This window comes from Triticum urartu, chromosome 6 (assembly GCF_003073215.2).
Source record: "Triticum urartu cultivar G1812 chromosome 6, Tu2.1, whole genome shotgun sequence".
Classification (NCBI taxonomy): domain Eukaryota; kingdom Viridiplantae; phylum Streptophyta; class Magnoliopsida; order Poales; family Poaceae; genus Triticum; species Triticum urartu.
In genome coordinates this window covers 509737216-509808309 of record NC_053027.1, presented here as the reverse complement: position 1 = coordinate 509808309, position 71094 = coordinate 509737216, and the positions used below count along the sequence as shown (strand labels likewise).

The 71094-nt window shown below is 46.6% G+C and overlaps 4 protein-coding genes across 7 annotated transcripts; all 4 read right to left on the bottom strand.

The window, feature by feature from the left end:
- Window positions 1–34446: 34446 nt before the first annotated feature.
- LOC125514661 (pyruvate dehydrogenase E1 component subunit alpha-1, mitochondrial) lies at window positions 34447–38061 on the bottom strand. Its single transcript, XM_048680001.1, has 8 exons — window positions 37337–38061; window positions 37156–37235; window positions 36666–36743; window positions 35750–35845; window positions 35592–35663; window positions 35404–35457; window positions 35251–35316; window positions 34447–34777 (listed from the first exon to the last, which is right to left on the bottom strand). The coding sequence occupies exons 1-8, from the start codon at window positions 38010–38012 to the stop codon at window positions 34733–34735; spliced, it is 1167 nt and encodes a 388-aa protein (XP_048535958.1). The 5' UTR covers window positions 38013–38061; the 3' UTR covers window positions 34447–34732.
- Window positions 38062–39332: 1271 nt separating this feature from the next.
- Window positions 39333–42911, bottom strand: LOC125514659 (E2F transcription factor-like E2FE). Of its 2 annotated transcripts, none has more exons than XM_048679999.1 (10): window positions 42591–42911; window positions 42364–42484; window positions 42171–42248; window positions 42014–42079; window positions 41782–41908; window positions 41619–41686; window positions 41449–41524; window positions 41286–41347; window positions 40722–41133; window positions 39333–39696 (listed from the first exon to the last, which is right to left on the bottom strand). In XM_048679999.1, the coding sequence occupies exons 1-10, from the start codon at window positions 42767–42769 to the stop codon at window positions 39572–39574; spliced, it is 1314 nt and encodes a 437-aa protein (XP_048535956.1). In that variant the 5' UTR covers window positions 42770–42911; the 3' UTR covers window positions 39333–39571. The 2 variants fall into 2 exon arrangements, with proteins under 2 accessions (XP_048535956.1, XP_048535957.1); XM_048680000.1 differs by having other exon boundaries at window positions 41449–41521.
- Window positions 42912–43218: 307 nt separating this feature from the next.
- Window positions 43219–49282, bottom strand: LOC125514658 (protein Rf1, mitochondrial-like). 3 transcript variants are annotated; one of them, XM_048679997.1, is made up of 5 exons: window positions 46351–49282; window positions 45724–45912; window positions 44989–45261; window positions 44069–44864; window positions 43219–43864 (listed from the first exon to the last, which is right to left on the bottom strand). In XM_048679997.1, exon 1 carries the CDS (start codon window positions 49029–49031, stop codon window positions 46557–46559), a length of 2475 nt encoding a protein of 824 aa, XP_048535954.1. In that variant the 5' UTR covers window positions 49032–49282; the 3' UTR covers window positions 43219–43864; window positions 44069–44864; window positions 44989–45261; window positions 45724–45912; window positions 46351–46556. The 3 variants fall into 3 exon arrangements, with proteins under 3 accessions (XP_048535954.1, XP_048535955.1, XP_048535953.1); XM_048679998.1 differs by having other exon boundaries at window positions 43219–43867; window positions 44989–45912; XM_048679996.1 differs by having other exon boundaries at window positions 44989–45912.
- A 1075-nt stretch (window positions 49283–50357) lies between these two features.
- On the bottom strand, window positions 50358–54518 carry LOC125514657 (TORTIFOLIA1-like protein 3). Its single transcript, XM_048679995.1, has 5 exons — window positions 53525–54518; window positions 53298–53427; window positions 52512–53053; window positions 51350–51738; window positions 50358–50852 (listed from the first exon to the last, which is right to left on the bottom strand). Exons 1-5 carry the CDS (start codon window positions 54317–54319, stop codon window positions 50843–50845), a joined length of 1866 nt encoding a protein of 621 aa, XP_048535952.1. The 5' UTR covers window positions 54320–54518; the 3' UTR covers window positions 50358–50842.
- Window positions 54519–71094: the final 16576 nt, after the last annotated feature.

Below are 71094 nucleotides of genomic sequence, written 5' to 3'. Positions count from 1 at the left end.
TCACTGGGATAAAGTGAGCCACTTTGGTCAAGCGATCAACTACTACCCATATGGAATCATATCCTGATTTGGTCCTGGGCAATCCGGTGATAAAGTCCATGCCAAGTTTATCCCACTTCTATTCGGGTATCGGCATAGGCTGTAACAATCCTGCCGGCTTTTGATGCTCTGCCTTCACTCTCTGACATACATCACAGGCGGCTACATACTCAGCAATATCCTTCTTCATACCCGTCCACCAGAAACGTTCCTTCAAATCCAAATACATCTTGGTGTTTCCGGGGTGTATTGAGTATGGTGAGTCATGGGCCTCCTATAGTATTAACTTCCTGGTCTCTGTGTTATTGGGCACGTATATCCGGTCCTCAAACCATAAGGTATCGTGCTCATCCTCACGAAAACCTTTGGCCTTTCCTTTGCTCATCTTCTCCTTTATCTCGGCAATCTCTTTATCATCCTTCTGAGCTTCCCGAATCTTACCCAACAGTGTCGACTGAACTTCCATTGTTGCAATAAAACCTCTAGGAACAATCTCTAATCAAAGTTCCATGATATCCTCTGCTAACTCCTTTGGCACTCCCTTACTTGCAAGGATATTAGCATAACTCTTCCGGCTCAAAGTGTCTGCTACGACATTGGCCTTTCCTGGATGATAGTGCAGCTTCATGTCATAATCCTTTATAAGCTCCAACCATCTCCTCTGCCTAAGGTTCAGTTCCTTCTGTGTGAAGATGTACTTCAAACTCTTATGATCCGGGTACACATCACAACGGTTTCCAATAAGGTAATGTCTCCAAGTCTTCAATGCATACACTACGGCTGCTAACTCCAAATCATGCGTGGCATAATTCAACTCATGAGGTTTTAGTTGTCATGAGGCATACGAAACAACTCTTCCGTCCTGCATAAGCACGCATCCAAGTCCCAAGCGAGAGGCGTCGCAATACACTTGGAAATCCTTATGTATATCTGGCAGTGTCAGCACTGGGGCTGTAGTCAAACGTTTCTTCAACTCCTCGAAACTTGCCTCGCAACCTTCCGTCCATTTAAACTTGGTATCCTTCTTCAATAACTCCGTCATTGGCTTCGCAATCTTAGAAAAATTCTCAATGAATCTCCGATAGTATCCTGCGAGTCCAAGAAAACTGCAGATCTCGCTAACTGAAGTGGGTGCCAACCATTCAGTGACTGACTGGATCTTGGTGGGGTCTACTGCTATACCTTCTCCTGATATAACATGTCCAAGGAATCCGACTTCCTTCAACCAAAATTCGCATTTGCTGAACTTGGCATACAACTGATGTTCCCTGAGTTTCTCGAGAACTAAACACAAATGCTCCTTGTGCTCCTCCTCGTTCTTCGAGTATACCATAATATCATCAATAAACACCACAACAAACTTGTCCAAATATTCCATGAATACTTTGTTCATCATGCTCATGAAATAGGCAGGGGCGTTGGTCAGTCCAAACGACATGACCGTATATTCATATAATCTGTAACGTGTGGTGAATGCTGTCTTTGGTATATCTTTCTCTCGAATCTTCAACTGATGGTATCCCGATCGCAAATTGATCTTCGAAAACACCTTAGCTCCTTGCAGCTGATCAAACAGATCATTGATCATCGGAAGTGGGTACTTGTTCTTGATCGTCACTTCATTCAAGGCCCGATAATCAACAACCATTCTTAGGGATTTATCCTTCTTCTCGACCAAAAGCACTCGGGCTCCCCAAGGTGATGAACTCCTTCGAATGTATCCTTTCTCCAATAACTCTTTGATCTGTTTCTTAATTTCCTCCAGATCATTCGCGGCCATCCGATAGGGTCTCTTGGATATTGGCCCTGTCCCTGGCAATAGCTCTATCAAAAACTCGATGTCTCGATCCGGTGGCATGCCTGGTAACTCCTCTGGAAAAACATCCGGGTAATCCCTCACTATAGGCACTTCCTCCTGAACAACTCCCGTGAGGGTATTCACTTGGCTCCTCCTAGGCACATGCCTAGATACATACTTAATCCTTTTCCCTCCGGGGTGGTGAGATAAATCGACTTACTAGCATAGTCAATACTTCCTCCATACTTTGACATCCAGTCCATGCCTAATATCACATCCAATCCTTGTGACTCCAAGATAATTAGGTCGGACGGAAAAACATGGGTGCCAATGGTTAGGAGTATCTGGTCGCACCATCGACTAGCCATATACTCTGCTCCAGGTGAACTCACTAAGAGAGGGGTCCTAAGGGTTTGGGTTGGTAGTTTAAACTTATCCATGAATCCCCTTGATATGTATGAATGCGATGCACCAGTATCAAATAGAACAAGAGCGGTAAATGACTTAACCAAAAACTTACCTATTACCGCGTCTGGCTGCTCTTCAACCTCCTCCACGTTAACGTGGTTCACTTGTCCTTTGTTGAATGGATTGGGCTTCTTCCCAGCGCTCCCATTTCCGTTTCCATTCTTTCCTTCAGGGCACTCCGTGGCATAGTGTCTAGTCTTCCCGCACTTGAAGCAAGTAATGTGACTTAGATCTCTTTTGGCGGGTGTGGCTGGATTGGGGCGATTCTGATTGTTATTGGCTCCGTTCCCATTCCCATTCTTAGTACCATTGTGGTTATGCGATCCTCCTCCGGTGTGGTTATGACCTCCATGATTATGAACAAGTCCTCCCGAGTTCGGGGTTAGGTGAGGCTTCTGCTGAGCTCCTGAGTTATACCTCCCTTGTCCATACTTACTCTTACGGCTCTCAATCTGCTGCTGCTTCCCTTCAATCATAAGATCCTTATCCACCAACTCCTGGTAGTTGTTGAAGGTTGCTACCATCAACTGCATACTCATCTCATCATTCAGCCCTTCCATAAATTTTGCCTGCTTCACGGCATCTGTGGCCTCATCGTCAGGGGCATAGCGAGATAGCTTGCTAAACTCATCCACGTACTGAGCCACAGTACGGTTCCCCTGGCGTAAGTTGCGAAACTCGCGCTTCTTCAGGTTCATGGCTCTAGTTGAGACATGGGCTGTGCGGAAAGCTTGCTGAAACTGGTCCCAAGTGACGTTGGCTATGGGGAAAGTGGCCATGTAATTCTCCCACCATGAGGCTGCTGGTCCATCCAATTGATGTGCGGCAAAGCACACCTTCTTAGCATCTGTGCAACCTGCGGTGGTCAACTCCCTTCCAATACGGCGTAGCCAGTCATCAACAACTATAGGCTAGGTGCTACTGGAAAACACCGGCGGTTGTAACCTTAGAAAACAGGCTAGGTTGTTCAAGGTGTTCTGCTACTGGATCAACTGAGTGAGCTCCGGCGGGAAGGAAAATCCGGGGTCACGTCTCGGAGGCATCTGATGGGTTTAGATGGAAGAGACTGGAATAGAATGAGGTCTAATGAGAAGGCACTGCCCATATGCACATGAGACAAACACAATCATTTCACTCAATCAATCAAGCAAGGGCATACAAGCGGTCTAGAACTATCGCAAAAGTGCTCAACTACTACTGAATACATGGGGGAATACTACTAATCATTGGGTGGTCATCTAGAAATTTTGATCGGTGGAAGACTCCATGATATCTGCTCCAGCTTCGTCTTCAAAGTCATCATCACTAGGGTCGAAGTCGGTGTTGTCGATGATGATGTAGTCCTCCGGACGAATCTCCTTGGGTTCTTCATCTTCTTCTAATGGTGTGGGGTCTCCCATGAATATTCCGATCTTCTTAATCAGGTTGTCATTCTTCTCTAGTAGTGTCGTAATTTCCTCCTCATATCCATCGCGTGTAGACTTAAGTTCTTCTTCCAGCTCGATGATCCTTGTCTTCGCCTTCTTCAAATCTATCATCTCTGCAAACATCTGATTCTCCTGGCGTCGAATGTGTTGGTTTAGTTCCTGGATGAAAGCTGCAATTGATCTATCCTTCCTGGTGCTGATCATCTCCCATTGCTCATCTCGGCGCCCACATATCTGGTAGATAGTGTCCTTAAGATCCTTGTGATATACTTCTCCAATGCGTCCCATGGTGATGTGAGCTGCCATACTCTTTCCTAAACTCCAGGTTGGTGCGTCGAAGGAAAATTCTATAGGTTTAGTGACTGGCGTGAAGGTCCTTCCTGGAACTTGAACTTGAATCATCCATCGTTCCTCTTCTGGTAAAGTGGCGTTGTATGTCCCGGTGAACCTTGGTATTCCAATGTTCAAGTACCTAGTGACTTCCTTCAAGTGTCGTCCAAAAGGTGCTTCCTCATCCGGTTGTGCAAACTTTTTCTTCATCTCCGCCATCCTAAAGAGTAGAAAATGGAGAGGAGTCACAAATTAGTAGAGAAGTGTGACCTATGGTTTTATCTTAGTGGTCGTGTCCTACACTCAGCGTGTGCTCTGATACCATCTTTGTAGTGACCCGACCTCAAATGGTCAAGTCTTTGTGCTTCAGTGTCATCCCTGGATCGGTAATACTGACACACACAGTACTCGAAGGATTTAAAATAGAGTAGCAATCACACATTTATTACATCGAATGTCTCAAAAGAGAACTTATTACAATAACTATGGCTTAAGGCCATCTAATACGATAACAGCGGAAGGCTTGGAAGATATAGTGAGTCCATCAACTCCAACGGCATAGCTGAGCTGCACGGCAACAACCTAACGAACCTTACTCCTCGTCTGAAAAGTCTGCAACATAATACGTTGCAGCCCGGAAACGGGTCAGCACATGGAATATGCTGGCAAAGTAACACAGTAGAGCAAGAACAGAATAATGCTATCACTACATGCATATTTGGCTGGTGGAAAGCTCTATGGTTACAGTTTTGCGAAAAGCCAATTTTTCCCTACAACAAAGGAATAGATTTTAAATTTACTATCATGGTAGTTGAAACATCATTGAGAAGGTTCCTCCAACTCAATCCCAATTAAAGTGATTAACAACCCAACAATTTTAATTAGGAATGATGAGATACTTAAGATACTCCAGGTACTAGATACTCAGGATTTGTCCATAACCGGGGACACGGCTAACCATGATTAGTTTGTACACTCTGCAGAGGTTTGTGCACTTTTCCCCACAAGACTCGATCTCCTCCGTTGGATTTCTCGCACTACATGGTGTTTGAGAAACGGATGACCGAGATACAGTCTTTCAGAAACATTAACTCTCTACTCCAGGTAGACCATACCAAACCTACAAACCCACTACTTGCCGATCTACCTCTTCAAGAGCTTCACGTAACTTACTCAACTATGCTAGAGCCCATAATAGCTTGTGGCTGCACACGGAAGTTTCTAGCATGAATAATTGTCACATCCCTAGTTCTGGTATGACCTAGACTAGCTAGTCATTTGTGCATCATGTTTAAATTCCATTTAAATTTGAAATGGGGATTTGTGAAACCCTCAGAAATCATTTCTGGAAATGACCCAGATAAAAAGTGCTCCAAAAAGGACCAAGAAAATGTTCATGATGCTCTCTGAAAATATTGGCCAGAAGTAAAATTCAAACCAATAATTTTGGGAGCCCATAAATATTTATTTTGGCATTTTGGAATTAATACAATAATTATTTGCCTTGGATATATATATATATATGTGATATATTTTATATATGTCCAAAAATTCTGGTTTTTGCTGAGGGGCTTTGGAATAATCCAACTAGTCCCTACAAGAATTATCAGAAGCAACAAAAATGATTTAGTGTCTAAAACTAAATCAAAACAAATTACAGAAAATGCAAAACAGAAGAAAAAGAGAGAGAGAGAGAGAGAGAGAGAGAGAGAGAGAGAGAGAGAATTACCTGGCCATACCTGTGTAGCCTGGCCCAGCTTCTCTCGGCCCAGCCCACCAGCCCAACCGCCAGGGGCTTCTTCAAGCTCCTGCCAGTAGGAGCTGCTGCGTGCCCGCATCACAGCCGACCGCGGCCACGTCTCCCCGCCACCTCCTGCTTCCCTCCCCGTCCTTGACCGGGCGCCTGGAGACGCCCGAGCCCCCCTGGTCCTTCCCCTCTCTCGCAGCTCACTCTCCCTTCCCCTGCTCTCTCTCTGTAGCACACCCGAACGGGTCGGTCGCCGCCGTTCGCTGCCACCGTGACCACCGTGGTCTTCTCGCCCCTTCCCCGTGTCCAAAAGCTCCGTGACGACGCACAGCTCCTCCACGCGGAAGATCCCGAACCCAGGAGCACCGTGGTGATGCCTTCGAGCTCGTCTTCCACCTCGGGCACCGCCGATCACCGCCGGCGATTCGCGACGTCTGGCGCGCCCCCGAGCCCGCTAACCTTCTCTTCCGACCCCCAGTGAGCCCCGCCGTCTTTCCCCTCTCTTCTTGCTGCCGAACGCGACCCTAACCATGCTCTTCATCGGAGTCGAAAGCTTCCGCCCGCCGGCCATGTCACCGCCATCGTCACAGCCGCTTAGGCTCAAAACCGAGCGCGTCACCGTGCTCAGCACAGCTCCACGGGCCCAGAGCAACCAACCGTTGCTCCTGCCGTGCACCATAGCGACGTTTGCATCATCGCCCGAACTCCGGCCACCGCTGCGAGCTTGCATCCGTGAGCTCGGGCCACCTCAGCCCCTGCCGTTTGCACAAATGGATGCGGGTGAGTCCCAGCTCCACGTAGATGCCCTCCGCCGGCCATTTGGTCGCCGGAGGAGGAATCTCGAGCCCCTCCGCCGTCTCTGGCCTTGTCGGCGACGAGCGCCGGGTCAACTCCGGCGTGGGTTGACCCCCACAGCCCAGTTTGACCTTCCCCTCTCTCTCACTGACTTGCGGGCCCCGCCCGACTAATTACCTTAGTTAGCACTAATTAACTAACTAGGTTAGCTGCTATGGTCACTGACTAGTGGGCCATGCCCAGTTAGTCAGGACTAACTAACTTAGTTAGTTGACTGGGTCACTGACCAGTGGGACCCACTGGTCAGGTTTGACCTGTTCAGCCCCGTTGACTCGCTTACGTCATGCTGACATAGTGCTGGCACAGTTATTCTTTTCTGGAATTATTTTAACTCAGGAAATTCCAGAATATTGCCTAAACTTCAAAAAATCATAAAAATTCAACCGTGGCTCAGAATGAAATAAATTATATATGAAAAATTATAAGAAAAATGCAAGGAATCCATTTATGCCAGTTACATGCATGAAAAACCAACTTATACATGCTGTATAAGTGAAAACATAATATGGGCATTTTAAATGCTTCATTTTGAATTTGCATTTGAATCTTTGATTCAAATGGGCTTCAACCAATTGGTAGCATCTTGCATTAGCCCAAACACTAGCATTTGCACATGTCATGTTCATGCATCATTTTGTTGCATTTGTTTGTGTGTTAATCGTCGGCACCGTTTCTTCTCGATAGGTTCCACTCCGGAAGATGTTCCCGAGTACCTGTCAGAGGAGCCGTACCCCTTCGTCGTCTATCAGGCAAGCAAACCCCCTTGAGCATTTCGATAAATCCCACTCTCTCGCTCCTGCTCCTTATACTGCATTAGGACAACAACGATTCAAACTGCTACTTCCTGCTGCGGTAGTTGAACCCATTCCTCTGCATGACCTGTCATTGCCACAGTAAATAGTTGAAACCCACTAGCATGAGTAGGAGTTGCTTGAGCCTTGATGTGCCTACTCATCCATGCTTGTTTTCTTTATGCCAGCTATGCTTAGAGTTGTGTCAGGTCTGATTCATCAGGAATGAATCGGAGTGGTGAACATGTCCTACCGATAGAGGCTAAGTGTGTGAACACGTTTGGTAAAGGTAGCGATGAGGGGCCATGTAGGAGTACATGGTGGGTTGTCTCATTGGAACCATCCCTAAGCACTGAGTTCTGTGTATGTTATCCAAGTCCAGTTACTACCACACATTGGGTTCCGGTTATCCGGCCCCTCTCGGCTTATTAATCCACTTGATCTCTGTCCAGGAGTTGCAACTAGTTTCTGGCGTTTGTAGGTAGTGCTACTTGTCTACCAGGTGGTGTCCGACGGGACGGGCTTGGGACAGACTAGGCACCGTGGCACAGTGTACCAAGTGGCACCCGGATGGTGGGCTTGGGAACCCTGCACACATCGTTTGGGGCCGTGAGCGACACCCTGGCCGGATCTCCTTGCGGATGGAACCCGAATAGGCGATAAACCTGGATGAGAGACTTGTGTCGTTAGTCAGGTCGTGGCCGACACCCTCGCTCGGCTTCCGCTTGAAGGTTGCCGAGGTACATGACGTGTACAGGGCAATAAGTGGCGAGAGCGTGTGTGAAGAAGTACACCCCTGCAGGGTCAACATTATCTATTCGAATGGCCATTTTCCTCGAATATGGAAACTTGGAGGACTTATGTAGTACATAGACAACTTGAAGTGGATACTCTAAAATACGCAAGATAAGCGTGAGTGCTATGGATGGCCTTCTCGTAGGGAGACGGGAACAGATCCATAGTGGAGTATTGATATGGTGAATATGTGGAATCGTGTGCGTCTTCTCACCCCAAAGAAGTTTCTGATACTCGTAGTATAGGTTAGCCACTGAGTCAGAGCTGGCTTGCTGCTGTTAACTCCACCACCCCCCCCCCTTTGTTGATAATGTTGCATATGTAGATAGTTCTGATGTAAGACTTGCTGAGTACCTTCGTACTCACGTTTGCTTATTTATGTCTTGCAGTTGGTTACCCTAGTGACTTCGACAAGTAGCTTGTATCCCAGCTACGATCTTGTACCCTTGGGAGGGTCGTGTTTAGTCAGGCTTCTTAGTCTTTTCCTTTTGTAGTTGTCTGTACTCAGACATGTAATGCTTCCGTTGCTTGTATGCTCTGAATGATGGGTCATGAGACCCCTGTTTGTATTGAATGCTATGTGGCTCTTCTGGGCCTTTATCTATATGAGTTTGAGTTATGTTGTGATGCCATGTTGTACAGCACATACTTGCATGTTATGCGTATGTGTAACGTGTATTGCTATGTGTGGGATCCGACAACCTAGTTGTTTATCCCTGGTAGCCTCTCTTATGGGGAAATGTAGTCTTGTGCTTCCATGAGCCATAGTAGTCCGCTACAGCCAGGTTAGGTGGCACCCGTGGGAATACCGTGCGTGAGGCCGCAAAGTGATATGAAGTGTTACATGCTAGATCGGTGTGACTTAGGATCGGGGTCCCGACAATAATCTCAGTTCCCTTTGAGCCTGGGTGGCGGTCCATAGGAAGATCACACGGGTACTCCGGGATTTCCAAAAATACAGGCAACACTGGGTACTCCAGGTGCCTCAATCCACCCAGATGTGTATTTAAGTTGCCACCTTAAGTTAAACCATTAATTATCAATCTAACATCTGTCATGGATTTCACTCACCCAAACCACGTCTACGAGCATAGCATAGAAGTATAAGCAACACGTAGAAGTAACTCCCAAGGGTTTGAATGTAATAGGGCAATAGGTTCTACCTCATCACTACTTCCCAACCCACAAGTTAATGACATCCTAATCATGCAATGTTTGAGGATTGGAACTAATGCATAAAAACTGGGTGATAAAGGGATATGATCAAAGTGTTACTTGCCTTGCTGACGATCCGCGTAACCTAGAGACTCCAAATAACACGCTTCGCACTCCGGGAATTCTATCACAAAAAAAACAATAGCATACATAAGCAACAATCAAAAGCACGGGTAAAACTCAAATAAGAAGATCTAACCAGAAAGTTCAACTTAAGAACTCTGGTTTGCAAAAGAATCAAACCAAACGAAGCAACGAAACTCAAACGACGAAAGAAACAAGATCTGTTTACTAATCTGGACCTAGGTCAAATTTTATAGTAGCAAAAGCTTGTTTAAATTGGTTAAGCGGAAAGTGGGTCTCGAGACGAAGATCTAGGCGCTTGAATCGCCTGATTCCGACTAACGAGCGAAAAGATAAACTAAAACGAAAATCGGCTCACAAATCGCGATCGAGAATAACCGTGGAAAAAATCCGATAAAAGAAAACTGACGAATAGGCTAACGAACGAGCGTTCGTTATCTGTAACTAACGAGCAAAAACCATTCATTGAAACGAACGTCCGCTAAAAAAACAAAAACTGAAAAGAAAAACCGGCGAACCAAAAAATACAACTAGGGTTTTCTAACGAAAACCAATCTGGTTTTCTAAAAAAACGAACGGCGCTAACCTCGGCGAGGTCCGGAACGGCGGGGCTCCGGCGAGGGGAGGCTTGGCGTGGGGCGGCGGCGACGCGGGCAGCAGGCGGCGGCGGCAGCTTGCGGCGGGGCGGCGCGGCAGCAGGCGAGGCGGCGAGGCGGCTTGGCAGCGGCGACGGGCGGCGGGCGGCGGCGGCTTGCGACGGCGGGGCGGCGGCTCGCGGCGGGGTGGGGCTCCAAGGGCGGCGGGGGTGCGGCTTATAAAGGGGGCGGCTTATAAAGGTGCTCTACAGGTGTCTCCAAAGGTACTTGTTGGGTTGGCGTATTTCGAGATTAGGATTTGTCACTCCGATTGTCCGAGAGGTATCTATGGGCCCTCTCGGCCTTGCAAGCATTGCAACTAATAAGTTAGTTGCGGGATGATGTATTACGGAACGAGTAAAGAGACTTGCCGGTAACGAGATTGAACTAGGTATTGAGATACCGACGATCGAATCTCGGGCAAGTAACATACCGATGACAAAGGGAACAAAGTATGTTGTTATGCGGTTTGACCGATAAAGATCTTCGTAGAATATGTGGGAGCCAATATGAGCATCCAGGTTCCGCTATTGGTTATTGGCCGGAGACGTGTCTCCGTCATGTCTACATAGTTCTCGAACCCGTAGGGTCCGCACGCTTAAAGCTTCGGTGACGATTGTATTATGAATTTATGTGATTTGATGTACCGAAGGTAGTTCGGAGTTCCGGATGAGATCGGGGACATGACGAGGAGTCTCAAAATGGTTGAGACGTAAAGATCGATATATTGGACAACTATATTCAGACATCGGAAAGGTTCCGAGTGATTCGGGTATTTTCGGGAGTACCGGGGAGTTACGAGAATTCGTATTGGGCCTTAATGGGCCATACGGGAAAGGAGAGAAAGGCCTTAAAGGGTGGCCGCACCCCTCCCCATGGGCTGGTCCGAATTGGACTAGGGAGGGGGGGTGCCCCCTTCCTTCCTTCTCCTTTTCTCTTCCCTTTCCTTCCCTCCTACTCCTACTACTTGGAAGGGCTCCTAGTTCTACTAGGAAAGGGGGAATCCTACTCCCGGTGGGAGTAGGACTCCCCTAGGGCGCGCCATAGAGAGGGCCGGCCCTCCCCCTCCTCCACTCGTTTATATACGTGGCCAGGGGGCACCCCATAGACACACAAATTGATCTGTTGATCTCTCCCAGCCGTGTGCGGTGCCCCCCTCCACCATATTCCACCTCGGTCATATCGTAGTGGTGCTTAGGCGAAGTCCTACGTCGGTAGCAACATCATCACCGTCATCACGCCGTTGTGCTGACGGAACTCTCCCATGAAGCTCTGCTGGATCGGAGTTCGCGGGACGTCATCGAGCTGAACGTGTGCTGAACTCGGAGGTGTCGTGCGTTCGGTACTTGGATCGGTCGGATCGGGAAGACGTACGACTACTTCCTCTATGTTGTGTCAACGCATCCGTTGCCGGTCTACGAGGGTACGTAGACAACACTCTCCCCACTCGTTGCTATGCATCACCATGATCTTGCGTGTGCGTAGGATTTTTTTTTGAAATTACTACGTTACCCAACAGTGGCATCCGAGCCTAGGTTTTATGCGTAGATGTCATATGCACGAGTAGAACACAAGTGAGTTGTGAGAGATATAAGTCATACTGCTTACCAGCATGTCATACTTTGGTTCGGCAGTATTGTTGGATGAAGCAGCCCGGACCAACATTACGCGTACGCTTACGCGAGACTGGTTCTACCGACGTGCTTTGCACACAGGTGGCTGGCGGGTGTCAGTTTCTCCAACTTTAGTTGAACCAAGTATGGCTACGCCCGGTCCTTGAGAAGGTTAAAACAGCACCAACTTGACAAACTATCGTTGTGGTTTTGATGCGTAGGTAAGAACGGTTCTTGCTAAGCCCGTAGCAGCCACGTAAAACTTGCAACAACAATGTAGAGGACGTCTAACTTGTTTGCGCAGGGCATGTTGTGATGTGATATGGTCAAGACATGATGAGATATAAGTTGTTGTATGAGATGATCATGTTTTGTTGAAGTTATCGGCAACTGGCAAAAGCCTTATGGTTGTCTCTCTATTGCATAAGATGCAAGCGCCAAATAATTGCTTTACTTTATCGCTATGTGATAGCAATAGTTGCAAGAGCAATAGTTGGTGAGACAACCATGTGATGACACATTGATATAGATCAAGATGATGGAGATCATGGTGTCATGCCGGTGACGATGGAGATCATGACGATGCTTTGGAGATGGAGATCAAAGGCACAAGATGATGATGGCCATATCATGTCACATATTTTTGATTGCATGTGATATTTATCTTTTATACATCTTATTTTGCTTAGTTCGACGGTAGCTTCATAAGATGATCTCTCACTAATTATCAAGGTACAAGTGTTCTCCCTGAGTATGCACCGTTGCGAAAGTTCTTCGTGCTGAGACACCACGTGATGATCGGGTGTGATAGGCTCTACGTTCAAATACAACGGGTGCAAAACAGTTGCACGCGCGCAATACTCAGGTTAAACTTGACGAGCCTAGCATATAACAGATATGGCCTCGGAACACGGAGACCGAAGGGTCGAGCGTGAATCATATAGTAGATATGATCAACATAGTGATGTTCACCACTGAAACTACTCCATCTCACGTGATGATCGGACATGGTTTAGTTGATTTGGATCACGTGATCACTTAGAGGATTAGAGGGATGTCTATATAAGTGGGATTTCTTAAGTAATATGATTATTTGAACTTTGATTTATCATGAACTTAGTCCTGGTAGTATTAGCATATCTATGTTGTAGATCAATAGCTCGCGTTGTTGCTTCCCTATGTTATCTATATGTTCCTAGAGAAAACTAAGTTGAAAAATGTTAGTAGCAATGATGCGGATTGGATCCGTGATCTGAGGTTTATCCTCATTGCTGCACAGAAGAATTATGTCCTGGATGCACCGCTAGGTGACAGACCTATTGCAGGAGCAGATGCAGACGTTATGAACGTTTGGCTAGCTCAATATGATGACTACTTGATGGTTTAGTGCACCATGCTTAATAGCTTAGAATAGGGACTTCAAAGACATTTTGAACGTCATGGACCATATGAGATGTTCCAAGAGTTGAAGTTAATATTTCAATCAAATACCCGAGTTGAGAGATATGAAGTCTCCAACAAGTTCTATAGCTAAAAAGATGGAGGAGAATAGCTCAAGCAGTGAGCATGTTCTCAGATTGTCTGGGTACTACAATCGCTTGAATCAAGTGGGAGTTAATCTTCCAGATAAAATAGTGATTGACAGAATTCTCTAGTCACCATCACCAAGTTAGTAGAACTTCGTGATGAACTATAGTATGCAAGGGATGATGAAAACGATTCCCGAGCTTTTCATGATGATGAAATCGATGAAGGTAGAAATCAAGAAAGAGCATCAAGTGTTGATGATTAACAAGACCACTAGTTTCAAGAAAAGGGCAAAGGGAACGAAAGGGAACTTCAAGAAGAACGGCAAGCAAGTTGCTGCTCAAGTGAAGAAGCCCAAGTCTAGTCCTAAGCCTGAGACTAAGTGCTTCTACTGCAAAGGGACTGGTCACTGGAAGCGGAACTGCCCCAAATATTTGGCGGATAAGAAGGATGGCAAAGTGAACAAAGGTATATTTCATATACAGATTATTGATGTGTATTTTACTAGTGTTCGTAGCAACCCCTCGGTATTTGATACTGGTTCAGTTGCTAAGAGTAGTAACTCGAAATGGGAGTTGCAGGATGAACAGAGACTAGTTAAGTGCGAAGTGACCATGTGTGTTGGAAGTGGTTCCAAGATTGATATAATCATCATCGCACACTCCCTATACTTTCGGGATTAGTGTTGAACCTAAATAAGTGTTATTTGGTGTTTGCGTTGAGCATGAATATGATTTGATCATGTTTATTGCAATACGGTTATTCATTTCAGTAAGAGAATAAATTGTTGTTCTGTTTACATGAATAAAACCTTATATGGTTACACACCCAATGAAAATGGTTCGTTGGATCTCGATCATAGTGATACACATATTCATAATATTGAAACCAAAAGATGCAAAGTTAATAATGATAGTGCAACTTATTTGTGGCACTGCCATTTAGGTAATATTGGTGTAAAGCGCATGAAGAAAATCCATGCTGATGGGCTTTTGGAATCACTTGATTATGAATCAGTTGATGCTTGCGAACCATGCCTCATGGGCAATATGACTAAGACTCCGTTCTCCGGAACAATGGAGCAAGCAACAGATTTGTTGGAAATCATACATACTGATGTATGTGGTCCGATGAATATTGAGGCTCGCGGCAGGTATCATTATTTTTTGATCTTTACAGATGATTTGAGCAGATATGAGTATATCTACTTGATGAAACACAAGTCTGAAACATTTGAAAAGTTCGAAGAATTTCAGAGTGAAGTGGAGAATCATCGTAACAAAAATAAAAGTTTCTACGATATGATCGCAGAAGGAAAATATTTGACTTACAAGTTTGGCCTTCAGTTAAAACAATGTGAAATAGTTTCACTACTCACGCCACCTGGAACACCACAGTGTAATGGTGTGTCCGAACGTTGTAACCGTACTTTATTAGATAGGGTGCAATCTATGATGTCTCTTACCGATTTACCACTATCGTTTTGGGGTTATGCATTAGAGACAGCTACATTCACATTAAATAGGGCACCATCTAAATCCGTTGAGACGACACCGTATGAACTATGGTTTGGCAAGAAACCTAAGCTGTCGTTTCTTAAAGTTTGAGGTTGCAATGCTTATGTGAAAATGTTTCAACCTGATAAGCTCAAACCCAAATCGGAGAAGTGCATCTTCATAGGATACCCAAAAGAATATGTTGGGTACACCTTCTATCACAGATCCGAAGGCAAGATATTCATTGCTGAGAATGGATCCTTTCTAGAGAAGGAGTTTCTCTCGAAAGAAGTGAGTGGGAGGAAAGTAGAACTTGATGAGGTAACTGTACCTGCTCCCTTATTGGAAAGTAGTTCATCATAGAAATCTGTTCCTGTGACTACTACACCAATTAGTGAGGAAGCTAATGATGATGATCATGTAACTTCAGATCAAGTTACTACCGAACCTCGTAGGTAAACCAGAGTGAGATCTGCACCATAGTGGTACGGTAATCCTGTTCTGGAGGTCATGTTACTTGACCATGACGAGCCTATGAACTATGAGGAAGCGATGATGAGCCCAGATTCCGCGAAATGGCTTGAGGCCATGAAATCTGAGATGAGATCCATGTATGAGAACAAAGTATGGACTTTGATTGACTTGCCCATTGATCGGCGAGCCAATGAGATTAAATGGATCTTCAAGAGGAAGACGGACATTGATAGTAGTGTTACTATCTACAAAGCTAGAATTGTCGCAAAAAGGCTTTCGACAAGTTCAAGGTGTTGACTACGATGAGAGTTTCTCACTCGTATCTATGCTTAAGTCTGTCCGAATCATGTTAGCAATTGCCGCATTTTATGAAATCTGGCAAATGGATAAACAAAACTGCATTCCTTAATGGATTTATTAAAGAAGAGTTGTATATGATGCAACCAAAAGGTTTTGTCAATCCTAAAGGTACTAACAAAATATGCAAGCTCTAGCGATCCATCTATGGACTGGTGCAAGCATCTCAGAGTTGGAATATACGCTTTGATAAGTTGATCAAAGCATATAGTTTTATACAGACTTGCGGTGAAGCCTGTGTTTACAAGAAAGTGAGTGGGAGCACTACAGCATTTCTGATAAGTATATGTGAATGACATATTGTTGATCGGAGATAATGTAGAATTATTCTGTAAAGCATAAAGGAGTATTTGAAAGGAGTTTTTTCAAAGAAAAACCTCGGTGAAGCTGCTTACATTTTAAGCATCAAGAGATAGATCAAGACACTTGATAAGTTTTTCAATGAGTACATACCTTGACAAGATTTTGAAGTAGTTCAAAATGGAACAGTCAAAGAAAGAGTTCTTGCCTGTGTTACAAGGTGTGAAACTGAGTAAGACTCAAAGCCCGACCACGGCAGAAGATAGAAAGAGAATGAAAGTCATTCCCTATGCCTTGGCCATAGGTTCTATAAAGTATGCCATGCTGTGTACCAGATCTATTGTGTACCTCACCATAAGTTTGGCAAGGGAGTACAATAGTGATCTAGGAGTAGATCACTGGACAGAGGTCAAAATTATCCTTAGCGGAATAAGGATATGTTTCTCGATTATGGAGGTGACAAAAGGTTCGTCATAAAGGGTTATGTCGATGGAAGTTTTGACACTGATCCAAATGACTCAAAGTCTCAATCTAGATACATATTGAAAGTGGGAGCAATTAGCTAGAGTAGCTTAGTGCAGAACATTGTTGACATAGAAATTTGCAAAATACTTGCGGATCTGAATGTGGCAGACCCGTTGACTAAACTTCTCTCACAAGCAAAACATGATCACACCTTAGTACTCTTTGGGCGTTAATCACATAGCGATGATAACTAGATTATTGAATCTAGTAATCCCTTTGGGTGTTGGTCACATGATGATGTGAACTATGGGTGTTAATCACATGGTGATGTGAACTATTGATATTAAATCACATGGCGATGTGAACTAGATTATTGACTCTAGTGCAAGTGGGAGACTGAAGGAAATATGCCCTAGAGGCAATAATAAAGTTATTATTTATTTCCTTATTTCATGATAAATGTTTATTATTCATGCTAGAATTGTATTAACCGGAAACATAATACATGTGTGAATACATAGACAAACAGAGTGTCACTAGTATGCCTCTACATGACTAGCTCGTTGAATCAAAGATGATTAAGTTTCCTAGCCATAGACATGAGTTGTTATTTGATTAACGGGGTCACATCATTAGAGAATGATGTGATTGACTTGACCCATTCCGTTAGCATAGCACTTGATCATTTAGTTTGTTGCTATTGCTTTCTTCATGACTTATACATGTTCCTATGACTATGAGATTGTGCAACTCCCGTTTACCGGAGGAACACTTTGTGTGCTACCAAACGTCACAACGTAACTGGGTGATTATAAAGGTGCTCTACAGGTGTCTCCAAAGGTACTTGTGTTGGGGAACGTAGTAATTTCAAAAAAAATTCCTACGCACACGCAAGATCATGGTGATGCATAGCAACGAGAGGGGAGAGTGTTGTCTACGTACCATCGTAGACCGGCAATGGAAGCGTTGACACAACGTAGAGGAAGTAGTCATACGTCTTCCCGATCCGACCGATCCAAGTACCGAACGTACGGCACCTCCGAGTTCTGCACACATTCAACTCGGTGACGCCCCTCGAGCTCCGATCCAGCAAAACGTTGAGGGAGAGTTTCGTTAGCACGACGGCATGATGATGGTGATGATTTTCTACCGACGCAGGGCTTCGCCTAAGCACCGCTACGATATGACCGAGGTGGAATATGGTGGAAGGGGGCACCGCACACGGCTAAGGAATGATCACGAAGATCAACTTGTGTGTCCTGGGGTGCCCCCTTGCCCCTGTATATAGAGGGAGAGGGGGAGGTGCGGCCGGCCCTAGGGGTGCGCCTGGAGGAGTCCTACTCCCACCGGGAGTAGGACTCCCCCCTCTTGCCTTGTTGGAAAAGGAAGGGGGAAGGGAGAAAGAGGAAAGGGGGGCGCCCCCCCCCCTTCCTTGTCCTATTCAGACTAGGGGGGGAGGGGGCGTGCGGCCTGCCCGGCCCTCCTCTTCTCCCTTATGGCCCATGTAGGCCCAATAACCCCCGGGGGGTTCCGGTAACCCCCTGGTACTCCGGTAAAATCCCGATTTCACCCGGAACATTTCCGATATCCAAATATAGGCTTCCAATATATCAATCTTTATGTCTCAACCATTTCGAGACTCCTCGTCATGTCCGTGATCACATCCGGGACTCCGAACAACCTTCGGTACATCAAAACACAAAAACCCTAATTACGATCGTCACCGAACTTTAAGCGTGCGGACCCTACGGGTTCGAGAACTATGTAGACATGACCGAGACACGTCTCCGGTCAATAACCAATAGCGGAACCTAGATGCTCATATTGGCTCCTACATATTCTACGAAGATCTTTATCGGTCAGACCGCATAACAACATACGTTATTCCCTTTGTCATCGGTATGTTACTTGCCCGAGATTCGATCGTCGGTATCTCAATACCTAGTTCAATCTCGTTACCGGCAAGTCTCTTTACTCGTTCCGTAATACATCATCCCGCAACTAACTTATTAGTTGCAATGCTTGCAAGGCTTAAGTGATGTGCATTACCGAGAGGGCCCAGAGATACCTCTCCGACAATCGGAGTGACAAATCCTAATCTCGAAATACGCCAACCCAACAAGTACCTTCGGAGACACCTGTAGAGCACCTTTATAATCACCCAGTTACGTTGTGACGTTTGGTAGCACACAAAGTGCTCCTCTGGTAAACGGGAGTTGCATAATCTCATAGTCATAGGAACATGTATAAGTCATGAAGAAAGCAATAGCAACATACTAAACGATCGAGTGCTAAGCTAACAGAATGGGTCAAGTCAATCACATCATTCTCTTAATGATGTGATCCCGTTAATCAAATGACAACTCATGTCTATGGTTAGGAAACATAACCATCTTTGATCAACGAGCTAGTCAAGTAGAGGCATACTAGTGACACTCTGTTTGTCTATGTATTCACACATGTATCATGTTTCCGGTTAATACAATTCTAGCATGAATAATAAACATTTATCATGAAATAAGGAAATAAATAATAACTTTATTATTGCCTCTAGGGCATATTTCCTTCAGTCTCCCACTTGCACTAGAGTCAATAATCTAGTTCACATCACCATGTGATTTAACATCAATAGTTCACATCTTTATGTGGTTAACACCCATAGTTCACATCGACATGTAACCAACATCCAAAGGGTTTACTAAGGTGTGATCATGTTTTGCTTGTGAGATAATTTTAGTCAACGGGTCTATCACATTCAGATCCGTAAGTATTTTGCAAATTTCTATGTCTATAATGCTCTGCACTGAGCTACTCTAGCTAATTGCTCCCACTTTCAATATGTATCCAGATTGAGACTTAGGGTCATCTGGATCAGTGTCAAAATTTGCATCGACATAACCCTTTACGACAAACCTTTTTGTCACCTCCATAATCAAGAAAAATATCCTTATTCCACTAAGGATAATTTTGACCGTTGTCCAGTGATCTACTCCTAGATCACTATTGTACTCCCTTGCCAAAATCAGTGTAGGGTATACAATAGATCTGGTACACAGTATGTCATACTTTATAGAACCTATGGCTGAGGCATAGGGAATGACTTTCACTCTCTTTCTATCTTCTGACGTGGTCGGGCTTTGAGTCTTACTCAATTTCACACCTTGTTACACAGGCAAGAACTCTTTCTTTGACTGTTCCATTTTGAACTATTTCAAAATATTGTCAAGGTATGTACTCATTGAAAAAACTTATCAAGCGTCTTGATCTATCTCTATAGATCTTGATGCTCAATAAGTAAGCAGCTTCACCGAGGTCTTTCTTTGAAAAACTCCTTTCAAACACTCCTTTATGTTTTGCAGAATAATTCTATATTATTTCCGATCAACAATATGTCATTCACATATACTTATTAGAAATGTTGTAGTGCTCCCACTCACTTTCTTGTAAATACAGGCTTCACCGCAAGTCTGTATAAAACTATATGCTTTGATCAACTCATCAAAGCGTATATTCCAACTCCGAGAGGCTTGCACCAGTCCATAAATGGATCGCTGGAGCTTGCACACTTTGTTAGCTCCCTTTGGATCGACAAAACCTTATGGTTGCATCATATACAACTCTTCTTCTAGAAATCCATTCAGGAATGCAGTTTTGACATCCATTTGCCAAATTTAATAATCATAAAATGCGGCAATTGCTAACATGATTCGGACAGACTTAAGCATCGCTACGGGTGAGAAGGTCTCATCATAGTCAATCCCTTGAACTTGTCGAAAACCTTTCGCAACAAGTCGAGCTTTGTAGATAGTAACATTACCGTCAGCGTCAGTCTTCTTCTTCAAGATCCATTTATTCTCAATTGCTTGCCGATCAATGGGCAAGTCAACCAAAGTCCACACTTTGTTCTCATACATGGATCCTATCTCAGATTTCATGGCTTCTAGCCATTTTGCGGAATCTGGGCTCACCATCGCTTCTTCATAGTTCGTAGGTTCATCATGATCTAGTAGCATGAGTTCCAGAACAGGATTATCGTACCACTCTGGTGCGAATCTTATTCTGGTTGATCTACGAGGTTCAGTAGTAACTTGATCTGAAGTTTCATGATCATTATCATTAGCTTCCTCACTAATTGGTGTAGGTGTCACAGAAATGGTTTCTGTGATGTACTACTTTCCAATAAGGGAGCAGGTACAGTTACCTCGTCAAGTTCTACTTTCCTCCCACTCACTTCTTTTGAGAGAAACTCCTTCTCTAGAAAGGATCCATTCTTAGCAACGAAAGTCTTGCCTTCGGATCTGTGATAGAAGGTGTACCCAACAGTTTCCTTTGGGTATCCTATGAAGACACATTTCTCCGATTTCGGTTCGAGCTTATCAGGTTGAAGCTTTTTCACATAAGCATCGCAGCCCCAGACTTTCAGAAACGACAACTTTGGTTTCTTGCCAAACCACAGTTCATAAGGCGTCATATCAACGGATTTCGATGGTGCCCTATTTAACGTGAATGCAGCCGTCTCTAAAGCATAACCCAAAACGATAGCGGTAAATCTGTAAGAGACATCATAGATCGCACAATATCTAGTAAAGTATGATTACGACGTTCGGACACACCATTACGCTGTGGTGTTCCGGGTGGCGTGAGTTGCGAAACTATTCCGCATTGTTTCAAATGTAGACCAAACTCGTAACTCAAATATTCTCCTCCACGATCAGATCGTAGAAACTTTATTTTCTTGTTACGATGATTTTCAACTTCACTCTGAAATTCTTTGAACTTTTCAAATGTTTCAGACTTATGTTTCATTAAGTAGATATACCCATATCTGCTTAAATCATCTGTGAAGGTGAGAAAATAATGATATCCGCCACGAGCCTCAATATTCATTGGACCACATACATCTGTATGTATGATTTCCAACAAATCCGTTGCTCTCTCCATAGTACTGGAGAACGGCGTTTTGGTCATCTTGCCCATGAGGCACAGTTCACAAGTACCAAGTGATTCATAATCAAGTGATTCCAAAAGTCCATCAGTATGGAGTTTCTTCATGCGCTTTACACCGATATGACCTAAACGGCAGTGCCACAAATAAGTTGCACTATCATTATCAACTCTGCATCTTTTGGTTTCAACATTATGAATATGGGTATCACTACTATCGAGATTCATCAAAAATAGACCACTCTTCAAGGGTGCATGACCATAAAAGATATTACTCATATAAATAGAACAACCATTATTCTCTGATTTAAATGAATAACCGTCTCGCATCAAACAAGATCCAGATATAATGTTCATGCTCAACGTTGGCACCAAATAACAATTATTTAGGTCTAAAACTAATCCTGAAGGTAGATGTAGAGGTAGCGTGCCGACCGCGATCACATCGACTTTGGAACCATTTCCCACGCGCATCGTCACCTCGTCCTTTGCCAGTGTTCGCTTAATCTGTAGTCCCTGTTTTGAGTTGCAAATATTAGCAACAGAACTAGTATCAAATACCCAGGTGCTACTGCGAGCTCTAGTAAGGTACACATCAATAACATGTATATCACATATACCTTTGTTCACCTTGCCATCCTTCTTATCCGCCAAATACTTGGGGCAGTTCCGCTTCCAGTGTCCAGTCTACTTGCAGTAGAAGCACTAAGTTTCAGGCTTAGGTCCAGATTTGGGTTTCTTCTCCTGAGCAGTAACTTGCTTACTGTTCTTCTTGAAGTCCCCCTTCTTCTTCCCTTTGCCCTTTTTCTTGAAACTGGCGGTCTTGTTGACCATCAACACTTGATGCTCCTTCTTGATTTCTACCTTCGCAGCCTTTAGCACTGCGAAGAGCTCGGGAATTATCTTATCCATCCCTTGCATGTTATAGTTCATCACGAAGCTCTTGTAGCTTGGTGGCAGTGATTGAAGAACTCTATCAATGACACTATCAACAGGAAGATTAACTCCCAGTTGAGTCAAGTGATTATGATACCCAGACATTTTGAGTATATGTTCACTGACAGAACTATTCTCCTCCATCTTGCAGCTATAGAATTTATTGGAGACTTCATATCTCTCAATCCAGGCATTTGCTTGAAATATTAACTTCAACTCCTGGAACATCTCATATGCTCCATGACGTTCAAAACGTCATTGAAGTCCCGATTCTAAGCCGTAAAGCATGGCACACTGAACTATCGAGTAGTCATCAGCTTTGCTCTGCCAGACATTCATAACATCTGGTGTTGCTCCAGCAGCAGGCCTGGCACCTAGCGGTGCTTCCAGGATGTAATTCTTCTGTGCAGCAATGAGGATAATCCTCAAGTTACGGACCCAGTCCGTGTAATTGCTACCATCATCTTTCAACTTTGCTTTCTCAAGGAACGCATTAAAATTCAACGGAACAACAGCACGGGCCATCTATCTACAATCAAACATAGACAAGCAAGATACTATCAGGTACTAAGTTCATGATAAATTTAAGTTCAATTAATTATATTACTTAAGAACTCCCACTTATAAAGACATCCCTCTAATCTTCTAAGTGATCACGTGATCCAAATCAACTAAACCATAACCGATCATCACGTGAAATGGAGTAGCTTTCAATGGTGAACATCAATATGTTGATCATATCTACTATATGATTCACGCTCGACCTTTCGGTCTCAGTGTTCTGAGGCCATATCTGCATATGCTAGGCTCGTCAAGTTTAACCTGAGTATTCTGCGTGTGCAAAACTGGCTTGCACCCGTTGTAGATGGACGTAGAGCTTATCACACCCGATCATCACGTGGTGTCTGGGCACAACGAACTTTGGCAACGGTGTATACTCAGGGAGAACACTTTTTATCTTGAAATTTAGTGAGAGATCATCTTATAATGCTACCGTCAATCAAAGCAAGATAAGATGTATAAAAGATAAACATCACATGCAATCAATATAAGTGATATGATATGGCCATCATCATCTTGTGCTTGTGATCTCCATCTCCGAAGCACCGTCATGATCACCAACGTCACCGGCGCGACACCTTGATCACCATCGTAGCATCGTTGTCGTCTCGCCAATCTTATGCTTCCACGACTATCGCTACCGCTTAGTGATAAAGTAAAGCATTAGAGCGCAATTGCATTGCATACAATAAAGCGACAACCATATGGCTCCTGCCAGTTGCCGATAACTCGGTTACAAAACATGATCATCTCATACAATAAAATTTAGCATCATGTCTTGACCATATCACATCACAACATGCCCTGCAAAAACAAGTTAGACGTCCTCTACTTTGTCGTTGCAAGTTTTACGTGGTTGCTACGGGCTTTAGCAAGAACCGTTCTTACCTACTCATCAAAACCACAACGATAGTTTGTCAAGTTGGTGCTGTTTTAACCTTCGCAAGGACCGGGCGTAGCCACACTCGGTTCAACTAAAGTTGGAGAAACTGACACCCGCCAGCCACCTGTGTGCAAAGCACGTCGGTAGAACCAGTCTCGCGTAAGCGTACGCGTAATGTCGGTCCGGGCCGCTTCATCCAACAATACTGCCGAACCAAAGTATGACATGCTGGTAAGCAGTATGACTTATATCGCCCACAACTCACTTGTGTTCTACTCGTGCATATAACATCAACGCATAAAACCTAGGCTCGGATGCCACTGTTGGGGAACGTAGTAATTTCAAAAAAATTCCTACGCACACGCAAGATCATGGTGATGCATAGCAACGAGAGGGGAGAGTGTTGTCTACGTACCATCGTAGACCGGCAACGAAAGCGTTGACACAACATAGAGGAAGTAGTCGTACGTCTTCCCGATCCAACCGATCCAAGTACCGAACATACGGCACCTCCGAGTTCTGCACACATTCAACTTGGTGACGTCCCTCGAGCTTCGATCCAGCAAAATGTTCAGGGAGAGTTTCGTCGGCACGACGGCGTGATGACGGTGATGATGTTCTACCGACGCAGGGCTTCGCCTAAGCACCGCTACGATATGGCCGAGGTGGAATATGGTGGAAGGGGGCACCGCACACGGCTAAGGAACGATCACGAATATCAACTTGTGTGTGTCCTGGGGTGCCTCCTTGCCCCCGTATATAAAGGAGGGAGAGGGGGAGGTGCGGCCGGCCCTAGGGGCGCGCCTGGAGGAGTCCTACTCCCACCTGGAGTAGGACTCCCCCCTCTTGCCTTGTTGGAAAAGGAAGGGGGAAGGGAGAAAGAGGAAAGGGGGGCGCCGCCCCCCCCCCCTTCCTTGTCCTATTCGGACTAAGGGGGAGGGGGCGCGCGGCCTGCCCTGGCCGGCCCTCCACTTCTCCCTTATGGCCCATGTAGGCCCAATAACCCCCGGGGGGGTTCCGGTAACCCCCCGGTACTCCGGTAAAATCCCGATTTCACCCGGAACATTTCCGATATCCAAATATAGGCTTCCAATATATCAATCTTTATGTCTCGACCATTTCGAGACTCCATGTCATGTCCGTGATCACATCCGGGACTCCGAACAACCTTCGGTACATCAAAACACAAAAACCCTAATTACGATTGTCACCGAACTTTAAGCGTGCGGACCCTACGGGTTCGAGAACTATGTAGACATGACCGAGACATGTCTCCGGTCAATAACCAATAGCGGAACCTGGATGCTCATATTGGCTCCTACATATTCTACTAAGATCTTTATCGGTCAGACCGCATAACAACATACATTGTTCCCTTTGTCATCAGTATGTTACTTGCCCGAGATTCGATCATCGGTATCTCAATACCTAGTTCAATATCGTTACCAGCAAGTCTCTTTACTCGTTCCATAATACATCATTCCGCAACTAACTTATTAGTTGCAATGCTTGCAAGGCTTAAGTGATGTGCATTACCGAGAGGGCCCAGAGATACCTCTCCGGCAATCGGAGTGACAAATCCTAATCTCGAAATACGCCAACCCAACAAGTACCTTCGGAGACACCTGTAGAGCACCTTTATAATCACCTAATTACGTTGTGACGTTTGGTAGCACACAAAGTGTTCCTCCGGTAAACGGGAGTTGCATAATCTCATAGTCATAGGAACATGTATAAGTCATGAAGAAAGCAATAGCAACATACTAAACGATCGAGTGCTAAGCTAACAGAATGGGTCAAGTCAATCACATCATTCTCTTAATGATGTGATCCTGCTAATCAAATGACAACTCGTGTCTATGGTTAGGAAACATAACCATCTTTGATCAACGAGCTAGTCAAGTAGAGACATACTAGTGACACTCTGTTTGTCTATGTATTCACACATGTATCATGTTTCCGGTTAATACAATTCTAGCATGAATAATAAACATTTATCATGAAATAAGATAATAAATAATAACTTTATTATTGCCTCTAGGGCATATTTCCTTCAACTTGTTGGGTTGGCATATTTTGAGATTAGGATTTGTCACTCTGATTGTCGGAGAGGTATCTCTGGGCCCTCTCGGTAATGCACATCACTTAAAGCCTTGCAAGCATTGCAACTAATAAGTTAGTTGTGGGATGATGTATTACGGAACGAGTAAAGAGACTTTCCGGTAACGAGATTGAACTAGGTATTGAGATACCGACGATCGAATCTCGGGCAAGTAACATACCGATGACAAAGGGAACAAAGTATGTTGTTATGCGGTTTGACCGATAAAGATCTTTGTAGAATATGTGGGAGCCAATATGAGCATCCAGGTTCCGCTATTGGTTATTGGCCAGAGATGTGTCTCCGTCATGTCTACATAGTTCTCGAACCCGTAGGGTCCGCACGCTTAAAGTTTCGGTGACGATTGTATTATGAGTTTATGTGATTTGATGTACCGAAGGTAGTTCGGAGTCCCGGATGAGATCGGGGACATGACGAGGAGTCTCGAAATGGTCGAGACGTAAAGATTGATATATTGGACGACTACATTCGGACATCGGAAAGGTTCCGAGTGATTCGGGTATTTTCGGGAGTACCGGAGAGTTATGGGAATTCGTATTGGGCCTTAATGGGCCATACGGGAAAGGAGAGAAAGGCCTCAAAGGGTGGCTGCACCCCTCCCCATGGGCTGGTCCGAATTGGACTAGGGAGGGGGGGCGCCCCCTTCCTTCCTTCTCCTTTTCCCTTCCCTTTCCTTCCCTCCTACTCCTACTACTTGGAAGGGCTCCTAGTTCTACTAGGGAAGGGGGAATCCTACTCCTGGTGGGAGTAGGACTCCCCTAGGATGCGCCATAGAGAGGGCTGGCCCTCCCCCTCCTCCACTCCTTTATATACGTGGCCAGGGGGCACCCCATAGACACACAAGTTGATCTTTTGATCTCTCCCAGCCGTGTGCGGTGCCCCCCTCCACCATATTCCACCTCGGTCATATCGTAGCGGTGCTTAGGCGAAGCCCTGCGTCGGTAGCAACATCATCACCGTCATCACGCCGTTGTGCTGACGGAACTCTCCCGTGAAGCTCTGCTGTATCGGAGTTCGCGGGACATCATTGAGCTGAACGTGTGCTGAACTCGGAGGTGCCGTGCGTTCGGTACTTGGATCGGTCGGATCGGGAAGACGTACGACTACTTCCTCTATGTTGTGTCAACGCTTCCATTGTCGATCTACGAGGGTACGTAGACAACACTCTCCCCTCTCGTTGCTATGCATCACCATGATCTTGCGTGTGCGTAGGAATTTTTTTGAAATTACTACGTTACCCAACAGGAATCACTACCTTGATTCACCCCAGTCCTCAGTATGCTTCATGATGCAGGACTGCTCAACTTTTGCACGGATATTTGTGATTGGAATGAAGAGCTCATTCTTAAATTCTATGCAACTCTGCATATCACAGGCGATGTTGACAATGTGAACTCTTGGGTTTTGGACTGGAAGACAGGAAACACATATTTCAAAGCACCAGCCTCTGAATTACTTCATGCCATGCCTGTTAGTCCTCCCCTTGAAGGCGCTCGTTGCATCTATCATGAACCTGAACTCACTGTCCATTACATGCAAGTGCTAATGAAGCCTTTGAAGCCAGGTCAAGATCCAAGGACCAAATTCCTCGTGAAGGAATTACTTTTTGTGCCTAGAACTGTCTATCGCATTCTGTCAAAGACATTGAGTCCAATCAAAGGCCACGATTCAAATGATGAATAAGTTGTTGGCATCATGAAGAATCTACTATTCAATATCATACATGGCATTCCTATCAACTACCATGATTTCTTCATGAGGACTCTGGCAAATGTTGCCCTCTCTCCGTTTGAGTTGAAGCCTTACGCTCCCTGGATTATGAGATTCCTCGGAACAAGATCTTCACTCAACTACAAGGCTAATTTTCAGAATCATGTCAGTTACCTGCCCCCAATAGAAGTCCTCAAGCGGACATTTTCCTCATCTGATGAAAAGGGAAAGGCTACTGCTATTATTGATGAAGGCATTCGTCCATTGGATGGTCAGTTTCGCAAAGCTGCATCTTACTCCACCAATGATGATTCTTCTACTCATGATTCTGCCGCTAATGCATCAAAGCCAAATCCTCAAGCAACAGCTCCCCGGGTGACGACTGACCGTGAGCTTCTTCTTAGTCTTCACCAGAAGGTGGATCGAAACCATAAATGGGTTAAGCGTTAGTTTGGTTCTATTCTTCACAACATGACTGCTACACACAATGCAGTGAAGAAAAACCATTATGACCTCCATGAAGTCTTCGGTCGCACCTGGGCTATTTTGTCACATATGTATGGTGAAGATGATTTGAAGCGAATGGGTTTCAAGCAGGACTTTGAATGGTCTCAGCCGCCACCGGCGAAGAAATTCAAGAAGACTAAAGTTCCCTCCTTGGTGGCCAGCTCGTATTCTTCATTACACGAAACCGATGAGCATGAAGACTTGGACGACACTGCGGCAGGCCCTACAACAACAAACGACCCCAACAACGCTGGCGCTCCTCCATCAACTTGATATTCTTCAGGGGCATTAGTCCTCATTTTCGATCCTTTTTGTCATTCAATGACAAAGGGGGAGAAATTTGAGTTAGTCTTCAGGCGGGTCTATCTATATGGGCGTTTCTTTTTTAAGTTACAACTCACGTTCTTCTGAGACTTTATTTGATCGAGTTGTAAACTTAAACTCTATGGTGGTCTGATACTTTTGCTGAGTTTTTTCTGCATGCTTATTCCTCATTAATGTTAATGCACGCATGCTGAATTACATCAGTCACCATATTTCATCTTGCATTTCAAATTCTTCATATTGTATGTTAAATGCGTGTATGGATTACAAGATATAGGGGGAGATCTCCATGATTCTACTCTTCAAAGTGTGCATTGCTTCAAAAGCAAATTCCTCACTATGCACATCTTCAGGGGGAGTTCTTCTATATCTTGCAATCAAAATCCTCAATATCAGTATTTACACTTCATATGTTTATCCCCGTTGAAAACTTAACCTATATTGTCATCAATCACCAAAAAGGGGGAGATTGTAAGTGCATCTAGTGCCCCTTAGTGATTTTGGTGTATTGAAGACTTATAGGTTAAGGGACTGATGCGTTTGTGAGTGTACACGGGTCTATAAGGAGTTTGATGTTTATAGAGAAAGTCGACCCCTAAAAATGAAGTCCTTCGACTGAAGACTTTGGATTTCTGAAGACTTTCTGAAGACTTTGAAAGTGAAGAAATTGGTGTAATCCTGAAGACTTGGTATTCATTCGAGCAACATGAAGCATGAAGACTTTTGTTTTCGTAGTTTCATTTTCTATTTCTTGAGTCATAGGAAACACCGTACTGTTAAAGGGGGTCGAGGAAATACTAAGGAAAAATTTCCAAGTGATGCTCAACTCAAATCCTACACCTACCAATCCCTTCGAGTGAAGCCATTGGAAATCTCATACAGCTCAGTCAATTTCTTCAGTGACAGAAACAAATTTCTTCTAGTCTCTGAGGAATTTGTTCTGACTGAGGAGTTAGGAATTCACCAGTGCAGATTGCCTACACGGTGAGGAACATGATAGCCCTGAGGAATTTGATACTCAAATTTCTAACCGTTGTTGTGCTATGCGCCAGCTGTCCCAAAATATCTACCCACCTAACGGTCATATCATTGAAGGGCATTTATGTCTTATCATGTCGGGCTGCTCCCTAGGCTATAAATAGCCGCCCCCTACAACCACTAGCTGGTTGGCTGCTCCGAGAGAAACTGACACTTGTCATTTGAGAGCATCCCATCCTCCGAGGACTTTGAGCGAAAATCATCAAGTGAGGAAAACCCAAACCCAAACACCTACAAACCCAAAGTGATTGAGCATCACTGAAGAGATTGATCATGCGTGGATCCGACGCTTGTTACCTTTGAAGACTGTGCATCTTCCAGACAGTTAGGCGTCATGGTCTAGAGCATCCAAGAGGAAATTGTGGATCGCCGAGTGACCGAGTCTGTGAAGGTTTGGAAGTCACCTGAAGACTTACCACGAGTGATTGGGCGAGGTCTGTGTGACCTTAGCTCAAGGGGAATACGGTGAGGACTAAGTGTCCTGAGCTGCGTGTTCGGGATTGCGTGTCCTCAGGTTTAAATACCTAGCCGCCCTAACCAGACGTACAACTGTCACAGCAGTTGGAACTGGTCTACCAAATCATTGTCTTCACCGAACTAACTGGTTTCAATTCCTCAACCCTTCTATTTCCTCATTTTTGTGTTGTGTACTTGTTCATATCTGTTTGAAGACTTTGACTGATGACTTTCTCAATTTCCTCAGTTCAATTTCTTCAGTCTGTTTGTCTTCATTCTGTTTATCCTATGTTTACGATTTCTGTACTCTGTGCTTGTTTTCATTTCATCATGAAGACCATGCTCATGTTCTGTTATGTTTACTTCTGAGTACTTATTCCGCTGCAAGTAGTTCTTCACTCAGGAATTTCCTCACCCTGAAATTCCTCAGTGAAGAATTCATAGAAATCGCCTATTCACCACCCCCCCTCTAGTCGATATAACGCACTTTCATTGGTGCACACCTGGCACGGGTCTCGGTGCCCGCTCATCCGGCTGATCAAGTGAGGCCGGGTTTGGAGGGGGGCGCACCCAGCGCACCACGAAGGCGGTCAGCAGGTCCGAAGCCTTCAGGCCTTCCGACTCCGTCATCTTCCTGAGCCGGGCAATGGCGGCAAGGGAGGCGGCCGACAGCATCTTCGGCTTGAAGGTCTAGTTGGTGCGGGGCTTAGTCGGTGGGCCGGCTTTATAAGCCGGCAGGTTGACGAAGTCGTGCTCCGGATGGATGTTCTTCACGTAGAAGTAAGACCGCTGCCACATCTTGACCGACTGCGTCAAGCTGATGGCTGGGAAGCAGTTCCCGGCACCCGTACGCCGCACCGCGATGAAGGCGCCGCACTGGGCCGCCTCGTTCTTGGCAGCGGTGCCAAGTTTGGTGTAGAAGAAATCCACCCACAGCTCGAGGGTGGGGGATGCCGAGGTATCCTTCGCAGAGCGTCACGAAGCCCGACAGTAGTACCACCGTGTTTGGCGTCAGGTGGTGCGGTTGGAGGCATAGAAGTGAAGGAAAGCACGGAGGAAGTCGCTCGCCGGCAGACCGAGGCCGCAAATGAAGTGCGAGCGGAAGACGACGTGCTCGCCTTTCTGCGGCGCCGGCAAGACCTCCGATTCGGGCGAAGGGCGTGCCCGTATGTAGTTCTCGCCGGGCAGCCACCGCGTTTGGCGGAGGAAGGTGATGTGGTCTTCATGGACATTGGAACCGTCCCAAGCTCCGGCCCGTGCCATGGGGCTTGGACTCGATGGAGGCGCGGAACAACGGCGAGTGGGTGGACCCGCGGTGGAGCAGCAACGCTGCGGTGAGGACGCGCACGGCAACGGTGAGCTGCGGCAGAGCTTCGGCATGATGCGGGAGTGTGGCAGGGGCAGCAAGAAGAGGAAGGAAGAGGGGAGAGGAGGGCGCGCGTGCGTCTGCCACCCCTCTCCTCCCCTACTTATAGCCCCAGACGGCGAAGCCGAAGGGGCGAGAGCATGGGGGTCGTGGGATTAACTGCGCCCACGCCCCCACGACCCCGTTTTAGCCCGTAGTAACAACGTGTAGTTACTGCGCAGCGGAATCCCAACCGTTCGCCTCGGCCGCACCGGATCCGCGCGCGCCGAGGCTCGGTAGTGGTGGGCCCCATCCTGCGGCGATGTCCCGTTGCGCGCGTGGGCTGGCAGGTCGGCCCGGCTGGCTGGCGCCGCGTGGCGCGCAGACAGCGGGTGGCAAGCCTGCTGCCTGGCTGGTGCGCCACCCGGCTCCCGCCGAGACGTTTCGAAATCATCAGACGGTCCGCCTAGTCGCGACCGGCTCCTGCCAGCCGGTGCCTTGAAAGACGGACGAAACAAGTTCACCATATCATTCGGAGTTGGAACATGCTGAGGCTTCTCACCTTTTCAGTAGCGGTGCCCCACCAGCTTCGGGGACTAATGTGGGGGTAAACGACCACGGGTAGCCTCATCTGCTCCCCGTGGTGATTCAAGACATCGGGGCCGGCTGCGCCCCTCAAGCCTCAAGGACGAAGAGCCGCCTTCTCAGGACCGGCTGGTCCAGGCGGCCGGCTGCCAGAGGGCGGCCGACCTCAGAAGAAAGCCATGAGACGGGCCGACTCCTGGCAGGCGGCCTCCAGAGAGGCCGGCTCCTAGCAGGCGGCCCCTCACACCCTCAAAGTTTGCACCACATTATGGCGACGAGACGGGCGTGGCTACAGTACCGTCTGCCACCCCCGAATCCAGGGCCGAGCGTGGCCACACTACAGCATACCGGGCGGACATCCCCGTCCTGCGCGGCACTGTTGCCATGCAGTCCATGACATCACTCACTACGGGCTGTCGGTACGGCATGCAGGCGGCGGGCCCTACCTGTCCGTGAGAAGTCAAAAGGCGGCGAGTTCCGACCAGTCGGCGCGAGGGGAGGCCGAATCCCAGCAGGCGGCCCTCCCCTTCCCTCAAAGTCTGGGCGCCATTAATCAGAAGAGACGAGGAGTGGCTACAGTGAACGCCCGCGAGGCGGCGGCACTGTAGCCACGCCTTCCCCGATAAAGCACACATCATCAGTGGCATTGCCACAGTGCTAAGCAGCCGACAGGACCCGCAAGCGGCGGGCACGGCCTGTCGGTGAAGTACAGACGGCCGGCGGGACCCGCCAGGCGGCGAGCCCCAGCGGCCGGCGGAGAAGATGGCGACCATAGACACTGACAGTCGGGTCCTACACCCGGCCAAATTACCATTGTACCCCTGGGGGTAGGCCTATATAAACCCCCCAGGGCACCCATGCAAAGGGTTGAGACCTTAGATCGCATACACACACATAGAGAGAGGAAGCTAGGGCTAGCCTCGCTCTTCTTCCCCCTCTAGAGAAACAGCTCAAGGAGCAAGCTTGTAGCCACCATTGTTGCTTGAGTGATCATGCAGAGACCCTGCAGAGCAGGACTAGGGGTGTTATCTCCTGGGAGAGCCCCGAACCTGGGTAAAGTTCGTCGGCGTACGTGTCTACGCCTCATCCCGTTTCCTGGCACCGGCGACGTCTTACTACCCCCCACCATGATAAGCCATTCTTTGGCATATGTCGCACGACACCCCCGACAGCCATGACGAATGAAAAAGCCACCGTGCCGAAGGATAACCGTCAAGTCATAGGAAACAAGTGGGAGAACGCACATGCCTCCTGTGATGTCGCGGCTACAAAAATATCGTCCACATGGAAGGGCATTTTCTCGACGAGGGAGAACAAGAAGGAGGAGAGGTACAAGCTCATGTTGGATGTGCAAAAAGAAAGGATGAAGTGGGGCCGGAAGAGGGCGGAGAAGAAGCTCGAAATTGAGAGGGAGAAGATCGAGTTGGAGAAGCAACAAGCGGTGATCAAATGGGAACTCGAGAAGGCAAGACATTTGGCGACATAGGGTTTGAGGAGGAGAGGTTGCAACTCGCACGAGACGCGGAGGATGCGAGGATCATGTTGGCGGACGAAACCCTCTTGGATGAGCATGCGAAAAAGTGGCTTGCGGACAAGAAGAAGATCAACGACCGTGGAGAGTACGACACGGCAAGGGCGGCTGCGGCACGGATGCATGCGGAGAAGTCGGCCTGGATGCAGGCAGAGCAGGACATTCCGCCTGGAGCACGCCGCATTTCGCTCCGAGCAGGCGCCCGGCCAATGATTCGAGGCCATCCGTCACGCTGAGACATTGATTTCATTTTGGCATTATCCGATTTGTTGAACTATGATTTGCTTTACTTTGTTTTGAACTTTTAAATTCAGAGAATTTGTATCGTATGATCGTCGTGCATGGATTACATGAATTTGAGGATCGAAATCCGAGGTATGTGGATGTGCGGCGCAACATATAAAGGGCTGCCGGACACTGTATAAAGGGCCGGATTTGCCTAAGTCCTGCTGTGGATGATCTTACCATCTCGAAAGTCCACTTCGGTGCCCAGCACACCTAATCCCTCTATCCAAGTAGTCTACGTGTACCGCTGTCATGGACGGAAGCACCAGCGTAGACATCACGCACACCCCGCCGCCGACGGTTCCCGGCCAACCACATCAGCGCAAACCATGTGCTCCAGGCATAAGATCATGTCTCCAAGATGATGATTACATCAAAAGTAACAAAGCCCATGGTGCCACAATCGTGGATCCAACAAGGCAAATCCCATCTCCTTGGTGATGCCTTCAACAAGGAAACACCCACGGGGGTTGCTGAGGCAATCCCCACACTAGCGAGCTGGTCGTCGTTCAGTGTTTCAGGAAGTGTTGCTATAGGATGTTTGAATTGCACCATATAGATTGGCCCAAAATAATCACTGCAAGTACATTCTGATAACTGGTCTATGGGAGAGAAAACAAAACATAATCAAAGAGGCTAGCAGACAATAACCAGAGGAGATAAAGCGTATCACAATTAGGCAACTAACGAGCTAGTGACATTGCTGCAACAACCGCCTTGCTGCCTTTGATAAGACTAAGAGAACGGGGAAATATAACAGTTGCCGTGCGGAAAGAACTGCAAGTGTAATCGACAACTGAGACTTACGACACAGGCAAACATTAATTTCCACCTCATGATTTTGCAAACAGAAGCGATTATGCAGGCCAAATCGCCAGCTAGCAGCAGTTAAACTGAATTGCAGGAAGAGAAAAAAAAAGGAAAACAAAACAAATAAGGAACGAATTCCCCTGACATCACATCTCTATACAGGTTCGTTTTGCAACAAATACTGCCAGCAACACCCAAGGGTTTGTTCACCAATGCTTATTCCTCCTCGATATATCATCGTGTTAGAAGAGTACTCGTCTTCATCTTCAGGTTGGTGACCTATGGGAGTGTAGCTCTCAACTCCTTTCTATCTGCGCCAAATGACTGCATCATCAAGTAGTGCGTGTTAGAACTGGTTCATCAATCCCCTTGAATGTTCAAAGTGCAGCCATGGTTCAACCAGTACATAATAATCTACTATAGCACATACTCCCTCTGTATCAAAATGTGAGACGTTTTTTGACAGTCATAGTGTCAAAAATCGTCTTATATTAAGTTACAGAGGTAGTACAGAAGAAAACATACTTTCAAGAGGCAATGAAAACTGTCGGTTATGACTAAAATCGTAAAATTTTAGTACTCCATCTCGTTACTGTGCAACGGCAGTTACGATTCAATTCTTTGCAACTTAAAACTACTAGCACAAAATGAGCAGAAACAAGACATTAGACTAAAATGCCAGTTCACAAGATTAAAAGCTGTGACCATCAGTTTGACCAGTCCAGAATAACTTCAAGATAAAAATGGTGAATTCACTTCGGAGTAGCCTACATAAATTAGATCAGACAATAACTGACCTCAACGCCGAAACCCTTGACGTAGACATTTGTAAAGAGCTCAGAAGCATCAGGCATAGGACTTTCCTGGAGATATCAATACATGTATATGTAAGTGATAAGCACAACTAATTTAGAGTGCACAAAAGGAGTATATCCAAATGCAACGGTAACCTTGGCTTTAGCAATGGCAGCGTCGACTTCTTTCCTAATTTCTTTCTCCATGTCCTGAGATGAAAACATATTCATAGTAAGAATTAGAACTTTCCTCTTATTTAAATGGTAATTCTGTATCTATGATTCTCACTTGCTATTTATACAATAATCATAACTGACGATTTTCAATACAATCACATACATACCTTGAGCTCAGCAGGGGTTGCTAGGTCATGAGCCAAGAGCAACTTTCTAACCCTTTCAATTGGATCACGCTCCTGTTGGTACCACAAAACAAATAAGTCTGAAATAGAAATATTTGGAAGCAAACAACGTTCAAACTAAAAGGTCACAACATTCCAACCTGTCTTACACCCGAGATCTCATCCCTGGTGCGGTAAGTGCTTCCTGGATCTGACATAGAGTGGCCGTGGTACCTATACGTGTCCATTTCAAGAACCTAAATAATGGGACAATATTAGTAACTATCATGCACTGCTAACAAAATAACTACACATTACAAAACTATCCAAAAATCATATTATTCACAATAGGTGGACTAATATGGAAATAATCACGGCCATATATAAGACGACTGTAACTGCCCGTTAAATTAAGTAGCAAAAAGAATCAGCAGCAGCCAACATTACATTAAAGTTAGCATCGGGTCAATCAGTGTTCAAAGCTGTCATCAGGCCATAAGCTTGTGCATAGCATTTCCATACTTCATGATTTAACGGGTGTTTTAGCGGTTAGACGAAATTGACATGGCAAAACAATGTGACATTTGGGGTTCTGGAAACAGAACAATCAAGTGCTTCGATGGGAAACAATGGAAGGCAGAAGATGATGGAATCAGTGTTAGAAGATTGATCATCAAAGTATACAGCCATTTCAGATCCAAGTCTCCAATCCATAAATCACCTATATGGAACTATCGCAAACATATATTTCAAGCCACCTACTGTAGACAGCCATCAAGTGATAGACTAACAAGCAAGGCCAAATTCTTGGAGACAGGTCCAGCAAACTATTAATGTCAGGCAAATCTGAAACCTGAGCTAGGCATAGCAGATGATTTTTTTTCAGGAGAAAATGGGGTGCAGGTAAATTAAGTTATTACAGTCTTAGGCATTAATCCTTGCTAAGAACCTAAGCAAGAAATATAAAAGAATGGCTAGCAGCGCCACAGAACTAGGACAACCCCTAACAAAATATGAAGCACTGCACTGATATGCATACTTAAACTATAGAAGAAACAAAAATTCTTGGGCACTCACAATTGGGCCATTTGCAATGGCATGCTCCTTCGCAAATTTGCATGCCTGCTTCACAGCAAGAACATCCATTCCGTCGACCTACACCAAACATAATTTGAGGATGTTAATAGGACATAAACTACTCCTAAGTAAACATTGTAGCTCCTATACATAGAAACATAGTAACTTATGACAAATTAAAGCTGCCCTCAGGTAAACATAGTAATAATGAATAAATTATTTAAGAAACTACTTCCTGTACATGTTGGAACAGCTAGGCATGCGTTAAAATAGCATAGTGAACCAATTATATATCCTTCGACCAAGGAAGGCCTCTTCTGTAACTGAAAAGACATATATAGGTAGAATCTATGAGGTCAACCCTCCATTTAAAACACACCAAAAGCAATCAGACATACCACTCATAGTAATAGAATTCACGATGCTAATCAACCCTCATCAATCCATGCACAATGATGAGCAAAATCAACCAAGAGGGATTCGAATTTACCTTCAATCCAGGCACATAGTCACCACGCTTGTAGTAGGAGGGGCTCTTGGCCGCCCTCCACTCAGCCGTTCCCATCCCGTCTGCATAACGGAAATATCCAGCAGATCGCGTCACGTCAGGTGAAAAAAAAACAGGTATCCAGATGCAATCCGAATTTCCTAGGATCGGCGGACGAACTTACAATGGTTGTTCTCGCAGACGAGTATGGCGGGCAGCTTCCAGAGGGCCGAGATGTTGAGCGCCTCAAAGAGCTGGCCCTGGTTGGCGGCGCCATCGCCGTAGAGGGAGAAGGAGACGGTGTCCTCCTTCCTGTACTTCTGCGCGAAGGCGAGGCCGCAGCCGAGGGGCACCTGGGCACCGACGATCCCGTGGCCGCCGTAGAAGTTGGCGTCCTTCTTGTAAAAATGCATGGATCCGCCCTTGCCGCGGGAGCAGCCGACCTGGCGGCCCATGAGCTCGGCGAAGGCGGTGACGAGGTCGCCGCCGCGGGAGAGGAAGATGCAGTGGTCGCGGTAGGCGGTGATGATGGAGTCCTTGCGGGTGATGGCGGCCTCCATGCCGGCGCAGACGGCCTCCTGGCCGTCGTAGAGGTGGCAGAAGCCGCGGATGAGCTTGGCCTTGTAAAGCGAGTCGGCGGCGATCTCCATGCGGCGCATGAGGGACATGTCGTGGAAGAAGGCGACGAGCTCGGCGGGGGTGGTGGCGACGTCGCGGGAGGGCGGGTCGACGATGTGGGCCGTGAAGGGCATCGAGGTCTCGATGGTGAGCGGCGCCGTGGAGTCGGAGATCGCGCGCGTCGCCGCCATGATGGGGGAGCGCGCGGCCGGGAGGCGGCGGAGGAGCATGGCCGCGGCCATGGATGGCGGGCTGGCTAGGGTTCCGGGGGGAGGGGGAGGGGGAGGGGGGGCGGAGGCGGGCCGGGGCGGGGGGTGGGTGGGATGTGGGAGAGATAAAAGGAAGGAGGAGATTTTTCCTGCTGCCCTCCTTATTAAGGGGAGATGGTTGCAGGGGAGAAGGAGATGGGGAGAGGTTGGTGGCTTGCCTTGCCTTGCCTGGTGGGCCTTGGCGGGCCGGCGGCGCAGCGCTCGTGCGACGCAATCTTATTGGTTAGGGCCAGTTTGACTGCCACATAGGTTATTAATAATAAATCTTGCAACATTGATTAACCTCCTCTTATAAATTGACAAGACGACAATTGCGGCAGGATTTTTTGTAGGAAAAGATTCTTGTATATGTTTATTTATTTATTTTTGCAAGGGGGTTCTTGTATATATTTATTTAAGCACAGCTCTTTCAGATCGATCGCGTATGAAATCTGATCTTCCTCCTAGTTTTTTTTTTTTGCATGGGATCTTCCTCCTAGTTTATTGGGGTGGTTGCCACTTGGGGCAGTATAATATCTGGTGGTCTCTAATAAGTTCTGGCGTAAGTACATTTTTCATATGAACAGAATAGAACTACTAGCATCTCAATTTTCATGATGTTAATGATTGATGCTACGACTAGCATCGCAATTTTCATGTATCGATTGGCTGTTGGAATTCGGAAAATATGCACTACTGCCCAGCAGCCAGCAGAATTGTTTTATTGTGCATTCAACCAAAAGAGTTGGTTATTAAATGTAGTGCCGCTGTCATGACGCTGGGAATATTTGATGCTAGTTATTAGGAAGACAAAGCTAAGCCAACCATCCTCTTTCATCATAAACAAAGTGAAACAACCCTGGCAATGGCCAGGGGCCACTTGGCTCAATCAACCATCCCTTTCATACACCGTTCCGTAATCTAGACCAACCAAAAGACAACTTCCAACTTCTCACGACAAAACTTTTTTATTTACTAAAGAAAACAGGTGAAAACAAGCGCAGGCTTCTTTGGTATCAAAAGAAGAAAAAGTGCAGGTTTTTTTTCTGAAGGCAAAAACAGGCGAAGGTTTCTAGCAACTCATATGCAAACTTCCTAGCACCCTGCAAATATTATGATTCCTATTGTAATAGTCTGCTTGAATTGGAAAAATACCAGCCTGACAAGTGTTTTGCCTTGCTTTCATATGAATTGTACAGCTAAAATGAGATCATCCAGGCTGTATCATAAAAAGGATACACCTCTGGCGAACAATAGTGTTTTAATGTCAGTTGATTGTCGCTGAAAGATATGCGCAAAACGGAAGCTTCAGAATGCAGAGGTAGGCACACTTGTAGGTGCAAGAATGAACAGTAGACAAAGTTACACATTGACAGTGAGAAAATGTTCCCACTCTTTTTGGACTAGGAAAGCCTACAGATTTCCTGCATTGAGTAAATACAATGAACCCTAGGCCGAGCAATCTATCTGTTTCCCCTCTTCTTCTATTTTGACAAATTGTACAGGTCAAATCCCAAGCATGCAGGACTACCGTGCTTGGGTTTGCAGTTTGCCTACAAAAATCGTTTATTATTAACAGAACTGCCCAAGTGTTGCTGCATGATGCTGCTACCCTGCGAAAATTCAGAGTACCACGACTTCCACGCATCCACGTAGTGAGCAAAGAGGTCACCGAGTGCTGCATTCAGAAAAAATGGGGAAAAACTGTCAGTATTTTGACATTATAACGGAGAAGATTCAATGTCTCATACTGATCCACATGAAAATGTCAACTACAAGCTTTTTTCCTTGATAAATTCTCAAAATAGGTCAGAGCTCTGTAATTGATGGAAAATAATAGAATTGGCCAAATAAATACTATAGTTTATTCTAGTATCTTCTCAAATACGAGTAGCTCATTGTGAAAAACAATGAGCTTGCTTCCAGAGAGGCAGAGAGCTCACATGCTATCTCTATGAGTCTAACATGATTTCCAAAATTAGATAGATATGCATACTCATATATGTATGGAGCTATGAGCATCTTCTTTCGCACTGGAAATTATTCAGAAAACTACCACTTGCATAGACCGAGTCTACTAACTAACACCAACCAAAATATTACAGATACCAAATTATGAGCAGCCGTGAAAATCTTGTATGGGTGTAATACTATTTATTACATATTTCAAATAAGCATCTCATACTACAAATACAGCATGATTTGTTTCATTTGGAAGGTTGATTCTGAATAACATGATTCACTTAATATGGCATATTTCTTTTTTTTTGAAAGAAAAAGGCAGACCATTATCTGCCTCATGCATTCAAAACAAGCCGTAGCCCGGATGACCAGAGGTCAAATTACATGGGGTTGTTGGAAGCAAAAAGTTTCCACACTCTTCGGTTTATAGTTAAGAATACAAGGGGAGAAAAAAAGAGAATGAGGGGAGCAACAGCAGATATCAGTTGGTATGCATGACAAATAAGAAGCATAGCAACCAAAGGCATGTCAGGGAAAATTCAGTAGGCCTCATGCTGTAACTTCAGCTAGATAGGTAGTCATACTGTAATTCCTATTTCCAGCACAATCAACGACAAGTATTTTCCTATCAGAAATTAACATCTGCAGTGACAAAGTGATTGACTTCTCATCATCTAAAAAAGTAAGCAACTTTCTACTAAGGAACAAAACCAGACCAAAGAAGTGCTGATAAATACCAACCTGGGTTCTGGTACTGCGGTCGAAATGAATCGGCAAGGCTCTCCCAATCATGGGCAATCGCCCTTTGTCCAACATTATTACAGTCATCAGGCTCCTGTTTTCTTGCACAAGAAGGGTGGAAAGGCCCATAAACAAAACCACTCTTGTTAACCTGCCCGGGCTGCTTCTGCGCGGCCACGTTGTAGCTCTTCAAGATATCAGCACCGCCCTGTGCCAGCTTCGCTTTCTTCTGGGTTGTTGGTTCCAGCTGGCTTCTGTTTATACCAATGTTAGTGAGTTCAGTTCCAAAGACTCTCTTGTTTGACAGAGTCTTCCTTGCTGGGGATGCAACAATTGTGACACCATTTTCTGCTTTTGGTTTCCCTGCCATGCCCAACCACCGGAATGCAGGCTTCCTTGTGTCCACTTGTGTCTGCGTGAAAAGATTCGAGAACAGATTCAGGAACTTCGCTTATCATTTAGGTGCAAATAACATTTTTAAGACCATGCTGGAGAGATGCATGTATATATGCTGAGTGCAGCTGACATACTTATGAGCTATTTATTTTGTAACAGCATGCATACCTTCTCAATGAGCTTCAGTGAAGACAGCACATTAGCAATGTCATATAATCTCCGGACTTTAGCTGTAGCATAAACATAAGACATACTATTAGCTTTTGTTTGGATTGGTATTCATACTAGTACAGCTGAAGAACTACGCCGAGGAAATAGTACAAATACTAACTTCTCATATTGGACTCCTCATGGCCTTCCCCAAGGAGGAACTTTGCAGCTTCATCAAGTGAGATCGTGCTAACCTGATGGATGCACAGATTTCATACCAATCAACAACAGTTCCACAAACCATAAATCTTCATCATCAAAACAGAAACAAGGAAATGCAGAATCTCCCACCTCCATGGTGAGGAACAGCTTCACAAAATTTTGAGTGAGCAACCCAAGAGACTTCTCCTTCCTATGATCTGAAGATGTGACAACCAAAATTCAAAGCCTGGCACGACAAAATGAGACTAAAACCATACAGCAAGCCAGCGTTAGAGCGGATAAGCAGCCATACCAGATCTCAGCCGGCAGGGAGGTGCATCAGGCATGTCAGAAGGATTGTCAACTGTTTGGCTCAGCTTCTCGCCCTCCCTTTCGGCCTCCGGATCACCCAGCTTATCATCGTCTTCGTCATCAGACATCTTTACAACATCAAATGGAACAAGGAACAACATAGTCAGGAACTATATTGTTCACGGGTACCACATGGATAGATGCAAAGGAAAGATGCAGACAAGAAAGCATACATTGGCAGCAGATAGCTCCTCCGCCGGCAGAGGAGCCAGGCCAGACTTCTCTCTCAACGCCCTCTCCTGATGAATACAGGCAGACAAAAGACCAGAATTGAGATGGATCACACTGACATTTCTCGGTGGAATGATCACATGGAAACCAGATGCAAACCTTGAGTTCTCGCAGCGCCATCGGGACCCCTCCGAAGCCTATCCAGGAGTAGCGGTTCTTGGCCTTCCTCGCGAGGATCTACTCTCAGGGGATTGATTGAAAGCAGAATTCAGAACCCCATGAATGAAGATATACTACGAAGAAGTCTATCCGGGAACAGGCAGAAGGATGAGAGGAGGAAGAAAGGGCTCACCCCGACGCTCTCGAGCACGTTGACGATGTCGTAGATCCGGCGCCTCTCGACGCCGAGGCGCCTGGACGCGTCGTCCAGCCCGATGGACTCCACGCCGTCCCGGTCGTACAGGGCCACGAAGCTGCAGGGGCACGCGCACGAGAATTGTGTAAGGGAAACGCAGATCTCTCCACGCGCCAGGACGGATACGGTCATACGGACGCGAAGGAAAGATGGGTGGCACTCACTTGGAGCAGAGCAGGCCGAGCGACTTCTGCTTGCGGCTGTAGGCGTGGTGGCGCAGCCTGGCGCCCCCGCCGCGCTCGGCGAACAGCGGCAGCGGGTTCGGAATCGGAAGCCGCGGGAGGGGCGCCGGCGCCGTCGCCGTCGTCTCCGCGGCTGTCGAAGAGGGGGGCGCTGCGGACATCGTCGTCGCCGCCGCCGATCCGCGTGCGGGCAGAGGCAGGATCTGTGTCGCGCGGCGTGGCGTGGTGGGTGGTATCGGATCGTAGGAGGGAATTGCAATTGTCGCGGTGTTATTATAGACAGATATGAGATGGATAGATCTGCGGGCGGGCGGGGTGGGGTGGGGGGCGGGGGCGCCGGCCGTTGAAAGGAATCCGGCGTGCGTGTGCCCGAACGAATTGGCGCGGCGGTGGCGGCCTCCCCCCGCTTTTGAAATTTTCTCTTTCCGATGCGCTCGCTCGCTGTGCGGTGCGGTGCGGCGCGGCTCGTGGGGTGGGTAGAGAGGGCGGCTGGCCGACGGCACGCGCCCCGGTTTGAAATTTAAGCGGCCGTCGCGCGCCCGGGGGTGGGCTCTCTCCTCGTCCCGTGGCCGTCCGATCTGGGTCTCGGCTTTTTTCGCGGTGCGCTTTGGCTGGCCGTGATTCGGCGGCTCACGTCAGGGCACGTGCGACGGGAGGGAGGGGAGCGGCCGCGCTGGCTGGACGCGCCTTTCCCTCCCGGCGGCCCCGGTGCGTGCCGCGGAATCACGCGATGGCACCGCACCGCACCGCACCACCGCGGTGGAATCGTGTTCCGGACGACGAGCCTGGCTACTGCCTCTCCGCCTGCACTCTGCCACGGCTTGCTTTCTTTCTTTTTGACGTGTGCCATGGCTTACTTCCCACTCTTCAGAAAGCGCGACAATGTAACTTTAAAACAAAAACAAAAAAGCTCAACAACGTCGCAGCTCAAAAAAAAAAAAAAAAAACGTCACACACACACGCGCGCGCATTGTCATTTTGTAGATGGAAGAGACCGACTGGTCGAAGTTCAAAACATCTACTACAAACGGAAGCTCTGATACGGTCGTCCCCGCTAACACATGATCTTCACAGTAGAGGGGTTGAAGGATTTATACAGCACTGAAATGCAAAGTGTGCTTTTCAAGCTTCAAGCCCAAGAAGAAGATGGCATCCAATACGAATGCTTCAAGCCTATGAATGGTTGGCCGTCTCGATGCATTTTGGAGCGCCCCTCCACGAGGGATCCGGTAGAACCGTGGAGTCTGCTCCTGACACTGCTACGAACAAAGAGGAAATCTATTTGTTAGGCATTTACTTAAACTGCTAGCATGAGCCAGGTTGATTCGCAGCGATGCCAAAACACACAGTCAGACAGCCATGAGCGAGAACATAATGTGTATTATTTTTTGTAGACGGGCATTTGTAGGATAGTACTACGCACAAAATGGGAACTTCACTTAATAAATGCAAAAGCTCACCTCACTAAGTGTTGGAGTGAGCCATCGTCTGTGTCTCCAAAACATGAACAATCATCAGAAATAACAGCAGACAGTGAACCCCCAGAAACTTCCGCCATGGCCAAAAGTGCAACGGCATTCAAATTCCGTGAACTGGCGACAGCCACCAAGAACTTCCGCCTTCGACTGCCTTCTGGTTCTGGGAGATGGTGGCTGGACAGGGTCGACAAGGGCCACCGTGCAAATGCCCGGGTATATACAATAACGCCTTGATGATAAACATTCTTCAGATACAGTCTTGCTGGCTTGCAAAAAAATTCCTCGCTGCTTCAGTTATTACTTTTGATTGATTCACAGCCTGTAGCTGTGAAGCAACTAGACCTTAACTGACATCAAGGTTACAGAATTCCCAGTCAAGATCTTGATGATCAGCCTCTTGTACCATTCAAACTTGGTGAGCTTATCAGGATACTGCGCAGAGGATCAAAGGCTACTGGTGTATCATTTACGATACGAGGACAAGAATTTATAAGTTGAACTGGCATCATTGTAGATAACAATTCTGATTAAATACCACTCAGTTGCATATCAGGATGAAGATAGCCCACATAACTGCTAGGGGGATCGAACACTGCAATGAGAAAATGAACTAGCCGGTCATCTGCCGAGGTTTCAAGTCCCCCAACATCCTTGATGAGAAATACAACCATAAACTCCCAGGCTTTGGGCTCACAAAGCTCGGCCTGGTTTGGGAGAAGAGAAGACATAGTACATCTCAACTCCACTGATGGCCACATGTGGGCCCAATATATTCCCCCTATAAAGAATGCTTTGTTAGATTTTATTTGAAAATATGCTGGACAATATTTCTTTCCGACTGCTAAGCTAAATTCATATTTGATCAACAGAAAAAGCCCATGATCAGGGATAGGAGGAGATACCATGAGTTAGTAGGCCCTCTTCTTAGACATGAATACAGGAGGAAGCCTCTATTCCGCCATACATGAATGATGTCGTTGTCCCAGTGGGATTCCTTGCAAAGGTGCCTGCTGGCTGTGAAGAGAAACCTAGTGCTGCAAAGGGCCAACAAGGTGTAGTCGAGGCCATCGCCAGCAGAAATGGGCAAAGCCATCGAGACTAATATCCACCAGCAGGAAGAAGAGAAGCTCAAGTTCAAGGAAGGACAACTCGCTCTCAGTGCATTATAGCCCCATCTGAAGAAAAAAAATCAATGTAGAAAAAGGGCGCTGCCTATTCACAAAGGTTATTAGGTTCCCCTGAGATGTAACTTCCCGATTTTGTATTGCATTAGAGCTGAATTGTCATATATTAACAAGAAACTGCAAATCACATTCCTGTCTCGTAAAGGTGGTAAGGGGTATTATAGCCTGTGCTGAATCCAAAAGGTTGTAAAAACCAGTATGTCCGATGCTTATATACGTTGCACAAAGATGTTACTATGTCAGGGATCTACGCTGCTTGCAAAAAATATGGGAGGAGCACTAACTTTTTTTTACATAAAAACCGAATAGTGAATCAAATACAATTGTGTGTTGATGTTTGTTTGCAAGTGTGTTGGACATATACAAAAGAACGGGAAGGCTTGGATAGGATATCGTCAAACAATGAAACCCAGAGACATTTTGGTAACGTTTTAGATCCTACTCGGTACTCACCTCTAGTTAGAAATATGCAACCAACACCTGACTGACAAAAGAATAGTTTCAGTCCTCTTTGAAGAGCTAATTATCATTCTTCTTATCTCACTACAGTGCCAGCTCCAACCTCAAACAGTTTGCATTTTTCAGGAAAGGACCAGTTGAGTACTTCTTTATGTATCCATTGCCACAAAGACAATTGGTTGCCTGCCATAAAGGAAGGTTTAAGATTAATTAGTGGACAAAAAAAGAAGTTAATACATACTGCAACGCACTATGTCTAAAGAAGCTGCAAATAGTAAATCATTTTAGACTGCTTGGATGACACAAGTGCATAATTCAGCAAGAACTTTTCCCAAGGAAGATAAAATGAGAGTGCTTGGATGACACAAGTGCATAATGTAACAAGAACTTTGCCCAAGGAAGATAAAATAAGAGTGCTTGGATGACACAAATCCAAAATTTGAGAAGTCAACTGAGATCTGTCCAAAATATGGGCGACATTCTACGGTACTTGATCGAATTCCAAATAAATATAATTAATAAAAAGGAACAAGATATGCGACAAATTTATATGGAATGAATTGAAGGTCTTGGGGTACTAACACCCCTAGCATATTCTTAAGAGGAAGAGAGGATGCGAACCTTGAGCATGGAAATGGCATGCAGATTAGGGGCGATGTCCATAGGATGCACGCCCAGCAGCGGCATGCATCAGGCCAAAACGCTGGGGTGGCACCAACACACAGCTCGATCTTGTGAGCGCATGGAAGAGAACTCATGTCAACATCATTGAGAGGGAACTCCAAACCATGCCAAATTGCCAATGTTTATCTGGCTAGTCCAGTGCATCAACCGACTCCATTGAAAAATTGGTAATTTACAGGGAGCAAACTGATTTGTTCCCGATATTTCCCTTTACTTGAAAAGAGACACATCAACAACGAAGTAGTTGAAGCTTCAAGTGAGATGCTCTTGCCATCAACTTTAGACATATAATTTCCAGCCTTGACGATGTCACCGTTTTCCAACAATATTCTGATGATATTATTTATAAGACGAGAGTCTGGAGCACAACCACTCTTCTCCATTAATGAGAACATATTTTCAGCTTCTTCCACTGATCCTTCTTTTAGAAGATTTCCTATCATTACGCTGTAGGTAGAAGCATTAGGTACCATCCCACTGGCTGATATTGCAGCAAACAAACCGTTAGCTTCTTCTCTTCTCCGAACCTTGAACATGGCATTGATCATGGTATTGAGTATTTTAATATCAAACTTCACATTCATTGCTCCTAATTTCTGAAATAGGGTGACCGCTTCGTCAGAGCAATTATTCCTACAAAGTCCTCCAAGTATTATACTGTATGTGGAAATGCTCACTGTTATTCCCGTTTCGATCATCTCAACGAACATTTTCTTTGCAGCAAATGTTCTCCCAGCACGAAATAACCCATCCAGTATGATGTTATATGTGATTGTTGTGGGTTTAGGTTTGTTTTGCAACATTTCTCTGAATAGAATCAACCCATCATCAATCCTTCCACATCTACAATAGCCATAAGCAAGTGTATTATATGTAAAAACATCAGCCTCAATGCCAGCTGATACCATGGAATCAAGTACTCCAAATGCTTTCTCCATCTCACCGACTAAGCAATGTCCATCAATCAGCGTATTAAACGTAATGATGTTAGGTTTCAGACCTATGTCTGTAACCAAGTGGAAGATATCATGTGCATCCATAACCCTTCCTTCTTTGCATATACTGTCCATTACAGAACTGAAGAATGCAATGTTTGGACAAGGAATACCTTTGTTTGTCATTTCATAAACCAACTCCTTTGCTTTCCTCAAATCACCATGTGTAGAGAAACCCTGAATTAGGGAGTGATAAACAACTGTGTTCGGTTGTACTCCCTTACCAATCATCTGACTGAAGTTATCCATGGCATCAGCCAGCCTACCCATTCTGCAAAGTGCAGATATTAGAGTTGAATAGGTCCATACATCTGGACACACTCCTTGTCCCTGCATTCCAGTAAATATGTGCATAGCTTCATCCATCATTCCATGTTTAGCATGTCCATCAATTAAAATGTTGAAAACCTGACGATCGGGTACAATACCCTTGGTTGCCATTGAATTAAAGAGATTAATCATATCAGCAAAGCATCCTTTGGTTGCATACCCATGGAGCAGAACATGATACATGACCAAATCAGGCTTGTGGCCCTTGGCAGTCATGGAATCAAAGAATTCGGCAGCTTCTTTGGTTCTTCCATGCTTACAGAGAGAGGCCATGAACGAGGTCCAAGTAACAATATCTGGTATGAGACCCTGTCTTGTCATTTCTCTGAACATTTTACGTGCTTCCTTCCACTGTCCCAGAGTGCAATATCCATGGATCATGACATTATATGTCACATTGTTCGGTCGAACACCTTTATCAATCATCTGCCGGAGGAACAACTGTGCTTTGTCCATAGCTCTGGCCTTGCACAGCGCGTCAATGGTCAAGCTATATGTCACCACATTAGGCACAACCCCTTTCTGCTCCATTTCATGGAATAGACTGCATGCCTTGCTTACTTCACCTTCCTTAAAGAAGCCGTGGATGACCGTGTTATACATCACTACGTTGGGGGAGCAGAGACCTCGTTCTTTCTCCCACATGTGGAGCAGGTCGAGTGCCCGCTGGCTCCTGCCATCATCGCATAAGCTCTTCAGAACAATGGAGTATGAGAAGGCATCAGGCACGCACCCGAGCTCGGACATCCGATGTAGCAGGATGTCCACGGCCTCATCTGTCCGTTTGGCGCCGCAGAGGCACTGGAGGACCGTGGTGGCGACGACCACGTTTGTCCTCAGGCCCATCCTGAGGACGCGCCCAAAGAAGGCGAGCCCAAGTTCCGGACGACGCGTGCGGCGGCAGCAGTTCATGAGGATGCCGTAGGTGAAGATTGTGGACGGCACCACCCGGGAGCCGGCCTCTTCTCGGCGGGTGCGGTTGAAGAGGGCGAGGGCGAGGGCGGGGCCGTCTCCGCAGGCGCCGGTGCCCGGCGCACGGGAGAGGGCCGTGAGGAAGCCGTTCAGGGAGCGCGCGGGGACCGGAGTGGCCTGCCGAAGCAACTCGTCGAACAGGCGGTGTGCGTCTTCCGGACTGAGCGTCCCAGCGCTGACGCGCTCTGTGGCCGCGGCAAAGGCGGTGACGGGAGACCATGAGCGTGACGGCGGCAAGGTGGAGATGGAGGAGGAGCGGCAGCGGAGAAGGCGGAGGTGGGGCATCGGCGCGGTGGAGGTGGAGTGGCGGAGGCGGGACATCGGCGCGGTGGAGGTGGAGGAGGATGCAAGTGTTCAATTCAGTAAGACAGTGACGGTTCATTCATCAGTTAATCAACGGCAAGCTCGCTCCTCAACTCCTCGTCGCTCGACGGCCAAGATCACCCCCGTAGCTTTATTACTCTCTTTTTCTTTTGATGAAGGAAAAAACTTCCAACCTATTCATCAAGGCACTACTACAAAGAATGTCAAAAGTAGTGTCAAACGCTCTTATAGTATGGGACAGAGGGAGTACAAATTACATCTAGTAGACAACCTAGCAACGACTAAAGCACTGGAACGAGCCGAAGTTATCGCCACTCCCTCATCAGATCCGAGTAAACCTTGTTGTAGTAGACAATAAAAATGCGTGATAAGGCCCTAGAGGGCCATACCTTTACCTTAATTAATCTAGCCTACCAACAGATGTTGTGCTAAAACCTCATACACTCATACCTATATACTTCATATTCGAAAGATGCCCGTCTCGGAGGGGTGAATTCCTGTGGATCCTTCACAATTTTGTGTAATCTTAGCAATGTTCACGATATCGGTAACCGGTAACTGCTCGATCAAGTTCTGGATAGGTATTAATAGGCAAGTTGCTCCATGAACTGAATTTATCGGTAAACCATCGTTAACCTGGGTCATATCTATATATCCTAGGCTACATATCAACATATGCAATGTACGAAAATGTTTAAATATTCTAATAAAAAAGGAAAAGTGTTACATATCTATATATCCTAGGCCACCCCACATCATCTGAATTTATTTCCAAAGATGGAGCACTTGAATCGGTAGAATCGTACACAGAGGAGGGGGCAGAGCAGCAATGCTGATATAGCCAGCCAGTAGCACCATAACAATCTGGGAGAAGGGGCGGGAGCTCCGAACCTAGAACAATGGGAGAAGAAGTGGGCGGCTGGGAGAAGGGAGGGAAACTTGCTACATTTCGGGCTAAATTAAACTTTGCTCCTTTGTTCATGAGCAAAAAGATTTCAATTTTGAGGCTCGTAGCCTTGCAAAAGCACGCTGCATCTCTAGGTATAGGACGTCACGTTTGGTTGAGTCTTCCTTATGACTGTAAACATTGTTACCCCTGGATAAAATTAGCGTGTGTTTGCCTTAAAAAAAACACCCCCTCCACTCTACTTACAATGCTAATTGTGGAGGCAGTGGGTACTGAGTGCCACACTTGGGAATTCAGAGGGTACACAGAGGCAGTGAAGCAGCATTGATAACAAGTAACACAACCAAAATCACTGGGCGCCTCAAAAACAAAAATCACTGGGCACACTGCCATCTCGTGAAGCTGCAAAACACACCTGAAACAACGGCGGATCGCCGCCAAGCCAAGCTGTTTTATTATCCAAACTATATACATCCATCATAAGTTCCTTACGGTGATACATCGCGACTGCATTCTTACACGAAATTAGCCATCTGAAGTAGTAGCAAGTCGTAGTCTGGAGTAGAAGGAAAAAAGACAAGGGCCGTCCTCATCTCATGCCCCAGCGCCTCAGACACGTTTTGGATAATAGAGGAGCCTCAGCCACTGTTTCTTCAACCCCAAGTGAGGGTGCAGCTAAAGAGGCTGAGTTCTACTTCAGACTTAATGCCCAACTCAGGGACTTTGGCATTGCATGAGGCGACTTGGATCTCCGTGATTCATGTACGCACATGCTCGGAGCTCCGACAGAGGAGAAAAACCCTCCGAAAGTCGCAGCACAAGATGGAAATTTTACCTGCCTCGATGCTTATATGCTCTAGCTCGAGTGGTTCGTACATCAAACGAAATGTCTTCATCTCACCTAACCAACCCTGAAATTATTAGGACAAATAGAGAAATTAGTTGTCAAGTAGTTGGGACACAGAGGAATAATGCTAGGCAAATATAGAGATTTATTAAGCATCGTTTGGTGGGAAATGATAAGGAAACCCCAGCAGTCTCGTAAAGGAAAGTTTCACCAGTATGCATTGCGCACATGTAATATAGAGATGGCGCCATAACTGGACTACCTGATAATCATTTCAATGTACTATATTATTTTTTATATATATAAAGGTACAGCTTTTACGTTGCTGCGTAATTGTCAGTTCGTAATTTGTCATATAAGGAAATCTCATTGTCCCAACCACCATTTCGATGTACTATATTATATGTAAGAGAGGAACAACTTTTACGCTGATGTGTAATTTTCAATACGTAATTTGTCATATAGGGAAATCTGATTGCCCCAACCACCATATCAGATCCCACTGACTAAATCGCAGAGAGGTAAGATTATCAGTCATGATTAGCACAAGAAAACAAATACCTTGACTTCTGTAGAGCCAAATCCTTCCTCCTGCCCTCTTGAGTAACCGCAGTTCTCCCAACAGAAGAAATATTCGGCTCAGCTAACGGGTTGGTGACAAATCCACCCTGAACTCCAAACTTCTGCCTTTCCCACTTGTAAGAAGCTCTGCTCCCTTCAGAGCTGTTTGGAACACTGGAGGCAGAAAACCTGGAAGAGTTTCTACCACCATCATGCCTTCTCCAGAATTTTGGGCTCAGAATGCAACAGGTGTTCACACGGGGCTCACTGCTTGACATCCTTTCAGAAGAAACGGCCAAGTCACGTGATATCTCATCCAATGCCATCTCTAGGCCATGGACCCTTGTCTCCAAAGAATTCATGCCATTCTCAGATTTCCCCATAAATTTCTGATAAATAAGATGAACAACAATGTCAGATAAGCTTCCAATACACATGTAAGATATCAGAAGCATGTCAGGTGAGTTACTGCTTATAAGGGCCCATGGCTACTAGTTACTAGGAGTATAAGGCTTGCAGACATCAAATGATTGATGACAGACTCAGGTAAAATCAGCAAAATACATAAATAAAATCGTACTTTTTGCAAGGTCAGATTCGAAATTATGATAATTGCAGATTAAGACATTGTCATATAGCATAAGCCATGTTCCTGTCCAGGTTCCCCTTATAGCATGAAATTGTCAATGTCACAATTTGACTAGTGTCACGTAGACATGAAAGATAGATGTACCCTCTTCGCACCACCGACACAAATATATCGATTGAATATCCGACTATGGCCACTGTAGGCATAACTTAGCTTGCCTGAAGTTCAGGACACTTGTAAAATAGCCAATGCAATGAGCATTTTTTACTTATTAATTTTGGCAGACAAGTTTCATGGCTACAAGACCTATAACCCTCGCAGGGAATGCCATATTGCCATGTGTAAAGTTGTGCAGCGTTTTCAAAGGGCCAAAAATCCTGACAAGCCACTCCCATTTTTTAATAGCAATTGTACATTCTTGCTAATAAATATGAGCTGAGCAAACCGTAAGAACATGCTAAACCTGCTTGAACAGCTAGCACTAGCTATTTTCTTGCCCTTAGCATGAAAGCTTATGGTCCTAATTGAATAGAACTGTAAAATATAATGTCCAACATAAAAAGGCAAAGTCACCTGGAGAAGGTCAAGTAAACCAGTCTGCTGTTTTTCAATCTGAAGCAGCTGCGACCTTATCTCTGATAAGCCCTCATCTTTGAGACCTGACTGAGACCTCTCTGAACCACCTTCAACCTCAGAAATCTCTTCCATGTTACCACCACATTCATACGGAACAACTCGCGAGCCAGCTTTCGCTCCAGCCAACTTGGTTGCCCTCTCTTCATTGCCCTGGAAAAGCGTCCTCCTTGTTTCCAGCCTAGATCTCAGATTGCCTCCTTTAAGAAGCTTCTCCTCCGTCACCTCTTTGATCGGGGTAGCATCAGGTGCAATTGCAGTGTCAACCTTGTAGTCGCAGTTCTTCGCTTGGCCTACCTTGCGGTTTGAAGGCGGTGACAGCCTCTTGTTTCTGATGGATGAGGGGCTGTGCTTTTTTGTTACACCGGGTGACACATCAGGAGGAGGCGACCTGCTCGTAGGTAATCTATTCTTCCTCGTCGCCGACTGAACGGAGTTTGAGCCTAAGGAAGCAGCTGGATATCTCCCATCACTTACACTCCCTGCTTGATCACAAGATGATTTGTGTCAAAAAAGAAAGAAACAGCAGAGCCCCAACAGTTCAGAGTTTTGTTGGGAAATCAAATAGTTAGTACAACATGATTTTCCTCTTCATAAAAAAATCCTCAATTATATGGCTCTTTTCTACTACTAGCAGTATAAACGATTACTTGAGCCAACCGTAAATTTATCAGATCTGCACAAGTAGCAACCAAAACTTGACATGTTCCACGTTAGGTGCATCACCTGCGAGAGAAGATCTTCGTTGTGAAAGTGACGCCGGCGCCGTACATGAGGATAATTCTTCCTCTTCGATGTCTGGTATCTCTTTCCACGCCTCGATCATCCTGCTCATCGAGTCCCGCACAATCTTGACCTACATTGACGAAAAGGCACCGAAAATCTAAGCATCGAACGACAGATCCAGAAAAAATATGTCACGCCACGCAGATCCAACCAAACCCAAGACCAACCTTGTCGAACCTCCTGGCCTCGAAATAGGCAAGGCAAGAGGATTTGTAGGTCATGAGAAGATCCTTGTATTCTAGGGCGAATGCGGCAAGCGCCTCGGCCGCGGCCTTCCTCGCCGCCCAGTCGTCGCTGGCGATTGCCTCGCGGAGGCACGGGATGGAGGCGGTCACTTCGGCGTCGCCGGCCACGGCCGCGGAGGCGCCGATGAGGGCGATGAGGGCGGGCTTGGCCTTGAAGGCATTGCTGCGGAGGAGCTTGAGGAGGCGGGGCTGGAGCTTGTGGAGGTAGGAGGCGAGGTCGGCGGTGAGGGGGGAGGCCTCGACGGCGGCGACGGTGGCGAGCGCGGCCGCGAGCTGCGCGCACTGGTCCTGCTCGTGGAGGAGCGCGTCCGCGAGGGGGCCGAGCGCGGCGGAGGCGGAGGCGGACGCGGCGGCCGCGGCGCGGGCGGCGTCGACGAGCGCGCCTCGCACGGACGAGTCCTGGTCGCGGACGCGGCGGAGCGCCGCGGCGAGGATGCGCGGGACCAGCGGCGCGACGGCCTCGCGCGGGTGGGACGCGGCGACGAGCGCGAGGAGGCGGAGCGAGTGGCGCCGGAGCGGGGTCTTGTCGGTGGGGCGCGCGTCGGAGACGGCGGAGACGAAGGCAGCGAGCTCGTCCGCGGCCAGGGCGCGCGCGACGGCGTCGAGCTCGGCCGCGGCCATGGCCTCGGTGTCGCGGTCCGAGAGCCGGAGGAGGCAGCGGTTGACGCGCTGCTTCAGCGGTTCGGGGGCGCCGCGCGGGCGCGCGGCGGTGCCCATGGCGCGGACACGAGCAGCAGCTGGCGCGGTGGAGCGGCTCGGCGAGGAGCCGGGAAGGGAGTGGCGCCGGGGTATATTAATGGCGCGTGCGGGACGGGGGTGGTTAGGGGGGGAAGGAGGAGGAGGCGGCGCCGAGGAGTGGCATGGAAGCCACTGAGGAGCGACGCCGAATAGGTGGCGGGCCGGTGGGGAGCTATACCGTGGTAGGGGTACAGAGAGGAAGGGGAGATCCGGGATGGCGCGATGTATTTATGCTTCTCTTTTGTTTTTTATCCCTTTTTCAACCCTTTTGTTTCCTGCTTTCTTCCCTTTGTATGCACCGAAGAGCAGCTTTGTCTGCCCATCAATCCTCGCCAGCATGGAGTAGTGATCTTTCTATATCATTAAGAGCATTTTACATAATTTGAGCCAACAGACTAACTCGTATAGTCACACGTAAACCAACCTGCGGTTAGATAATTAGGAAGACATCGGTATCCTCACCCCGGCAGGGTTCAAGTTCTAGACTTCCGTCAATCTCAAGATGATGTGATAGTCAGTCTCTCGAATGTGTTCATAGATGCAGGGTGTGCGGAGCGTCTACGTCTGTATTATTGTGTTTAAAAAAACTCATACTCACACGAGGGCCTCCAAGCCGACTAGGATTTTCTCGCCTCTCGTCGGTGTCGCCGCCGATCTAACCTCGTCTTCAGTGCTTTAGAGCCATGGACGCATGGTGGATTCCGGCCCTTGTCAGCGGGGACGCTTTTGCTTTGCTTTTAGGCGTTTTCAAAATTCACCACGGCCCCGTGAGGAGGGGGGATACGAGGTGCTCCCGCACCTTAGGTGATACGGGGATACAAGCTTCTATAAGCCGTTGGATCTAATATCCAAGGGCACCGAGGGAGTTTGAAACTGTTTTCATAAAAGCCCTCGACGATTCTGAGATTTACGCACAAGTACAACAAACAAAGATCAAACGGTCCAAAAGCTCGTATCACTATATCACCTAAGGTGCGGGAACACCTGGTATTTTCCCTTTGCCTAGGGTGTGTGTCCTCCTTAGGAAGATGAGGTGGCTCCTTCGAGATGGAATAAGGTTCTCTTTGGCATGTTTCCGATGCATCTCGTGGGATTCGGTTGGATTTTGTCTTTGATGGATTTTGTATAAATCTGATCTCTCGTTCGCCTGTGTACGTGTGTTTATAGGTTTTGATTACTTCCAATCAATGCTTCTCTACATCAGCGACAGTTGTTGTCCTGGTGCACTCGTCCTTTGGGACATTAGCATTAGCACTTGTCAATGGATATAGTTGTTGTCTTGACTGTCCACTACAATAAGGTTTGCCCAATTTTGATGAGGGAGGGGCGATGACGATGACACGTCTTCGGCTCGTTCATGCACTTGTAGTCATCGCTAGGTGATTTACGAATATGAATGTAATCTATTTTACATCTTATGTTCTTTGTACTGCATGATGTTTGATGTATACATTGGAAGTTTTTTCAGAAAAAAATAACTCATATAATAAGATGCACCTTAGACCAACTCAATAGGAAGAGTTAACATAAAGACATTGATGTTTGCTCTTTTTCTCCTATGGCATTACTCCTTTTTCAATATGATTTATTACTAAACAATGCCAAACATTGAAACCTGACACATCGGCTTAAACGAAAAGGAGTTAACATACATAAAGACATTGATGTTCGCTCTTTTTCTCCTATGGTATAAATCTTTTTTAATATGATTTGTTACTAAACAATGCCAAACATTGAAATCCAACACATCGGCTTAAAAAGAAAAGGAGTTAACATATATAAAGACATTGATGTTCACTCTTTTACTCCTATGGTGTAACTCTTTTTAACATGTTGTTACTAAATAATCCCAAACATCGAAACCCAACACATTAGCTTGAAAAAGAAAAGAAGCATCTACGCCATCTACATTGGATGTGTCTCGCTTACCGTCTCCACAACCTACCGCGAACATTATGACTATAGATCATAATAAATCAATCGAACAACACGTAACCTAACAAAGTGCACAAAACTCCAAGATAACGTCTCCGAGGAGGAGTCACAGCTCAGACGTGAGCGCTTCCAAGCCGACTAGAGTTTCCTTGCCTCCCGCCAGCAGCGCCATTGATCTACCTCGTCGTTTGTGGCCTTAGTGCCATAGAGGCGCGGTGGATCCTGGGCCTTTTCAGCGAGAGGGTTTTTTGCTTCATTTTTAGTTGTTTTCAGATTTTGTTTAGGGTTTTTGCCTTGCTCGGAAAGGCGAGAAGGTGAAGGCTCCCTGAAGATGGAATAAGTTCTCTCTACCTAGACCGTTTAAATGTGCGTCCAATGTCGTCGAAGGGCGTGTGAAGGTGTGTTTTCGTGGATCTCACGTGATTCGGTTAGTGTTTGTCTTTGATGGATTTGCTTGGATCCAGTCTTCATTCATTTGTGTGTTGTGTGTTTATATGTTTGATCCTTTCGATCTACGCTTCTCTACATCAGTGACAGGTGTTTTCTGGTGCACTGGCCTTTTGAGGCCTTAGGACGATGATTTCCCGAATCTCTACTACAACAAGGTTGACCCAGTTTTGATGAGGGCGAGGCGATGGCGGCGTGCTTTCAACTCGCTCGTGTTCTTGTAGTCGTCGCTAGGTGGTCTAAGGACATGGATGTAGGTTTTCTTACTTCTAATGGTCTTTGTACCGCCATGATGTTTCAAAAAGAGAACTCATATAGTAAGATCCACCTTAGACCAACTCTAAAGAGTTAACATATGTAAAGACATTGATATTCACTCTTTTCTCCTTTGGTATAAGTCTTTTTAATTATGTTTTCTTACTACACAATGCCAAACATTGAAACCCAACACATCGACTTAAAAAGAAATTTAGTTAACATATATAAAGACATTGATGTTCGCTCTTTTTCTCCTATGGTATAACTCTTCTTTAATATGATTTCTTACTATACAATGCCAAACATTGAAACCAAACACATCAACTTAAAAAGAAAAGAAGCATTGACGCCATCTACATTGGATCTGTCTCACCCATCGTCTCCACAACCTACCCCAAACACCATGATAGTGAACCATAAATACATATGTCAAACTACATGTGACCTAACAAAGTGCAAAAAACGCCAAGACAATGTCTTCAAGTAGGAGTCACTGCTCAAATGCAATCATCGTCGAGTCCAACCAAAAGGCTGAACATGGGGCTATCACCCCAAGCACCCAACACCTTAAACAAGGAAACATTGTGTGAACGTCGATGTTTCCTATTGTAGCGAGAAGGCGCTAATGTCGACACCCACCCTCTCTACGAGCCTGCTCAAATAGAGTAACTTCTAGAAGGCTCTCGAAGCTGAAATGCCCCAACCCTGCCACCGAGTTCGAGAAATTGGAAGTTCAAAACCACGTGGTTGTATGACCCCAACACTTAGATCCATGAAGCCTCGTCGAACCCATGTGAGCTCCACTTGGCAAATCAACACAAGATCTTTGTGTTGGGGAACGTTGCAGAAAACAAAGATTTTCCTACGGTTTCACCAAGATCCATCTATGAGTTCATCTAGCAACGAGTGATCGGATTGCATCTACATACCTTTGTAGATCACGCGTGGAAGCGTTCAAAGAACGGGGATGAGGAAGTCGTACTCGACGTGATCCAAATCACCGGAGATCCTAGCGCCGAACGGACGGCACCTCCGTGTTCAACGCACATACGGTCAGCGTGACGTCTCCTCCTTTTTGATCCAGCAAGGGGGAGGAGAGGTTGATGAAGATCCAGCAGCACGACGGCGTGGTGGTGGATGCAGCAGTCACCGCAGCAGGGCTTCGCCGTTCTTCTTCGAGAGGGAGAGGTGTAGCAGGGGAGAGGGAGGCGCCAAGAGTCAAGGTGCGGCTGCCCCTCCCCCCCCTTTATATAGGCTCCCCAAGGGGGGTGCCGGCCCTAGGAGATGGGATCTCCTAGGGGGGGCGGCGGCCAAGGGTGGAGTGGTCCCCAAGGCAAGTGGGGCGCCCCCTCCACCCTAGGGTTTCCAACCCTAGGCACAGGGGGTGGGCCAAGGGGGGCGCACCAGCCCACTATGGGCTGGTTCCCCTCCCCACTTCAGCCCATGGGGCCCTCCGGGATGGGTGGTCCCACCCGGTGGACCCCCGGGACCCATCCGGTGGTTCCGGTACAATACCGGTGACCCCCGAAACTCTCCCGATGGCCGAAACTGTACTTCCTATATATAATTCTTCATCTCCGGACCATTCCGGAACTCCTCGTGACGTCCGAGATCTCATCCGAGACTCCGAACAACTTTTGGGTTACTGCATATTCATATCTCTACAACCCTAGCGTCACCGAACCTTAAGTGTGTAGACCCTACGGGTTCGGGAGACATGTAGACATGACCGAGATGGCTCTCCGGTCAATAACCAATAGCGGGATCTGGATACCCATGTTGGCTCCCACATGCTCCTCGATGATCTCATCGGATGAACCACGATGTCGAGGATTCAAGCAACCCCGTATACAATTCCCTTTATCAATCGGTACGTTACTTGCCCGAGATTCGATCGTCGATATCCCAATACCTCGTTCAATCTCGTTACCGGCAAGTCACTTTACTCGTACCGTAATGCATGATCCCATGACCAGACACTTGGTCACTTTGAGATCATTATGATGATGCATTACCGAGTGGGCCCAGAGATACCTCTCCGTCATACGGAGTGACAAATCCCAGTCTTGATCCGTGTCAACCCAACAGACACTTTTGGAGATACCCGTAGTATACCTTTATAGTCACCCAGTTACGTTGTGACGTTTGGTACACCCAAAGCACTCATACGGTATCCGAGAGTTACACGATCTCATGGTCTAAGGAAAAGATACTTGACATTGGAAAAACTCTAGCAAACGAACTATACGATCTTGTGCTATGTTTAGGATTGGGTCTTGTCCATCACATCATTCTCCTAATGATGTGATCTCGTTATCAATGACATCCAATGTCCATAGTCAGGAAACCATGACTATCTATTGATCAACGAGCTAGTCAACTAGAGGCTTACTAGGGACATGTTGGTGTCTATGTATTCACACATGTATTACGATTTTCGGATAACACAATTATAGCATGAATAAAAGACAATTATCATGAACAAGGAAATATAATAATAATCCTTTTATTATTGCCTCTAGGGCATATTTCCAACACTCTCCCACTTGCACTAGAGTCAATAATCTAGTTACATTGTGATGAATCAAACACCCATGGAATTCTGGTGTTGATCATGTTTTGCTCTAGGGAGAGGTTTAGTCAACGGATCTGCTACATTCAGGTCCGTATGTACTTTACAAATATCTATGTCTCCATCTTGAACATTTTCACGAATGGAGTTGAAGCGACGCTTGATGTGCCTGGTCTTCTTGTGAAACCTGGGCTCCTTGGCAAGTGCAATAGCTCCAGTGCTGTCACAAAAGAGTTTGATCGGCCCCGACGCATTGGGTATGACTCCTAGGTCGGTGATGAACTCCTTCACCCAGATTGCTTCATGTGCTGCCTTCGAGGCAGCCATGTACTCTGCTTCACATGTAGATCCCGCCACGACGCTCTGCTTGTAGCTGCACCAGCTTACTGCTCCACCATTCAACATATACACGTATCCGGTTTGTGACTTAGAGTCATCCAGATATGTGTCAAAGCTAGCATCGACGTAACCCTTTACGACGAGCTCTTCGTCACCTCCATAAATGAGAAACATGTCCTTAGTCCTTTTCAGGTACTTCAGGATATTCTTGACCGCTGTCCAGTGTTCCTTGCCGGGATTACTTTGGTACCTACCTACCAAACTTACGGCAAGGTTTACATCAGGTCTGGTACACAGCATGGCATACATAATAGACCCTATGGCTGAGGCATAGGGGATGACACTCATCTCTTCTATATTTTCTGCCATGGTCGGACATTGAGCTGAGCTCAATTTCACACCTTGCAACACGGGCAAGAACCCCTTCTTAGACTGATCCATATTGAACTTCTTCAATATCTTATCAAGGTATGTGTGCTTTGTGAAAGACCTATGAGGCGTCTTGATCTATCTCTATAGATCTTGATGCCTAATATATAAGCAGCTTCTCCAAGGTCCTTCATTGAAAAACTCTTATTCAAGTAGGCCTTAATGCTGTCCAAAAGTTCTATATTATTTCCCATCAAAAGTATGCCATCTACATATAATATGAGAAATGCTACAGAGCTCCCACTCACTTTATTGTAAACGCAGGCTTCTCCATAAGTCTGCATAAACCCAAACGCTTTGATCATTTCATCAAAGCGAATATTCCAACTCCGAGATGCTTGCACCAGCCCATAAATGGATCGCTGGAGCTTGCATACCTTGTTAGCATTCTTAGGGTCGACAAAACCTTCCGACTGCATCATATACAATTCTTCCTTAAAGAAACCATTAAGGAATGCCGTTTTGACGTCCATTTTCCATATCTCATAATCATATTATGCGGCAATTGCTAACATAATTCGGACGGATTTCAGCTTCGCTACGGGAGAGAAAGTCTCATCGTAGTCAACCCCTTGAACTTGCCGATAACCCTTAGCGACAAGTCGAGCTTTATAGATGGTAACATTACCATCCGCGTCCGTCTTCTTCTTAAAGATCCATTTGTTTTCTATCGCTCGCCGATCGTCGGGCAAGTCTGTCAAAGTCCATACTTTGTTTTCATATATGGATCCTATCTCGGATTGCATGGCTTCAAGCCATTTGTTGGAATCTGGGCCCGCCATTGCTTCTTCATAGTTCGAAGGTTCACCGTTGTCTAACAACATGATTTCCAAGACAGGGTTGCCGTACCACTCTGGTGCGGAACGTGTCCTTGTGGACCTACGAAGTTCAGTAGCAACTTGATCTGAAGTTTCATGATCATCATCATTAACTTCCTCTCTAGTCGGTGCAGGCACCTCAGGAACATTTTCTTGAGTTGCATCACTTTTTGGTTCAAGAGGTAATACTTCATCAAGTTCTACTTTCCCCCCACTTACTTCTTTCGAGAGAAACTCTTTCTCTAGAAAGGATCCATTCTTGGCAACAAAGATCTTGCCTTCGAATCTGAGGTAGAAGGTATACCCAATAGTTTCTTTAGGGTATCCTATGAAGACGCATTTTTCCGACTTGGGTTCGAGCTTTTCAGGTTGAAGTTTCTTGACATAAGCATCGCATCCCTAAACTTTTAGAAACGACAGCTTAGGTTTCTTCCCAAACCATAATTCATACGGTGTCGTCTCAACGGATTTCGACGGAGCCCTATTTAAAGTGAATGCGGCAGTCTCTAAAGCATAGCCCCAAAATGATAGTGGTAAATAGGTAAGAGACATCATAGATCGCACCATATCTAATAGAGTGCGATTACGACGTTCGGACACACCATTACGCTGAGGTGTTCCAGGCGGCGTGAGTTGTGAAACTATTCCACTTTTTCTTAAGTGTGTGCCAAATTCGTGACTCAAGTATTCTCCTCCACGATCTGATCGCAAGAACTTGATTTTCCTGTCACGTTGATTCTCAACCTCACTCTGAAATTCCTTGAACCTTTCAAAGGTCTCAGACTTGTGTTTCATCAAGTAGACATACCCATATCTACTCAAGTCATCAGTGAGGGTGAGAACATAACGATAACCACCGCGAGCCTCAACACTCATTGGACTGCACACATCAGTATGTATGATTTCCAAAAAGTTGGCTGCTCGCTCCATTGTTCCTGAGAACGGAGTCTTGGTCATTTTACCCATGAGGCATGGTTCGCACGTGTCAAATGATTCGTAATCAAGAGACTCTAAAAGTCCATCTGCATGGAGCTTCTTCATGCGTTTGACACCTATGTGACCAAGGAGGCAGTGCCACAAGTATGTGGGACTATCATTATCAATCTTACATCTTTTGGTACTCATACTATGAATATGTGTAGCATTACGCTCGAGATTCATTAAGAATAAACCATTCACCATCGGAGCATGACCATAAAACATATCTCTCATATAAATAGAACAACCATTATTCTCGGATTTAAATGAGTAGCCATCTCGTATTAAACGAGATCCTGATACAATGTTCATGCTCAAACTTGGCACTAAATAACAATTATTGAGGTTCAAAACTAATCCCGTAGGTAAATGTAGAGGTAGCGTGCCGACGGCGATCACATCGACCTTGGAACCATTCCCGACGCGCATCGTCACCTCGTCCTTCGCCAGTCTCCGCTTATTCCGCAGCTCCTGCTTTGAGTTACAAATGTGAGAAACTGCACCGGTATCAAATACCCAGGAGCTACTACAAGTACTGGTAAGGTACACATCAATTACATGTATATCACATATACCTTTCGTTTTGCCGGCCTTCTTGTCCGCTAAGTATTTGGGGCAGTTCCGCTTCCAGTGACCACTTTCCTTGCAATAAAAGCACTCAGTCTCGGGCTTGGGTCCATTCTATGGCTTCTTCCGGCAGCTTGCTTACCGGGCGCGGCAACTCCCTTGCCGTCCTTCTTGAAGTTCTTCTTACCCTTGCTCTTTTTGAACTTAGTGGTTTTATTCACCATCAAGAAGTTCTTCTTACCCTTGCTCTTTTTGAACTTAGTGGTTTTATTCACCATCAACACTTGATGTTCCTTTTTGACGTCTACCTCTGCTGATTTCAGCATTGCAAATACTTCAGGAATGGTCTTTTCCATCCCCTGCATATTGAAGTTCATCACAAAGCTCTTGTAGCTCGGTGGAAGCGACTGAAGGATTCTGTCAATGACCGCGTCATCCGGGAGATTAACTCCCAGCTGAGTCAAGCGGTTATGTAACCCTGACATAGTGAGTATGTGCTCACTGACAGAACTATTTTCCTCCATCTTACAGCTGAAGAACTTGTCGGAGACTTCATATCTCTCGACCCGGGCATGAGCTTGAAAAACCATTTTAAGCTCTTCAAACATCTCATATGCTCCGTGTCTCTCAAAACGCTTTTGGAGCCCCGGTTCTAAGCTGTAAAGCATGCCGCACTGAACGAGGGAGTAATCATCAGCACGTGTCTGCCAAGCGTTCATAACGTCTTGTTCCGCAGGGAGAACAGGTGCGTCACCTAGCGGTGCTTCTAGGACATAATCTTTCTTTGCAGCTATGAGGATGATCCTCAGGTTCCGGACCCAGTCCGTATAATTGCTTCCATTGTCTTTCATCTTGGTTTTCTCTAGGAACGCGTTGAAGTTGAGGACAACGTTGGCCATTTGATCTACAAGACATATTGTAAATATTTTAGACTAAGTTCATAATAATTAAGTTCATCTATTTAATGAACTCCCACTCAAATAGACATCCCTCCAGTCATCTAAGTATAACATGATCTAAGTTAACTAGGCTGTGTCCGATCATCACGTGAGACGGACTAGTCAACATCGGTGAACATCTTCATGTTGATTGTATCTTCTATACGACTCATGCTCGACCTTTCGGTCTTCTGTGTTCCGAGGCCATGTCTGTACATGCTAGGCTCGTCAAGTCAACCTAAGTGTTTGCATGTGTAAATCTGTCTTACACCCGTTGTATGTGAACGTTGGAATCTATCACACCCGATCATCACGTGGTGCTTCGAAACAACGAACTGTCGCAACGGCGCACAGTTAGGGGGAATACTTTCTTGAAATTATTATGAGGGATCATCTTATTTACTACCGTCGTTCTAAGTAAACAAGATGCAAAAACATGATAAACATCACATGCAATCAAATAATAATAGTGACATGATATGGCCAATATCACATAGCTCCTTTTGATCTCCATCTTGGGGCTCCATGATCATCTTGTCACCGGCATGATACCATGATCTCCATCATCATGATCTCCATCATCGTGTCTCCATGAAGTTGCTCGCCAACTATTACTTCTACTACTATGGCTAACACGTTTAGCAATAAAGTAAAGTAATTTACATGGCGTTTCTCAATGACACGCAGGTCATACAAAAAATAAAGACAACTCCTATGGCTCCTGCTGGTTGTCATACTCATCGACATGCAAGTCGTGATTCCTATTACAATAGTACGAACATATCATACATCACACATATATCATTCATCATTCATCACAACTTTGGCCATATCACATAACAAAACACTTGCTGCAAAAACAAGTTAGACGTCCTCTAATTGTTGTTGCAAGTTTTACGTGGCTGCAATAGGGTTCTAGCAAGAACGTTTTCTTACCTACGTGAAAGCCACAACATGATTTGTCAACTTCTATTTACCCTTCATAAGGACCCTTTTCATCGAATCCGCTCCAACTAAAGTGGGAGAGACAAACACCCGCCAGCCACCTTATGCAACTGGTGCATGTTAGTCGGTGGAACCGGTCTCACGTAAGCGTACGTGTAAGGTTGGTCCGGGCCGCTTCATCCCACAATACTGCTGAAGCAAAATAAGACTAGTAGCGGCAAGAAAGTTGACAACATCTACGCCCACAACAAATTGTGTTCTACTCGTGCAAAGAGAACTACGCATAGACCTAGCTCATGATGCCACTGTTGGGGAACGTTGCAGAAAACAAAGATTTTCCTACGGTTTCACCAAGATCCATCTATGAGTTCCTCTAGCAACGAGTGATCGGATTGCATCTACATACCTTTGTAGATCACGCGCAGAAGCGTTCAAAGAACGAGGATGAGGAAGTCGTACTCGACGTGATCCAAATCACGGGAGATCCTAGCGCCGAACGGACGGCACCTTCGTGTTCAACACACGTACAGTCAGCGTGACGTCTCCTCCTTCTTGATCCAGCAAGGGGGAGGAGAGGTTGATGAAGATCCAGCAGCACGACGGCGTGGTGGTGGATGCAACAGTCACCGCAGCAGGGCTTCGCCGTTCTTCTGCGAGAGGGAGAGGTGTAGCAGGGGAGAGGAAGGCGCCAAGAGTCAAGGTGCGGCTGCCCCTCCCTCCCCCCCCTTTATATAGGCTCCCCAAGGGGGGGCGCCGGCCCTAGGAGATGGGATCTCCTAGGGGGGGCGGCGGCCAAGGGTGGAGTGGCCCCCAAGGCAAGTGGGGCGCCCCCCACCCTAGGGTTTCCAACCCTAGGCGCAGGGGGTGGGCCAAGGGGGGCGCACCAGCCCACTATGGGCTGGTTCCCCTCCCCACTTCAGCCCATGGGGCCCTCCGGGATGGGTGGTCCCACCCGGTGGACCCCCGGGACCCATCCGGTGGTTCTGGTACAATACCGGTGACCCCCGAAACTCTTCCAATGGCCGAAACTGTACTTCCTATATATAATTCTTCACCTTCGGACCATTCTGGAACTCCTCGTGACGTCCGGGATCTCATCCGGGACTCCGAACAACTTTCGGGTTACTGCATATTCATATCTCTACATCCCTAGCGTCACCGAACCTTAAGTGTGTAGACCCTACGGGTTCGGGAGACATGTAGACATGACCGAGATGGCTCTCCGGTCAATAACCAACAGCGGGATCTGGATACCCATGTTGGCTCCCACATGCTCCTCGATGATCTCATCGGATGAACCACGACATCGAGGATTCAAGCAACCCCGTATACAATTCCCTTTGTCAATCGGTACGTTACTTGCCCGAGATTCGATCGTCGGTATCCCAATACCTCGTTCAATCTCGTTACCGGCAAGTCACTTTACTCGTACTGTAATGCATGATCCCGTGACCAGACACTTGGTCACTTTGAGCTCATTATGATGATGCATTACCGAGTGGGCCCAGAGATACCTCTCCGTCATACGGAGTGACAAATCCCAGTCTTGATCCGTGTCAACCCAACAGACACTTTCGGAGATACCCGTAGTATACCTTTATAGTCACCCAGTAACATTGTGACGTTTGGTACACCCAAAGCACTCCTACGGTATCCGAGAGTTACACGATCTCATGGTCTAAGGAAAAGATACTTGACATTGGAAAAACTCTAGCAAACGAACTATACGATCTTGTGCTATGTTTAGGATTGGGTCTTGTCCATCACATCATTCTCCTAATAATGTGATCTCATTATCAATGACATCCAATGTCCATAGTCAGGAAACCATGACTATCTGTTGATCAACGAGCTAGTCAACTAGAAGCTTACTAGGGACATGTTGGTGTCTATGTATTCACACATGTATTACGATTTCCGGATAACACAATTATAGCATGAATAAAAGACAATTATCATGAACAAGGAAATATAATAATAATCCTTTTATTATTGCCTCTAGGGCATATTTCCAACACTTTGGCCTGCACATCTCCACCGAAGAGCACCACAAAAGCTATGTCGATGGTCACCCAAGATGCGCCAGATGTCGATCATAAAAGTTGGGTTCACGTTGCCATGAATTTCTTGCATCGTCACTAGAAATGATAGTGGAAGGAGCCCACCACCATTGCAAATCATTGGTGGATACTACAAAAAACGAAGGTGGTGGAGGAGGAGGAGGGGCCACCGTTGGTCATCATCGAGCCCCCATCGAAAACCCCACTAAGGGCGACTGCTCGCTTCACCTCCACACCCCGCCGAAAACACATGCCAATGCCACTAGCTCACCAAGGTCTTCTGCGCCACCACGTTCCCGCCTCATTGGAGGCAAGCCTTTGTGGCAGCAAGCGGAGGAGACACGGAAGATGGAGCTCTAGCATCGGTGGCTTGGAGGCGCCACCCGAGTCGCCCTCGAGTAACACAGATCAATCCCTTTTCTCCATGATTCTCGTTCGCCCGACATTAAAGCGTATGATTATTTTTAACCAGTTTGTTTTATTTATCTTTCATCCTCTTCTCTCATCTATGCCAACAATTTTTTTTGCATAGTAGAAGATGCCATACCACTTACTCCGCACCGCCGGCCACTACATGCAAATGAACAATGCACACATTCCGAACATAACATGGTACCTTCAAACGTGTAGGAAGCTAATACTTTTCCGCGCAAACATGTTGTCTATAAAATAACTACTTGCTCTAAAGGAATATCATGTGGGGAAAATAGTAATGTCGACACGATGTTTTCGGGAGTGCTTATTTCTTTATTTGTAGTAAAACTTAAAAATGTTTTGTTGACTAAAATGGTCAAAGAACTAAAAATAACATTTGACGCCAGAAGTTCATCTTATTTGTGACACGCCATGCTATTTTATTCACTGCAGATCAAAGTCTGTAGACAGAAAGAAATGCTCCCTCCGTCTTAAAATTCTTGTCTTAAATTTATCTGGATACGAATGTATGATTCTTGTCTTAGATTTGTCTAGATACGGATGTACGTATCTAGACAAATTTAAGACAAGAATTTTGAAACAGAGGGAGCATGCGATTGCCCAAGATTTGCTAACTCACGCTGCATTCGAATTTATTGGCAGTGAGCAGAGCACCAATTCCTGAAGCCTGCTTAATTTAGCACGCACCCACAGTGAAAACAGGAGCAGCTCTACTTGTGGCACAAGCAACTCTCGGAGAACTCATCGGACAAGCATGTGAAAAACAAGAAACACTGACATCTGTATTTGACTAATCTGCAGTTGCAAGTCACGTGAAACAGTGAAAGAGCCGCGGCTTTTGGTGCTCGCCACCTGTCACAGTCAAACATGCTACACCAACCTAGTACCCTCCGCGGTCTATCTAAGAAAATTGTCTTCTCAGAATCCGTGCACACACTGTTTTATTTTCACGCCAAATAGGATCCACTGTCAAATCAACCGTCAGTAGTGTGCACATGACCGTCCGTAAAATGCATCACGTACTACTATAAGCTACTACTAGTAGACGTTAATTGTTGTCGGTGCCTTTGAGGGATCCATATCAAGTCAAGCAAAACACCAATAATGAATCACGTGAGTCGGGGCCAGAAAAACCTTGGGATGCCACCGATTCCGTTTGGAACAAGACCAAAAATGAAACGGAAGACGCCGAGCATCCCCACCGAATGATGATTGATGTATTTGATCTAGACGTCGCAACACGAGCGGCTTAGACGCATTTGTCACACCAGTCTTCACTTCCAATTAACCTCGCCACCGGTAGCCTTCTGGAATAAGTATATGCCCACGGTTTTGCCGCGACGGAATTGTTTTAGTCGCTTTACGATGGTTGGTTCCCAACTCATTTGCACTTCCAAAATGGTTCTAGAAGCATCTACAGCTAACCGGGCGTCCCAAACCGGCTCAAACGCTCGGGCGGTCCGTCCGGTCATTGACCGGTCAAGAAAATTTGGCTCAGTCGGTCATTTGAAATGGATCTCAAACACTCGGGTTGTCCGATATAACTCATATCCAGCCGAAATATAGGACGGATATGGGGTTGTCCGGGTGCGTCTCACGCGTCAGCGTGGCTCACCCGACCCCACACCCAATCTGAAAACCCTAACTCACTCCAGTCTCGATCCGTATATTCTTCTCCCCATCGATTTCTTCATCCGATCCACTCCGACGACTCCGGCGACCATGTCGAGTGTCGGCAGCCGCTCCTCCCCCTTCCCCGACTCCGACAAGGAACTAGCCTTCCGCATTGCCCTCGAGAGGTCCAAGGTGGACACGGGTGGCAGATCCGGGATCGGACGCCTCGTCTCTCTCTCCCGTCGGCACAGCAAGACGTCGGCGCCGGCTCCTCTCGACCCGCGCGAGCTGCGTAGTTTGCGCCTCCCCACGCTGTCCCTGCCCTCGCTGGCTGTTGCTCCCTCACGCGGGTAGCGGTGGGTGCTTGTGCCTTGCCAACCGGCCCGGCCACACACGCCGAAGTCGGAGGAGCGCGCCACCCGTCGCGAGAGGTAGCGGGCAAGGGAGAGGGACGCGGCAGAGAGCTCTGTCCGTCGCCGCCGCGGGTTACCGGCGGAGCACGACGCTTTCTTTAATATAGTTTCAATTTTAGACGTGGTTTTAAATTGTCCATCGTGTATGTGAACTTCGGTGGTTCTTTGAACATGGCCGTGATTTTTGGTGAATGAGCGAGAGGCGTGAACGGACGTGGGACGGGGCGAGCTGCAGAGCTTCCAAAGGCCGCCGCGCACCGCGGTAAGGGTGGCGCCCGCGCTAGGCCAAGGCGTACGTACGTGGGGTTTCCTCCCCGAACGGCCCAACGGATCAGGGTGGCCAGGGTGGCCAGGCAGTACGGACGAGCCGGGGCACGTGACGCACCGCTGGCCGCGCACCGTCGCCTTTGAGGGCGAGCGGCGAAAAGAGAGCACGCACGGTTCTGTGTAGGCACGTATAAATACTACAGCAAGGAAAAAAAAGGTACTTATCCGCGACACCGTCTTTCGCCGGGGCACGCTTTAAAGCTAGAAACGGAGTGAATACGAGCATGTGACGCCTGGCTGCTCGTAACAGTCAAAGTAAAAAAAGGGCGTCACATGCAAGACACAATGGTGTACGTTCGTGCCTCTTTATTATTAATCCCCATCAAGTTCAGGCATCCATCCATCAGAATGGCATCACAGACGAACCATTTGCCCGGTCAAACAAGAGCTCTCATCGTATACTGCAGAGCGCACCGCATTCCGTTTCCATCAGGCGCGCGCCACATGCATGCACAGACGCTTGACGTGGATAAATATTTCCGATAATGATCGATCGACGGTGGACTTGGACAAGTATTGTTTAGGATAAGAGAGCCCTCCATTATTTCACATGGCAATGGTTCGGCCGCGCACAGAGGGGGTACGTACGGCCCGGCACAGCCTGTGAGAAGAGCATAACTGCACGACCGTCAGCCTGTCAGATTCCTGCGCACGGAGGGTGCCGTCAACCGCAGGAAACACAAAGGTCACAGCACTGCTCCCCGTTCACCACCACCGCCACCACTGTAGTCCTCCACGGGCACACCGGTGTATGTCACATTTCTCCACAGTCGCGCCCACTGTTCTCATACACAAGATTGACCCCCAGGGTCCAAAGGAGAATCGTGCGCGTCCGGATCAGCGCGATCCCAATCCCATGCAACATGCATGCATCGGTCCAATCCATCGGCCGTCGCCGTTATCACGGTCCTGTGATTCGCGGGCGGGAAACGGCCAACGTCCCATGCACCCACCGGCCACCGCAAGTGGTCAGCCGTCCGGGACCGGGAGGCGTCGCTCCGCCGCTCGCCCTCGCATGTGATGTGCCGCTGCCCGGCGCCCTTCCAATTCCAACGCCGCGTCCGCATGTGACCAGCCCAAGCTCGTCCGTGTCCATCTTTGCGCGCTTGCCCCTGAGTTCACCCATGGCGCGAGACGTTCCATCCTACGCATGCATGCATCCATTGGCACGCCGCGCGGCATGTGATGGGAACGGCGCCTTTCTCCATGGGAAAGGAAAGAGCGTGCAGTGCAGTCGGACCCTAGTCACGTTTTGAAGCAGCAGCTTAGGGTCTGGTTCCAATAAATCACCTGACTTATAAGTCACGTCTATTTGGTTGTCATCTGGTCACGCCTTTTCACCTTATTTTTTATGTAAAGAAAGATGATGGAATCTACGTAAAAAAATGTGACTTATAAGTTTTAAGTTGGGGTGGAGCAACTAATGACTTATAAGTTAGGTCTGTTTGGCAAAATAAGCCATTTTTTTTTTCATTTTTCGACTTATAAGTTGTTGACTTATTTGAAACCAAACAGGCCCTTGGCTACACGGTTGGGCGATTTCTATTTTCTTCTTCTTTCAGAATTGGTTTTATAAAGCGAATCAACCTGTGGTTGAGTTGGTTAGGTGGACAGTGGTATCCCCAACCCACCAGGGTTCAAATCCTGGTGCTCGCATTATTCTTGGATTTATTTCAGGA

What these genes read in the sequence shown, in the direction of transcription:
- LOC125514661 (XM_048680001.1), bottom strand. Translation starts at nt 38,012, where the DNA reads ATGGCCGCGGCCATGCTCCTCCGCCGCCTCCCGGCCGCGCGCTCCCCC. An exon ending in CTGCCATTGCTAAAGCCAAG is followed by an intron (nt 35,317 to 35,403) that starts GTTACCGTTGCA and finishes TGATATCTCCAG; the next exon opens with GAAAGTCCTATGCCTGATGC. An exon ending in TCAAGGGTTTCGGCGTTGAG is followed by an intron (nt 34,778 to 35,250) that starts GTCAGTTATTGT and finishes TTGATGATGCAG; the next exon opens with TCATTTGGCGCAGATAGAAA.
- LOC125514659 (XM_048679999.1), bottom strand. Translation starts at nt 42,769, where the DNA reads ATGTCCGCAGCGCCCCCCTCTTCGACAGCCGCGGAGACGACGGCGACG. An exon ending in ACGTGCTCGAGAGCGTCGGG is followed by an intron (nt 42,249 to 42,363) that starts GTGAGCCCTTTC and finishes CCCTGAGAGTAG; the next exon opens with ATCCTCGCGAGGAAGGCCAA. An exon ending in TCCCTGCCGGCTGAGATCTG is followed by an intron (nt 41,687 to 41,781) that starts GTATGGCTGCTT and finishes TCACATCTTCAG; the next exon opens with ATCATAGGAAGGAGAAGTCT.
- LOC125514658 (XM_048679998.1), bottom strand. Translation starts at nt 49,031, where the DNA reads ATGTCCCGCCTCCGCCACTCCACCTCCACCGCGCCGATGCCCCACCTC.
- LOC125514657 (XM_048679995.1), bottom strand. Translation starts at nt 54,319, where the DNA reads ATGGGCACCGCCGCGCGCCCGCGCGGCGCCCCCGAACCGCTGAAGCAG. An exon ending in AGGCCAGGAGGTTCGACAAG is followed by an intron (nt 53,428 to 53,524) that starts GTTGGTCTTGGG and finishes TCGTCAATGTAG; the next exon opens with GTCAAGATTGTGCGGGACTC. An exon ending in ACGAAGATCTTCTCTCGCAG is followed by an intron (nt 53,054 to 53,297) that starts GTGATGCACCTA and finishes GTGATCAAGCAG; the next exon opens with GGAGTGTAAGTGATGGGAGA.